Source organism: Lactuca virosa, chromosome 2 (genome assembly GCF_052849685.1).
Source record: "Lactuca virosa cultivar CGN04683 chromosome 2, Lactuca_virosa_CGN04683_v6, whole genome shotgun sequence".
Lineage (NCBI taxonomy): Eukaryota > Viridiplantae > Streptophyta > Magnoliopsida > Asterales > Asteraceae > Lactuca > Lactuca virosa.
In genome coordinates this window covers 249,402,147-249,474,235 of record NC_136427.1, presented here as the reverse complement: position 1 = coordinate 249,474,235, position 72,089 = coordinate 249,402,147, and the positions used below count along the sequence as shown (strand labels likewise).

General features: G+C 36.1%; 3 protein-coding genes across 5 annotated transcripts in view; all 3 read right to left on the bottom strand.

Annotated features, from left to right (window-relative positions):
• LOC145158395 (protein FAR1-RELATED SEQUENCE 5-like) overlaps window positions 1-196 on the bottom strand; it is a 2,018-nt gene extending 1,822 nt beyond the window's left edge. The window contains exons 1-2 of the mRNA XM_079077299.1: window positions 189-196; window positions 1-96 (exon numbers count right to left, since the gene is read on the bottom strand). The exon at window positions 1-96 is cut by the window's left edge and continues 1,822 nt beyond it. Of these exons, the coding sequence (XP_078933425.1) occupies window positions 1-96; window positions 189-196 (104 nt within the window). The remainder of the gene's footprint in view (window positions 97-188) is intronic.
• Window positions 197-39,383: 39,187 nt separating this feature from the next.
• Window positions 39,384-41,998, bottom strand: LOC145160737 (Nucleotide/sugar transporter family protein). Of its 2 annotated transcripts, none has more exons than XM_079080042.1 (9): window positions 41,721-41,998; window positions 41,547-41,594; window positions 41,236-41,356; window positions 40,756-40,940; window positions 40,585-40,652; window positions 40,372-40,504; window positions 40,068-40,229; window positions 39,707-39,979; window positions 39,384-39,620 (listed from the first exon to the last, which is right to left on the bottom strand). In XM_079080042.1, exons 3-9 carry the CDS (start codon window positions 41,354-41,356, stop codon window positions 39,525-39,527), a joined length of 1,038 nt encoding a protein of 345 aa, XP_078936168.1. In that variant the 5' UTR covers window positions 41,547-41,594; window positions 41,721-41,998; the 3' UTR covers window positions 39,384-39,524. The 2 variants fall into 2 exon arrangements, with proteins under 2 accessions (XP_078936168.1, XP_078936167.1); XM_079080041.1 differs by having other exon boundaries at window positions 41,774-41,998.
• Window positions 41,999-48,715: 6,717 nt separating this feature from the next.
• LOC145160736 (uncharacterized) lies at window positions 48,716-53,067 on the bottom strand. Of its 2 annotated transcripts, none has more exons than XM_079080039.1 (14): window positions 52,949-53,067; window positions 51,349-51,471; window positions 51,149-51,260; window positions 50,945-51,067; window positions 50,764-50,868; window positions 50,605-50,688; window positions 50,416-50,531; window positions 50,225-50,326; window positions 50,019-50,132; window positions 49,885-49,941; window positions 49,716-49,782; window positions 49,582-49,635; window positions 49,427-49,501; window positions 48,716-49,309 (listed from the first exon to the last, which is right to left on the bottom strand). In XM_079080039.1, exons 2-14 carry the CDS (start codon window positions 51,366-51,368, stop codon window positions 49,181-49,183), a joined length of 1,158 nt encoding a protein of 385 aa, XP_078936165.1. In that variant the 5' UTR covers window positions 51,369-51,471; window positions 52,949-53,067; the 3' UTR covers window positions 48,716-49,180. The 2 variants fall into 2 exon arrangements, with proteins under 2 accessions (XP_078936165.1, XP_078936166.1); XM_079080040.1 differs by having other exon boundaries at window positions 51,349-51,460; window positions 52,949-53,051.
• Between the last annotated feature and the right edge of the window lie 19,022 nt (window positions 53,068-72,089).

Below are 72,089 nucleotides of genomic sequence, written 5' to 3'. Positions count from 1 at the left end.
TTTGTGGTCTTATTTTTAAAGCTCCAATGAACACGTATACCGAATCCATGAAGAAAGGCATATTGGTTATAAAATGTATATGCATCCTTAGGTGTACTGAAATGCACGTAACTTTATTTTCATCTAGAACGACATCGTATTATATGGTTCCACACCTAAGGTTACATGTATAACAGCCTCACACTCACTTTTCCATATATATATATATATATATATATATATATATATATATATATATATATATATATATATATATATTATATATATATATAGAAGCTGATTCGTACACAACAACTTTTCTCCATACACAACAATTTGTGCTATAAAAATGTTGTATTGTACAATCCTATAAAACACAAATTGTTGTGTATGGAGAAAAATTGTTGTGTACGAATATATATATATATATATATATATATATATATATATATATATATATATATATAAAGTATTAATTCTATTAAATGTTTAAATCAATCCTTCGAGATTCATGTTTATCCTACTCTTTCTAATCTTTTATACTTAAGGCACAATCACCGATATTACCTTTTTAATTATGGCACTTCAATTGCAAGAATCTTTCCAAAATAAATCAAGGTCAACTTCTTACATAGATTTCTATTTATGGTATCAATCACGAAGTTTTTTTCCTGGTTCAATCATACATATCGCATACACAAATTCTCATATATTGTTATCTTTTTCAAAAATGCTTAATGTTTATATCTTAATATTAAACTTTTATTTTTAATAAATTTGTGTAGTATATGAGTTTCACACCTAATACTCATATTATATCAATTAGCAGTAAAATTATAACCGAGTTTCCCAATTTAATAAGTTTTTCTTTTGAACTTAAATTTTGTATTTAACCCTAATTTAACTATAATAACACTGAAAATTTTAAACTCATTAAACTTTTATTTATTTCAATTATTAGTATATTTTAATTACTTATATTTAACTAAAATATTTTTTCTCAAAATAATTAAACTTAAAAGGTTTAAAAATTCTAGCAAAAAAATACTATGTTATAATTAATCATCCATTAGAATGGTTTCATCCTCAAAATCACAAAAAAAGGCTAACTTTCTTAAACTTAAATCAACTTTATTCGGTTACTTAAATTTAAAACACTTTCAAACTTTCTATGTGGTTAATACTTACTAGTATCAAACTTAAATTATATCATCTCAAATTGAGATTCCAAACCACTAACTAGGATAATATTTTTCTTAATTTAGAATCCTTTAAATCCAGATCTTTATATTTCCATAATTTATATAAACTAGAAGGATACTTATACTTTGTATGGGGTAGAGGGTCGTTATAGCAACTAACATAGTGAGTATTCAAAAGACGAAACAAACATTCCTTATAGTGAGATAGAAATTCAAAAGAAGATGCCATCGTTGTCTACGGTGAAATAGAAAACATAAAGACGACGCAAACGGGAGGTGTTCATGTGTTTCAACTTTACATAACTTTCAAAATCCTAAAAATCAAGGCAAAATTTCCATTTTTAAAAATCATTCCAAATGTCACAATCATAAATCACAATCATAAATCAAAGTGTTAAATGTGACTCGAGCATTTGGATCATGTTCATGAAGCATTTGGAGCACTTGGACCTCAATGGAGCACTTGGGGTTCATGGAGCATGTGACAAAGGAACGGATCTTCTGAGAGAGGAATGGATCATCAGACAAAGGAACTGATCAAGTGCCAAAGGAATGGATCGTGTTCAAGGGGGTTTGGAGCACCTGGAAGGAGTTTGGAGCACTTGGAAGAGGTTTGGAGCATTTGGAAGGGATATGGAGCAACAAGGGGTCCTCGTTGCGCCACATGATGAAGAGATGGGTCAAGAGGGATACTCTTGAGCCATCTTCTTCTCCTATTACGCCATCTTGTTTTCCTGTTGAGCCATGCATGGCCTTGTTGAGCCATGCATGTACCTGTTGCTCATGGTGATGTTGTTGCTCTAATATTGATGTCGTGCGCCATACTTTATGCTCTTACACCATTTAGATCCCTGTTGTGCCAACTAGGGTTGCTGTTTCGCCATGAAGAAGCTATTGCGCTATCATGGACCATCTTGGTACATGATGCGCCATATTGATGATGGGTTTTGAGCATCCTAACACTCCTATGGTGTAGATGCAACCCTAGAAACCTTGGATCTATGTTTTACTATGAATACATGCAAATTTGTTTTTCCAAGGTTTATAACCTATCTAGCATGGCATGGGGTACTTTAAACATAAAAGCTAGAAGAATTACATACCTTTTCAATAGTGAGTTGATTCCTTGGAGTTTGAGAGCCAAGCACCAATAATGTGGATGCCTAAAATGGAAATCACAAATCACCACAAACTTGGAAAAACTATGAGAGTGTATGTTTGCTTATAGAAATCGGCCACCTTCTTACACACACACAACTAGTGCCATTTCAAGCATCATAAGCTCCTTTATATAGTGTGGGGAATTAGGGTAACATCCATGTAAACCCTAATACCCATGACTCTTCCTTTCCAAGGATCCATGGGTTAAAAGCTCCATGGACTATCCATGGACTCCCATGCATGCCAAACCCATTCCAAATGAGTATTAGCCCCCACTTATATAAATACAAGAGCCCATATTTAATTAGTCACCTTTTTTATCACCAAATTAATTCTAAATTAATTTATGATCAATACTAATTAAATAATATGATTTCATATTAATATATTATAACTTATAATATATTAACAAATCATAAACATATAATTCTCAAAAGGTTTAACCATACAAAAAGTTCGGGTGAAGTGCAACCCAAATGGACCATTCCGGGTCGGGTCAAGTATATACCAAATAAAGTTATGGACTTAGACACCTTATCCAACAGTCTCCCACTTGGATAAGTCTAATAACTATATTTTCCTATATGCCTTCAGGAACCAACCGACAATCGTAGCTCTTAAAACTCTGTTGAACTATGAAGCGCCATTTTAGATAAGTGATCATATAATCCTCTGTTCTCAAGATATCAGCCAGACAAATACATGGAACAATGTCGTACTTATTGTCCAACAGTTTGTTTCCCGATTTCCGATTTGTTTTACATAGAACTAAATTGAACACATCAATTAGGTTCTGACCGGGCCCGGTACATAGGTCAAAACAAAATCATCGAGGGGCCCAGATATCGCTTCTAATCCTCTAAGGACTAGAAAGAACAGATAAACTTCGACTCATATACTTGTTTCTACTACTTGTTGAATTATACACAAAGGCACGTTTTATAACATCAAGTTACTGATGCGTTTTCGTGCAATCAATGCATAACCAACTCATAGGCAACAACTCATATCTCTAGGTTTGAAGACTTATATGATATTACCGTCTCACGATCACTCGAGATAAATTCCATGAAGTGATGCAAGTGAGCGTGGGTTTATTCCAATACTCAGAACTTCTGAGCACTCATGAATGTTGTAGCAACCATTGCTATGGCTAAACACCTTTAGTCATCTACAAGCCCAATTCATTACAGTCTTAATTCATACCTACTTCCGACGTATGACTGACTGTGGAAGTTTGAATAACTTAGTCATTCGGAAAGAATAACCTAGTTATTATGGAAGTCAAAACATGCAAAGTGAAACACAAGAATAATTGAATCCAATATGGTCTCAGCACTTATGAATATTAATAAAACACCTTTTATTCATCACCATATTGATTCCACATTATTCTGTTTCGATTTATCAACTTAACACTTAAATTAAAACAATAGTTGTCCCATGCTCCAAGCATGTACACTATGTTTTCTAAACAATAGTCATGCCATACTCCAAGTATGCAAACTATGTTTGTCTATGATCCATACTTTGTGAAGTAGATCAATTGAACACGATTCCAATGATGCTCATTTCACAATCCCAAATCCTTACCGTAAATGTAAGAATATCAAATTCTTGTTATTTACTGTAATCTGTTAGATTTTAAACTCATATGCATTGTTCCTCTTGCAATGACTATGCACAAATGTCACAGAGACCTGGCAACAGACATTACAAAGTATTCCAGTGGAGATCAATTCAATGGAAACGAAGCCTCACATTCAAAGTACATTCCTTTGAATATCCTTCTTGCATAAACGTTTCTAACTTTCTCATAGATTCTTAAAATCCAACTCCCAATATGAAAAACATTTCCATATTCCCATTTTGACTATCACTTCTGAACAAGAGCTACCTCTTTTCAGAATATGTCAATATGGCCCTTTCCAAAATTTAACATCATACTTCCAACTGTCCATGAGAAACCAATCTTAGGTAAACCTCAGATTGTTCTCGACAATTGCTTAATCATTTCAGTTATATCCGATTCTATTCCTTTTTCCCTCTTAATGCTCTAGGCATTTTGAAAATTTAGAACGGATAAATATTATAACAATGTGATCAATCCTATACTCGAAGCATATGGGACACGATTCATGATGTCTCACATAAAGACCTGATACTAGATCAGTCTTTTGCTACAATATTTTTTATTTGCCATGTTTTCAAAAATTAACTATGAAGAGGGATGTCGTAATCATAATCGAATTTGAGAACGCAATATATATAGAATTCCCTTATGTTGAACCATTCCAACATAAAATTCATATATATATCCTTGACTAAAGATGATTGAAATCTCAATCTAAACTTATAGGATTGAAATGAAGTATAATCTCCTCTCCCTTAATTATAGCAAAACAACCTTTTCCAAGCGAAACTTTTGTTTTCTATAATTAACAATACTTATCATAATTGATTATGCTCCCACTAACATAATAATTATTTAGCACAACAATTATGCTCCCACTAGCTTTGACATATACTCATAAATCAACTTCTAGAAATCAATACTTTATTGACTTTCATCACCAAAGTTCAGACTTCTGATACAAGATGCTTCGACAAAACTTTATCTAAGCTTCTCAAACTCATACATATTTCCTTAGATAGCTCACATGTGTGTCTAAACAATTTCATAACTATGAAAAGGGATGTCGTAATCATAGTCTCAATTGTTTAGACCTTTGTCATTCCTCACAAGTCCATGTTAGTGTGCCGGTTAACCACACACGCTCCACTAACGACTTTGAGAATGCAAATATCACAATTGCTATCTACTTAAAATATTCTTGGTGAAAGAGTTTCTTCACCATCATTTTCATGAATCGGAAAGAAATCTTATGACACTTAGATTTTTATGGTGTATGTGTTCCCATCCATAAGAATTTGTCACAACCATAATTACAAGATAAGTTAGTGACAAACTCAAAACCATATGGACTGAACTTGTTCAATCTTGATTTCTTGCCTCTTGGTACCACAAGGGCCCACCATTGCTTCCAAGTTGTTATGCACACAATTGAGAACTCACAGAACTCACATACATAGTCAACTTTACCGGAATAGGCACAGAAACAAGAATTATGTCAACACGATAGGTTAAAAACCTCAAGTCGTGTGCTAGCGATAAACTATAGGTTTTATCCTTGATTAGCTCTTGAAACTTTCAAGACCTTTAAGACTCCCACTGTCCTCTTGACATATAAGTTTCTCTTTGTCAAGAACCATTCCTTGACAACCAAACAAATATTCAAGAGTCAGTGCGGATTCTTATCAAGATAAACACTTCACACAATTGGTCTCAGTTGGTCTTTGTTTTATCCAAAACATCACAACTTACCAATTTCAAATGTACAAGAGTAGAAAACATTTTACTCTTACATCTGACAAGTGTTATAAAACCTTCTTTAAGATGTGTCACTCAAGTTACAATCTTGGAGTATGACTCTAAGACTTGTTTTTGGAACGAAGTATGACTCATCTTCTTGATTTTAACCACTTCAATAATTCATGGCCCCTCTTCTTAGCCATAAGAATGCACTAAGATGTCCCTAGAGGATGAATTGCGATATGGTCTCACAATCATTAAGATGATCATAAAACATGATACTAAAGTACTCTCCCATCTTTTCAGATTTGAGAAACTTTTATCTTTCTGCCAAATTTGATTCTTCCCATTCGCCCTGCCATACATTGAAACTTTTCCAATGTTTCAGAATTGTACTTAAACTTGTAGGTACAACCATATTTACTAAACTTTAGTAAATCATGACGAATAGTCTTATCGATCTTTGTGGTGGACTTTGACCTGCACACACCCAGTGTACCCGATCCTTTAGTCTTTCACCTGACGCACATATACATATGGTCAGGGAATTTGTCTTAATTTTCCAAAAATGAAAATTCTCATTCATCATGCAATACAACCTGCATGATTCCAAGTTTCGATCCAATTGAAACTTGGGTGATGAGAATCTTTCCTTATTTGGTAAATTTAGACACTACCACAGATGAAAGAATCAAATTCATTATTGCTAGAAACATACAAACATTAACTTTCCATACATGCCATTGCAAGGAGATATAAAATAAAGTAAAACAAAAAATTTTATTTATTTATAAAATGCGGAAAAAACTTTTTCCTTACAATGCAACTTTAAATGGAAACTATGCTATTCCATATTTCCTAGCAATCTATCATAACTCCTAAGTAGTAGCTCAAGAATCCGATATTCGAGCCATGCGATTGAAATCGATCTTCGCGATCTGATTTAGCATACTCTTCCTTTAAGTTTCCTTCCCTTTGCTTGATCCTGCCATACATCAAAATTTATTAAGAACCTTCAAATAGGAACTTAAGAGAGTTAGATAGTGGACTTACCTGAAGCAGAGTCAAACTTTTTGACTTGACCTTCTCTCAGATCTTTCAGGTAGTTAGGGCATCTTCGCAACTAATGCCCCTTCCTTTGGCAATATTAACATATGGACCCTTTGGTGATGGTACATGTGACTATCTCAGACTTAGCCTTTTCTCTTTATCATTTGGTCAACCGAGCTGGCTATGGCTGATCCCTTTCCATTGGGAAGAAAAAGCTTTTCTAGATATCCAATGTTACCAATTGTCAATGTCCATGGTAGTTTGGGAAGTTGATCTACTAATCAAATTTGCTTTGCCAGATCTCCAAATCATTGTTGATTCAGCAGCACCAAGCAAATAGATAAGATCATTAGGGTCATGTCATAGTCTGTTACATCGTAGTCCCAAAGGAACTCACTGTGTAACTTAGAAAGTGATTGAACAACCAACTTTCTCAAGACTTTGACACCCAACTCTCCCAACTTGTCAATATGTGAGCACACATAGACCTTGCTTGCCAATAGGGCTTGAGTGACTTTGAACTATTAAAGAACTTGTGGGTTAGGGGGAATAATTGGAGGAGGTGGAGGAAGAGAAATATGATTTCCATGGAACATCATCTTCATTAGGAAAGCTTGTTCCAAGAGATTTGGGAAGATCATAATTGTCTGAACCAGACACCTTTTGGGAGATATTCAAGATAGTTGATTTAAATTCCTTAATATAACACCCAATAAGAAATATTAAGGCTAGGACCCAACACAATATTTTATAACTTGGAAGAGGGATGCCGTAATCCAAGCTATAGAATATTTGAAGGTAGGCAAATGACGATTCACCAATTTCCACCATGAAAAACGAAATAATTTATTAGGTTTTAATTGGATTTGAAACTCCTAGATCGTTTGAGATTCATTGAACTTTTCAATGGCATGTTTCAATCTCGATTGTGCCCTCTTAAATTTTTGACTGGGATGTCGAGGATCACAAAACAAGGTGTGAATAACCATACAAATTCACTTTGTACCCTTAATATTATCACCTAATCAATGCGCCGGTTAACCACACGCGCTCCACTGATCTATGATAAACATTAAGTTACCCTCTGCCATCCTTACTAGTCCAAGTTAGTGTGTCGGTTAACCACACACGCTCCACCAACGACTTGGTAAGGTACAAAGTGTAAATTTCATGGGTTAGCACCAAATTCACATTTTCCTAAAGTAACTAAGATTGAGAATTTATAAAAGGTTTGGTTACTTTATATTCATCATTATACCTGTAATGAGAATTATAGTCCTTGTCCTACCCGTTCGACTAACGACCCTCCACCAGTCAAGGAAGCGGTGGGTGAGAGTGGACACTCATTAAGCTGCCATTTTATAGGCAACAACCTTATACCCCCCCTTATAGACCGGCTTCGTGAATGAGGCCTACTAACGGTAAGACTGACTTGCTATTATACATATATATATATATATATATATATATATATATATATTATTAACCATTAATCTTATAATAGTATAAGGGTTAAATTATAACTTTTAAAATCCTAAGGGTTGGAATTAAAGTGTATGTGACTTTACAGATTCCAAAACTTGAGGGCAAGTTTTGAAATTATTCAAAACTTTTCAATTCATAACTTATGAGTTAATGGTTCATAAAAGTGAAGACTTTTCATTTTTATGTAACTTATGTGTTTTAAATGTACATTAAAGAAAGTGACCTTTGGAAATCCATAACTTGAGGACAAATTATGGATTCCATTAAACACATAATTGATCAAGAATTAATCATTAAACAATTTAGCAAGTAATTCCTATGATCTAACAATAACTCATAAGAACATGAATATCATATCAAAATTTCAAGAAACATATGAACACATATAAAACATGGAATTTTGATATTGGCCATTTTAAATGGATTAGCATAACCATTACACCATCTAAAACAGGTTTTAAAACATCAAAACAGTTTAGGGTAATGTTTCTAGTCCATTTCCAGCAGCAAAAGTCGAAAAACTGCAGTCAGAGCTTCCTACTCGTCGAGTGCATGAACCTACTCGACGAGTAGGAAGAATTTGTGCTTGGACCCGTCGAGTCACCCCATGGACTTGGCGAGTCCACTGTCCAGACAGCTCAATTTTTCGATTTTTTCACAGTTTGCATCAAGTATTCAAGAAAACAATCCTAGGCTCTGATACCATTGATGGGTTTTGAGCATCCTAACACTCCTATGGTGTACATGCAACCCTAGAAACCTTGGATCTATGTTTTACTATGAATACATGCAAATTTGTTTTTCCAAGGTTCATAACCTATCTAGCATGGCATGGGGTACTTTAAACATAAAAGCTAGAAGAATTACATACCTTTTCAATAGTGAGTTGATTCCTTGGAGTTTGAGAGCCAAGCACCAATAATGTGGATGCCTAAAATGGAAATCACAAATCACCACAAACTTGGAAAAACTATGAGAGTGTATGTTTGCTTATAGAAATCGGCCACCTTCTTACACACACATAACTAATGTCATTTCAAGCATCATAAGCTCCTTTATATAGTGTGGGGAATTAGGGTTACATCCATGTAAACCCTAATACCCATGACTCTTCTGTTGAGTATTTGAGATATTGAAACTGATTTGGCATATTTGGTTATTTAGGGAAGCCTTTTTAGGGTTAATCATTTTATGATTCCCTACGGTGCCTTTATAGTAGAAGTTCTTAATCGAGCTCTTCTAAGGCATTGGTTTTATATTAGGCATATATTTTATATTTATGGTAGATATTTATTGTTCCCTATAATTAATCATTAGGTTAGATTTTGGTGCAAGCTTTTGACCAGATTAGGGTTTTTCTCTGTACGTTCATGAGATAATCAATATACACAAAAACCTTTATCAGATTACTTGCATATTATGGTGATTGATTCTGATTGTTCTTGATATTCCGCATTCGTCATCTCGGATTTGTTCCAACAAGTGGTATCAGAACGGGTTCTTGTAGATCACAGTGATTTTTGCAAGAATCGATCTTGTGTATGGAGATATTTTATCATGAATCTCACCTTGTTCTTCAAGTTTTGTAAGTTTTCTGAAAAGAAAAAGTCTATACCTCGTTTTTATTGAAAAATATTTTTCAGATCTGTTATCTTCAACTCATTATTTCATCTGATTTGTTCTTGAATCGTGTTCTGGAAGAGAATTAGAATAAAATTTTCGTGTTTATTCGAATTTTCGTGTTCAGATCTACTTTATCTCTCTAAAAATCGTTTCAGATTTGTTTTCTTTCTCTAGAAACCATCTCAGATCTGTTTTCTCTCTCTAGAATTCTCATCAGATCTACTTTCTCTATCTTCAAGTTTTCTTTCTTGTTGAAGATTAAATGGCGGATTATAAGGTGTTAAAAGACATTAAGAGACTAGGATTAAAAGTTACAGATCCAATGTTTCGTCTTAAAGAAGGATATTTGTTTTGGGATGTTCCTGAACAATCTATGTTGAAGAATGTCATTGAGATGTATAATATCTATGTTGATGAGAAGATTGGTGATTTCACACAGATTTCTAGTGGTGGATTTAAAAGTAATCGTGTAGAGGAAGATAAAGATTTGTTAAAACAATTTATGATTATCAAAGAATACTTACTTTTGAAGAAAATACAACAGAACTTAGAGAAAGAAAGAAAAGAAAAAGAAGGTGTTCTTGGTGTTATTAATAAAGTTCATGGTGTTCTTCAAGTTTCTGAAGAAAAAGTGACTCCAGATCTTCTTGTTGAGGGGGAGTCAAGTGTTTCAAGTTTTTTAGAAGCTTCACAATCCGAATCTAGTTGTTCTGAAGAAGAATCTCAAAGTAAATCTTCAGAAATCGTGAAAGTGAAGGAGTTTTGTTCTATTGGAACAACTACAGATGATTTTTTGTGTGCTGATGATGTCTTTGAAGGATTGGTTCCTTACAAAAAGCCAATAATTCAAGATGTTCAGATTTATCAAACTCCTAAGGATTGTGTTCAAAAGTCCTCAAATGTTCAGATTCAGAAAGATGAAAAGGTTGTTCAGATCCGAAATTCATTTATGAAGCCTAGAAATCGGAAAAGAAGAAAGAAGAGGAAGAAGAACAAGAGTAAAATAAAGAAGGTTTGGATGCCCAAGGTACAAGTACCCAATGCTTGTGAAAAGGTTGAGAAAGTTGATGTCAAGCATGCTCAAAGAATCTCTGATTCTTATTTTTCTTCAGTTAAAAATCTTAGAAGTTGGAAGGAAAAGAAAAGAGAAATTGGTTGGTTTAATGAAATTTTTGGAAAATTTTGTTTTCCAACTAAGAAGCGGGTATTATTTTCAGAAGATGATAGATTTTCTTCAAATAAGTAGGTATGCAAGAAACCAACTTCAATGTTGAACCTTAAATGGGTACCAAAAGTCCCATAAAAAGTTATGTCCTTTATCCAAAAAAAAAACGAAGAAGGGACAAAATCTTGGTGAAATCTGGTGGATTTGAGTCAAAGATATGATATTGTGTTGAAGGAATCAAATTTATTGATTTTTTAAGTGTTGGAATTGTCAAAAGGCTGAAAAAGTAGAAAAATGGGTAATTTTCTGACATATTGCAGTGAACAGTGGGTGCAAACTGTCATATGCACTTTTGACAGGGGCCGGATTCGGAACTATTGGAAATGAGGATTACATTAGCTTTCGGTGTGAAGGGCATAATCTGCCATTTCTTCCTTTCATGGAGGGTGTTTTTCGAGCATTTGGCTGTCTCATCATATCTTATTATTGTGTTCATTCTTTGAAGATGGGTCAAACAACCTACAACTAAACTAAACATCACGGAACGAACCTATCTCCCACAAGCGAATCTGAAAGCAAAAATCACAATCACATTCGCAGTTTAATGATCAAGATCAACCAAAGGCGAACTCATCATCAAGAAACGAACTCAGGTCAAGAAGCGAAAGTCTCGTTCTTTGCAATGGAATTGTCAAACAAGAAGCGAAAGTGAAGAAGCGCACTTGCAAAAATTGGAACCGAAATAGACCGAATGTTCGGTCTATTTCTCTTTGAGTATGAATTTGAAGCGAACCTGAGATTCGCTTTCGGTCTTGATTAGCTTTCGGTTCCTGATTAGCTTTCGTTCCTTAATTAGCTTTCGGTCCTTAATCTGCGTTCGGTCCTTGATTGCTTTCGGTCCTTGATTGATTGATTCAGAGCGAGAGGTCATGGATTCGGGGCTACCTTGATTCGCTCCATTGAACTTGAAGCGAACATCTCACAGTCATTGTTATGCAAACGAAACTGGGATTATAGATTCGCAACGAACCTGACAATCAATATGTGAAGTTCGTATCTCGCCACAAGACACCAAAACGACACTGAAATTGGAATCGGCACTATAATTGCTAAATTCGGAGCGAACTGTTGACTCGTCATTGGAAGTTTATGTGTTCGATTCAGGAACGACGATTTGGTAATCGCTGTCGCATTTGAACAAAATCGAAATCATCACTATCAGAAACAATAATCGAGAGTTCATTTATAAAAGAAGGTTCGTACACGAATGGAACTTCAGAATCGATGTGTTGATTTCGTATTTAGAATTGATTTCAAGTTTGCATCCATTTTGACTTTTCATAGTCAAAGAACGCGTTCTCTCCTGATTAAATGAAGAAGACGTTTCAAGTTACAACTTCAGTCCCCGCATGTTCCCAAGCTTTACAGTTTTAACTCTTTTTGAACGTTGTTATTTCCTTCAACGTTAAAATGAAGAAAATGGATATATTTTCATCTTCAGCCCCCTGACTTTCAGAACTTCATAGATTTAACCCCATATCCGAAATTCTTTTCAAAATTTTTGGATTATTTTTCCGGATTTAATTTTTGAAGATTGGGATTATTCTAAAGGAATTTGTTTCATCATATCTGACGGGTTTTGAAGATTGTTGGTGATTCTTCTTAACTTTCCGGATTCTCTCCATGACATTTGTTGAAGATTCAAGGGGGAGTGATGATTATTCAAGGGGGAGTTCGTATTTGGAAGATTATTTTTTTATTTCTCTCGCTTTGAAGACCCCATGTGCTGATGATTATCACAATTTAGGGGGAGAAATGCCAAGAAGATCGGAAATCGTGATCTTCATCAGTTTCAACATCTTGGGGGAGATTGTTGAGTATTTGAGATATTGAAACTGATTTTGCATATTTGGTTATTTAGGGAAGCCTTTTTAGGGTTAATCATTTTATGATTCCCTACAGTGCCTTTATAGTAGAAGTTCTTAATCGAGCTCTTCTAAGGCATTGGTTTTATATTAGGCATAGATTTTATATTTATGGTAGATATTTATTGTTCCCTATAAATAATCATTAGGTTAGATTTTAGTGCAAGCTTTTGACCAGATTAGGGTTTTTCTCTGTACGTTCATGAGATAATCAATATACACAAAAACCTTTATCCGATTACTTGCATATTAGGTGATTGATTCTGATTGTTCTTGATATTCCGCATTCTTGATTTGTTTTTGTTTTTAACTCATTGAATGCCAAGTTAAGTTCAGAAAACAAAATTAATCTTGAAAACTCTTCTGAATTTGACGAGGAAAGTGATATGAGTGAAATTTCTGTAGAGGATGTAGTCGACTGTTCAGAATTTGTCAAGAGCGAAACCGAACCTACCAAAGGCCTTATATCTGAAAATTTGGTTGAGTTTGCTCGTGTGTCCCAAGATAAATCCAAAACTCTGAAACCGAAAGCAGTAGTTTATCAAAAGGTACAAACTGTACCTAATCAGGTTTACGCCACGATAGGGGTTACTCAAAAACACACAGCCGAACTGACAGCTATAGTAAACGAAGATAACGCTGGTGGTTGTGATGATTACTTTTGGTCTGCTCCAATCGACAATGCAGATGAGACTGTCGGTTTGTCAGAGAGAACCTCATGGAGGGTTAAAGGCAGATACGTGGCAGAACCACTCAACAAGCCTGCAAGCTTTGATGTACCAAGCACAAGTGGTACCAAGGAAATCCCAAGCGAACCAATGAAGGCTGCAAGTGAAACCTCTTCATTGAAGAGCGAAACTAATACTGAGAGACCGAAGCCAAGGGCAAACATACACAAGTCTCAAGAGCAGCTTGCTGAACAGATACGCCATCGAAACAAAAGATATCAAAAGAATCTCAACGAAAGGAAGCAGTTTTGGAACTCCCAAAACTCCAATTATGTTCGCATAGAAAAGGCGTCAAATCTCAAGGCGAAATCTGGATCAAAGGATAATTCTGGTCAATGCACCCACTGCCAATCCTGCAGTCAAGCGAACCGAAAGTCTAGTCTTGGTCCCAATTCTTGCAGCAACAAGAACCGAAAGACTAGTTTCGGTCCCAAGTCTAGCCTTAATAAGAACCGAAAGAAAAGTTTCGGTCCTAAGTCCCATCCTCCTCGTTCTCAACCAAAGCAGAATCCCAACAAGGATGTCAAGGATAGCAAGGGAAAAGGGAAGCTCGTCTCTGAAGTCAAAACGCATACAAAGAAGACGTCAGCTAACCCTAAGAAACATGAAAACAAATTTGTTAAGAATCAAAATGAAATTCCTCAATCTGATTTATACAAACTCAAGGTCTTTACAGTTAAAAGAAAAGACGCAACCACATTAATAAAAAGAACTTATTTGGTTGATCTTGCTATTGCAATTCCCTGATCTGTAAATGGCTCACGTGGACCCAAGCAACTTTGGGTTCCTAAATCTGCTTAATTTTGCAGGTTATAAGTGACGAGCAGTTCGACGAAGAATGGTACATCGATAGTGGCTGCTCACGTCACATGAAAGGAAGGAGGGAAGAGCTAAGGGAGTTTCGGGCTCTTAAGAATGGTGGATGTGTCAAATACGGGAATAATTCATATGGCACAATCAAAGTCTACGGCATGATCACAAACGGAGAATTCTTAATTCGTAAGGTAGCATATGTAGAGGGATTGCAACACAATCTCATCGGTGTCTCTCAACTGGTTGTGGGAATTGGCCTGGAGGTTTCGTTTGATGATGAAGGCTCTGAGATTGTTGAAAAGAAAACGAAGGCTGTCTTGTTAAAATCTAAGCGAAAAAGAGAGATGTATCCTTTAAATCTTAAACCAATTCGAGGAAAGCCAGATGTATGCTTACTAACAAAAGCACACTCTGACGAAAGTTGGCTATGGCACCGAAGGCTCTCACATCTCAACTTCAAGGACATAAACAAGTTGGTTATCGGTGATCATGTACGAGGACTTCCACTTCTAAAATTTGATAAGGAACATCTATGCGCAGCATGTGAGATGGGAAAGCAAAGCCGAAAGAGTCATCCCACAAGTGTCAACACAAAGGTAATCGAACCTCTTGAGCTTCTTCACATCGATCTATGTGGTCCTTCGGCCATAGAAAGCATCGGTGGTAGTAAGTATATTTTGGTTATTGTTGATGACTTTTCACGTTTCACCTGGGTTTTCTTTCTTAAACAGAAATCAGAGGCAACTCCAAAGCTCAAAGCATTTATAAAGCAAGTGGAACTTCAATTAAGAAAGTTGGTTAGAAATGTCCGAAGTGACAATGGGCTCGAATTCAAAAACCAAGAGTTTGAAGAATTTATCGCTGAAAAGGGAGTATCTCACAACTTCTCTACTCCCTATACTCCACAGCAAAATGGTGTAGTTGAAAGGCAAAACCGTTCGTTGTGTGAAGCGGCCCGAACCATGCTAAGTTTCTCTTCTCTACCTCTGTACTTCTGGGCTGATGCAATAGCTGCTGCCTGCTATACCCAGAACCGAACCTTCCTCAACAAGAGATTTTCCATCACTCCATACGAAATCTTGAATAATCGTAAGCCAAATGTCAAGTTCTTCCATGTGTTCGGTTCAAGATGCTTTATATTCAACTCCAAAGAGAACCGAAACAAGTTTGATGTCAAAGCTGATGAAGGGATTTTTCTTGGCTACTCACTAACTTCAAAGGCATATAGGGTTCTGAATAAACATTCAAAGAAACTTGAAGAAACCTACTATGTCACTTTTGATGATAGTTATGTGAAGAAACTGCAGTCCAATAACGTATCAACAGAGGAAATCTTTCCAAAATCAGGTCAAGTCTCGGTTCCTATTTCCAATCTATTTGAAGAATACATGTTGCTCTTTGATGAACCAGAGAGGGCAATTCATTATGAGGCAAAAGCTGCTGACAACAAGATCGACAACTTGAAGAAAATTATCGATGAAGCAGCGAAAGAAATGGAAAGCGAACATCAAGGACCAACTGAACAGCCAAGTCAAAGCGAACCTCACACTCCCGGCGAACCTCAAAGCTCAAGCGAACCTCCAGTTCAAAGCGAACCCCAAACCTTGAGTGATCCTTATCATAAATTTTCTACATTCCAGGGGGAGAGTTCATATACACTAAGGCGGCCTGACTTACCATTCCAGGGGGATAACCCATCTCCATCAATGCCCCATGAAAGTCCAATCGAGGGGGAGAATTCGGAACCAGATGTTGAGTTTGTTTCGTCATTCGAGGGGGAGAAAAACAATACAAATGACGAAGATTCTCAATCAGAATTCGAGGAAGAAATAGATGCTGAACTGGATCCTGCTTATGATCCAAACTACCCTCCTCTCACAAAATGGACAAAAGATCATCCAAAGACTCAAGTAATTGGTGAAACATCAGAAGGCGTTCTTACTCGGTCTCAAATAAAAGCGAAGCAAACTGCTCTGTTCTCTCAAGTAGAATTTTGCATGTTTAATTCATTCGTCTCGAAAATAGAACAAAAAACGGTTTCCACTGCACTCGATCACTCCGATTGGGTACAGGCAATGCAAGACGAACTCCACGAGTTTGAGCGAAATCGAGTCTGGAGACTAATTCCCACACCAAAGGATGCATCTGTGGTTGGGTTAAAATGGGTATTCAGGAACAAGATGGATAAAGAGGGGAATGTAATTCGCAACAAGGCAAGGCTGGTGGTCAAGGGATATTGTCAGGAAGAAGGTATAGATTACGAAGAAACCTTCACTCCTATAGCAAGGCTGGAATCGGTTCGGATCTTTCTGGCATACGCTGCTCAGAAAAATTTTGAAGTCTTTCAAATGGACGTCAAATGTGGATTCTTGAATGGAGAATTAGAGGAGACTGTATACGTTGATCAACCACCAGGTTTGTGAACGAAAAGTACCCTGATCATTGCTATATTCTGGATAAAGTTGTCTATGGTTTGAAGCAAGCTCCCAGAGCCTAGTATGAAACCCTTACTAGATTTCTAAAAACGTCTAAGTTTAAACAAGGTTCGGTTGACCCAACCTTCTTTCGCAAGAAAGAGGGTGACCATTTAATGATCGTCTAAATTTATGTTGATGATATCATCTTCGGTTCCACGAATCCCAGCCTCACAACTGATTTCAGGAAGTTGATGGAGACTAAGTTTGAGATGAGCTCAATGGGTCCAATTAACTTTTTCCTTGGCTTGAACATTAGACAGGGACCCGAAGGCATATTTATCAATCAGGAAGCATACACAAAGACTCTACTGGCTAAGTTTGGCATGATGGGAGATTCCAAAGTTAAGGTTCCTATGGCATTTGGAACAAAGTTAACACCATCTTTGGAGAAACCGGCTGTAGATATGACCCTCTATCGGCAAATGATAGGGTCCCCAATGTATCTAACAGCTAGTAGACCAGATATTATGTTTTCTGTTTGTTATTGTGCCAGGTTCCAAGCTAATCCACGTGAACCTCATATGGTGGCTGTTAAGAACATCTTCAGATATTTGAAGCGAACCTCATCTCTCGGTCTATGGTATCCTGCTAAATCAGGATTTTTCGTTCAAGCATTCTCTGATGTTGATCTTGGAGGATGTAGTTTGGACCGAAAGAGCACTACAGGCGGATGTCAATTCCTCGATGGTAAACCCGTCAGCTGGCAGTCCCAGAAACAAACATGCGTTTCACTCTCAACAGCCGAAGTTGAATATATTGCTGCAGCATCTTGCACTTCTCAGGTCATTTGGATACAAAGCCAACTTAGAGACTATGGCCTGAATATGAAGAAAATTCCTCTTTACTGCGATTCTGAAAACACAATCAGGATATGTTATAATCCAGTGCAGCATTCCAAGACGAAACATATAGCACTGAGATACCATTTCATCAAAGATCACGTTGAAGATGGTAATGTGGAAATCCATTTTGTTAGATCTGCAGATCAACTAGCTGACATCTTCACGAAAGCCTTACCTGAAGTAAATTTTAATAAAATTCTCCAAGGCTTAGGAATGATGGAAGCTGAATCAATACCGAAACTACTTTCGCCTCATTAAAATTTATCAAGCGAAATAGAGCGAACGCTCGGTCTATTTCGGCTCCAGATTTTTCGGGAACTGAAACGAACCGAACGCGAAATAGAGCGAACGCCCGGTCTATTTCGGCTCCAGATTTTTCGGGAACCGAAATGAACCGAACGCAAAATAGAGCGAACGCTCGGTCTATTTCGATTCCTGATTTTTTGGGAACCGAAATGAACCGAACGCTCGGTCTATTTCGTTTCACTACTTTTAGGTGAAGTTTCGGTTGTATGTTTTGTACATTGTGTATGTCTTTTCTTACTTCATTTCTATTCATAAATTCTCAAAAATATTTTTCTTTCTGTTTTTATTTCTTTTTCAGAAAATTCATAAATTCCAAAAATATTTTTCTTTCTGTTTTTATTTCTTTTTCAGAAAATTCATAAATTCCAAAAATATTTTCCTTTCTGTTTTTATTTCTTTTTCAGAAAATTCATAAAATCCAAAAATATTTGTTTTTGTTTTGTTTTTTGTCGCTTTTCATTAAAATCAAAAATTCCAAAAATATCACTGAAAGGTATCATCGATCATTCAAATGATGGAGCTGGGATATATATATACATTTCTTTATCTGAGTACTAGCTAAGTGCCCCTAGATGCATGCTGTTGTATGTTAACCAAAGCCTCAAAGACTTCAAGTGTATCCTTACTGATTTGATATACACAAATCAAATCTTCACAATCAGGCTGATAAAATCACTTATGTCATGAGCTACCTTACTCGTCTCACATTGAGTTAAGAGTTGTCTGCTCGGTCCTTACTATATAGCAGAGGTGCTTTCGGTTCTTTAACCTCCTTATCACTTTTCTCCATCTCATTTCGGTTCATCATTGTAACCCTTGAGACTCTCAGAATTTACCACTGAGGTTTATGGTTACACAACATCTGTGTTAATGATCTTAGCTTCGTTTCACCACGTGCTAAGTGAAACCCAAAATCCCACACCAATAATGAATTGACGGTGAACAATCCAATGTTCTAGTTTTCACCCACGCTTTAACGAAACCACTTTAGTGGAAGGTACCACGAATTTTTTTTTATTTTTGTGCGATCTTTATGAAACTGTCTAACACCAAGGCATTTCTTAAGATCCAGATTAATTTTGTTTTTGAGATTTCTACGATTATCACAAAGTCATTTAATATATTCACTAACCTACTTGTTTAATAGGCTACATTAATTAAACATGCAAAATTCTACTTGAGAGAACAGAGCAGTTTGTTTCGCTTTTATTTGAGACCGAGTAAGAACGCCTTCTGATGTTTCACCAATTACTTGAGTCTTTGGATGATCTTTTGTCCATTTTGTGAGAGGATGGTAGTTTGGATCATAAAAGCTCCATGGACTATCCATGGAATCCCATGCATGCCAATCCTATTCCAAATCAGTATTAGCCCACACTTATATAAATACAAGAGCCCATATTTAATTAGTCACCTTTTTTATCACCAAATTAATTCTAAATTAATTTATGATCAATACTAATTAAATAATATGATTTCATATTAATATATTATAACTTATAATATATTAACAAATCATAAACATACAATTCTCAAAAGGTTTAACCATACAAATAGTTCGGGTGAAGTGCAACCCAAATGGACCATACCGGGTCGGGTCAAGTATATACCAAATAAAGTTATGGACTTAGACACCTTATCCAAAAATTGATTCCTTTGATGTGTCATGTTGATCCAAGTATGCCTAGAAGATGATAATGCTGAGATGCTGAAGAATGTTCCAGAAGATGCTGCATGGCGGATTGTGATTGGTTGACACCCTTCATGGGCCTATGGGCCAATGGGTTTGGCCAATTAGGGTTTTAGCTCTGATCCCTCAAGTATAAATAGGGATGCATGCTAGGTCATTTTGTATCTTAAATTCTAGAGTGATATGCCAATCTTTGTGTAATTGTACTTGTAACCTTTGTATTGAGAGCTCTGAAATAAAGAATACTCTCCTCTTGCCCATGGACGTAGGTCACCTTGACCGTACCACGTGGCTATCTCCCAATCCTTGATGGAATGGTCAGGAAGTTAGACTGCTGGTACATTCCAGAACTTCGGAAGAATCTAATTTCTCTTGGCACATTGTCTAAGAATGTGATGAGGTACGCTGGTGAAGGCGACTAGGTCAAAGTGACCAAAGGCTCTCTGGTTATATTGAAAGGGAAGATGAATCGTAGAGGGATCTATATCCTAGAAGGCAGTACAATTATGGGAACGGTGGCTATCTTCCAATCCTTGAATGAAGGTAATGCAAGACAGAGTTGTGGCATCGTAGGTTGGGGCACAAGAGTGAGAAGGGCATGTCAGTTCTAAGTAAACAAGGACTGCTTGGTGGAGAGGCTACTGGAAAGATAAAGTTTTGTGAAGCTTGAGTCAAGGGAAAGCATCGCAAAGTGAAGTTCGGTACCGGTCAACACACAAGCAAGGAAATCTTGGAGTATGTTCACTTAAATCTGTGGGGTCCTGCACCAGTGAAGTCTCAAGGAGGATGCTCATACTTCGTGACGTTCATTGATGACTATTCAAGGAAGGTTTGGTTGGAATTTCTGAAGACAAAGGATGAGGTGTTTGGGAAGTTCAAGGAGTGGAAGACCATGGTTGAGAAAAGGACTGGAAAACAGGTCAAGACTTTGAGGACTGACAATGGGTTGGAGTTCTGCAATGCTCCATTTGATAATTTTGCAAGGCAGAAGGTATAGTGAGGCACCGTATTGTACGACACACACCACGGCAAAATGGAGTGGCAGAACGTATGAACCAAACACTCATGCAGCGTGCAAGGTGCATGCGGCTATTTGCTAACTTATCCAATCAATTCTGGGCGGAAGTAGTTAACACTGCATGCTATCTGGTGAAAAGATCACCATCAACTGCAATAGACTTGAAGACTCCTCAAGAGGTATGGTCTGGGAAACCCTCTGACTATTCTGGTTTACGTATATTTGGATGCCCCGCATATGCTCATGTGAATGATGGTAAACTTGAGCCAAGGGCAATGAAGTTCATATTTCTAGGATATGCGACAGTAGTAAAAGGTTGTGGTGTGCAGAAGAAGGAAGAACTCCTAAATTTATCATGAGCAGAGATGTGACCTTTTATGAATCTTCCATGGGTAACCAGGGAGGAAGTGAAACAAGTCAAGCAGGGAACAAAGATCAGGGTGCTAGCCAGAAGGTGGAGTTTGCATCTCAAACTCCAGACAGAGTTGTGATAAGTGACAAAGTGAAAGGCGGCAGTGAACAACGTGGACAAAACAAAACCCAAGAGCAACACATGGGATCTTCGTCCAGTGGTGCTACTGCCGGGAAAGATGATGGGTCGGAATCTATAGCAAAGAGAAGATCGAAGAGGGTTATTCGACAACCTGACAGATATGTGGGATGTGTGAATTCAGGTGAACTTGACTCCATTGCTTTTGCTTTAGCAACTGGAGAAGACATTGACACCGAGGAGCCTCAATCGTATAAAGAGGCTGTGGAGAATAAGGAAGAAAATGAATGGTTGATGGCCATGAATGAAGAAATGCAATCGTTAGAGAAGAATGAAACATAGGATCTGGTTCCATTGCCAAAGGGAACAAAGCCATTGGGATGCAAGTGGATCTTTAAGAAGAAGGAAGGAATACCAGGAGTTGAACCTGCTAGGTTCAAGGCAATGTTGGTGGCAAAAGGTTTCTCTCAGAAAGAAGGAATTGATTATCACGAGGTGTTCTCACCGGTCGTGAAGCACAAGACAATTCGGGTTCTTTTGGCCATGGTGAGTGCACTTGATCTGGAGCTTGAATAGCTTGATGTGAAAACTACATTTCTTCATGGAAATTTAGAAGAGAAGATTCATATGTCCCAGCCAGAAGGGTTCCTTGATGCTAAGAAGGACCATGTATGTTTGCTGAAGAAATCCCTGTATGGTTTGAAGCAGTCTTCACGATAATGGTACAATAGATTTGATTCATTCATGATCTTGAATGGCTACACTCGGAACCAGTTTGACAATTGTGTTTACTCAAAGGAATTGTCACCAGATTCCTACATATATTTGTTGTTGTATGTTGATGATATGCTCATCACAGCCAAAGACATGGCTGGAACAAATGACTTGAAGGCAACCCTAAAGAATGAGTTTGAGATGAAGGATTTGGGAGCAGCAAAGAAGATATTGGGGATGGAGATACAAAGAGATAGAAAAGCAGGGAAGTTGTGTATTTCTCAACAGAAGTACATTGAGAAAGTTATGCAATCCTTCAACTATGATCAATCCAAGCCAATTGGAACTCCTTTGGCGGCTCACTTTAAACTAGGTCCAAGCACTATACCCAATACTAATAAAGAAAGGAAGTACATGAGTAGGGTTCCATACTGTAGTGTTGTTGGAAGTCTCATGTGTGTTATGGTTTGTACCAGACCTGATTTGGATCATGCAGTTAGTGTGGTTAGCAGGTTTATGAGTAATCCAGGGAAGACTCATTGGGAAGCTGTAAAGTGACACTTGCGATACTTGAAGGGAACGACAGATGTTTGCCTGGTGTATGGAGCAAATACGAATAGTGACTTGGTGGGATATGATGACTCTGATTATGATGGTGACTTGTTGAAGCGCAGGTCGCGGACATTCTACATATTCACTTTATTCGGATGTGCCATTAGTTGGAAGTCAAAGTTACAAGATACCGTTGCTTTGTCTGCAACTGAATCCGAGTACATGTCCATGATGGAAGGAATAAAGGAGGAGATATGGTTGCAAGGGCTTAGTCAGAGTCTTGGTCTGAAGGTGGAGAAATTTGTCTTATATTGTGACAGTCAAAGTGCTTTGAGTCTTGCAAACAATCCTGTGTATCTCAAGAAGACGAAGCACATTGATGTCAGGCTGAATTTCATTCGGGATATTCTGGAAGGAGACAAGTTTTAAATACTGAAGATTGATACCAAGGTCAACCCAACAGATATGTAGACAAAGTCGTTGCCCATGGAGAAGTTCAAGGTTTGCTTGGACTTGGTTGATGTTCATAGGAGATAGGCCCCTTCGGGGACGAATGGCAGGAAGGGAGAGGAAGTTCTTGTTTGAGGTGGAGTTCAGAGGATGCTCAAGTCAAGGTGGAGATTGTTAAATGTGACTCGAGCATTTGGATCATGTTCATGAAGCATTTGGAGCACTTGGACCTTATTGGAGCACTTGGGGTTCATGGAGCATGTGACAAAGGAACGAATCTTCTGAGAGAGGAATGGATCATCATAAAAAGGAACTGATCAAGTGCCAAAAGAACGGATCGTGTTCAAGGGGGTTTGGAGCACTTGGAAGGGATATGGACCAACAAGGGGTCCTTGTTGCGCCACATGATGAAGAGATGGGTCAAGAGGGATGCTCTTGCGCCATCTTGTTCTCCTTTTGCGCTATCTTGTTTTCCTGTTGAGCCATGCATGTACCTGTTGCTCATTTAGATCCCTGTTGTGCCAACTAGGGTTGCTGTTGCGCCATGAAGAAGCTATTGTGCCATCATGGACCATCTTGGTACATGATGAGCCATATTGATTCCTTTGATGTGCCATGTTGATCCAAGTATGCCTAGAAGATGATAATTCTCAAGAATGTTCTAGAAGATGCTGCATGGAGAATTGTGATTGGTTGACGCCCTTCATGGGCCTATGGGCCAATGGGTTTGGCCCATTAGCGTTTTAGGTCTGATCCCTCAAGTATAAATAGGGATGCATGCTAGGTCATTTTGTATCTTGAATTCTAGAGTGATAGGCGAATCTCTGTGTAATTGTACTTGTAACCTCTGTGTTGAGAGCTCTGAAATAAAGAATACTCCCCTCCTGCCCGTGGACGTAGGTCACCTGACCGAACCACGTAAACACTATGTCTCATGTGCTTTTGTTTTTGCTTGTTATCCGTTTTACTTCCTAGCACAAAGTATCCCAAAATCATAAAACACATAAAAATCCAGGATGATATGCATGATTAAGCCTTAGCCTTTCCCCTGCCCTCTAAAGTACCTGAAACCATACAATAAAATAGTAAGCCAAAGCTTAGTGAGTTCCCCCAAAGTACCACACACAACCAAATAGATAACAACATGCATATCTGAACCTCCAGCCTGGCTGGACCGCCTCGCATGCCCTATGGCATATCTGGACTGCTCTAGGGGCCTTCAGCCTGACTAGACCGTCTCGCAGGGCCTACAGCCTATCCAGACGGTCCCGGGTATCTTGGCCTTCAGCACAAAGCAGGACCACCTCAACCCAACCACAATATGTCGACATATGCAACAAATAAACATAAACACATATCCAACAAGTACAGGTGTTGTGATATGTCTTCGAGCTTAACACCGTTTTGGAGTAACTTCGTCTAGTTAAGCCCAAGAATCACAACAAAGAAAGAACCAGCGTCAGTTGTCGTCCGGGAGGAGATCCCGTAATGAGGCTCTGATGGTCAAGTCAGTAATTGGATGAGAGAATTAGAGTTTATCTTGAGATAGAGAAAGAGGCGATCCTTTCTTTTGGAGCAGAAGAGTTTCTTTTATACCTGTCGTCGTGGGAGCATGTCCCCGATAGTACCTTATGTCTTTCTGGGCCGGCAGGACTTGGAGATGTCCTATTGGCGAATTGCGCACCATTAGCGGTTATTTTCTATTGGTTCAGAACCACCGAAGGGCAACGTTCTGAACGCTACACCTGTTGCTCAGGGGATCGATTAGTATTGCTTTGGCTTGTTATAGACTGGAACCTCTGGTTCTGAGTTGGACGTTAGAGAGTCGGGGTCTGAGTGTGAGGCATTGAGGGCGAGGGCCCTGACCTATCACTTTTGTTGGGTGGCGACCGTTAGCTAGGTCATCCTTTAGATAATCGCTCAATTATCTACATATTCCTGGAGGGATACGTTAACAAGTCCCTTAGGCTAGTAGACTTTTGCATTAGGATGATGTATTACTGGAGGGATACGTTAACACACGTTTGGTGGGGATGACTCTGGTGTCCGTTGGTGTGACAGAGCCGTTATGCACATACGGTTTTTACTGCGGTAACTATTCGATTATCCTGCTTTGTATTTAAAATTCCCCTGTGTCGATCTTTGAAGTGGGGTCCGATTGCCAATATTGGATCTCTTTGATGAGGTTATGCGCGTGTATGGTTTCTCTGTGGACGACCTCACTCCTAATTCTGTTAATAAGATTGTTGGGTTTGAGTTGCTTGTCGAGCATTGGGCGTGCTTCCCAAACTCTGGGCCTTCCAGTTTTTATTTAACTCGTCCACTCGATCTGGTGTATAAACTTTCTCTCAGCAATGCAATACTCATGCGTTTATTGTTAACCAGAGGGCTCCTCGAAAGAATTGGCAGTATCAGCGGTTGTGGGTTAACAATGACCTGTTCGATCCTAGCTATCCTCGTGTGACCATCTCCTCGGATCGGACAACCCAGCTGTCATGCGCCAGTTTGTCCGTGGCTTAAGTGTTGAAGGTGATCTGCGTCAACGGGGAAGATTGGCAGGATTGCTTCCTGGCAGCGACATGAATGAGTGCTGCTTCACGAGCTCGAGGGATGATGCCTTAATTTTACGTGGAGAAGGATAGTAAGTGCCATTTCCCTACCCCCCCTTGTTTTAAGAAGCTTCCTTTGGGAGTAGGTCGGTCGTTTAATGATTGTTATTTGGTTTGCATGTGATGAGAGGGTTTTGTCCCTGGAGAGAGAGAGTTGTGTGGGAATTTTAAAGATGACCTTCAGTATCATGAATTCCCTTTTGGTGGAGACTCTCCCACCGCCCAGTAGCACGACTATTGTGCTGGTTCTAAAAGTTCCTCCCATCGCTGCACATGAAGGGTATGGCACTCAATCCGACTCAGGTCTGTCGGGTATAGATGTGGATGGTGTTTCCCATGGAAATCCTTCATTTTGTTTATCCGGGGTGCGGACGGTGAAGGGTGGGTCTATTGACGGTAGTCGAACCACCATTAAGCGCCACACAGCTTGGGCGGATTCCTCGCTCATAGGTGATGTTGGGGCCAGCACAATTGGTGGCCGATTGCCCAAGAAACGTAACACTGATTTCCTGCATGGAGGCTCGCCTGATGTGATCGACATTCTTGATGATGACGCTTTACATCGGTTGAAGAGAGTGGGCCAAGAAACTACTGCACCACATCAACGACCGGTAAAGGGAACTAGAGATGCGGTCGATCTAGGTGATGGTGACCTTGGTAAGAAGCCTGCAGCTTGTCCTAAAGTTTCCTCCAGTTCCTACTCAGTTCCACCTCCCGGTGGTGCCATTTCTGGCACCGTGTCTACACAACCGAGAAACGATGGTGTGTATTGCCCGATGTGGAATTTCACTCACGGGTCTCTTCTGAGGCAAACTCCAATGCTCATGAATGGTTTCGTCATGCATTTCCTCCTGCCACTTTGGAGTCATTAGAACTCCTTTCTCATTCCCATATGGCGACTGATCTCTAGTATGTTACAGCCCAGGTTCATCCGTATTCGGTGGCGGCAGATGGTCGCCTTTGCTACTTGGGTGCTGACTTGATGGAGTTGGCTGTCATCAAGACTGAGCGTCATGAGCTGTTGGGTTTTGAGCATTCTAACACTCCTATGGTGTACATGCAACCCTATAAACCTTGGATCTATGTTTTCTCTATTATACATGCAAATATTAACTATTCCAAGGTTTCATCCTAACTAGCATATTATGAAGCACCTATACTACAAAGTTCTAGTTAGATGACATACCTTTTGATGTAGCTTGATGTCTTCAAGCTTTAAGAGCTTAGCCCCAATAGTGTGGAAGCCTCAAATGGAATCACAAATCACCAAAACACCTTGGAAGAACTTGAGAGAATATGTATGCACACTAAAATCGGCCCACTCTTATTTTCACACACTTGTGCCAATTTTGTGAGCCAAGGACCCCTTTATATATTATGGAGGATTAGGGTTACATCCATGTAAACCCTAATACCCATGACCTTTCATTTACATAGGATCCATGGGTTAAAAGCTCCATGGACCATCCATGAAAGCTTAGCCCAACCTAAATGAACTTGGCCCATTCCATATATATAAGAGTCCATATTTAATTAGTTCTTTTTGATCACTTAATTAATTCTAAATTAATTCTTGATCAATACTAATTAAATAATATGATTCCATATTAATATATTAGAACTTATAATATATTAATATAAATCATAAATATACTATTCTCAAAAGACTATCCATATAAATTGTGCCGGTGAAGTGCAAACCAAATGGACCATGCCGGGTCGGGTCAAGTACATACCAAATATAGTTATGGACTTAGACATTAATCCAACAGTCTCCCACTTGGATAAGTCTAAAACTATTATTGAGTATGACTTCAAAACCTAACTGGCAATCGTAGCTCTTAATGTCGCTGTCGAACTCTAACCTTGTCAATGACTTGTCCATTAGATAAGGGATCATATATTCCTCCATTCTAGATATCATATGGACTGAGACATGGATTATAATCATTCTCTCTGTCCATTTGTTGTTTCCTAATTTTCGATTTATGATGACTGACTGATTGAACAAATCAAATCAGTCCTGGCTTGGCTAAGCACTCACATGTGTCATCGCTAAATCATCGAGGGGCCCACAGATATCGCTTTTATCCCGAAGGTAAAAGGAATGGATAAACTTCGACTCATATGGATTGTTCTACTACTTGTTGAATCATACACAAAGGCACGTTTTATAACATCGAGTTACCAAATGCGTTTTCGTGCAATCAATGTATAACCAACTCATAGTAACAACTCATATCTCTAGGTTTGAAGAATATAAGATATTATCGTCTCATGATCACTCGTGATAAAATTCATGAAGTGATTCAAATGAGCGTGGGTTGAAACCAATACTCAGAACTTCTGAGCACTCATGAGTGTTGTAGCACCACTTTGTCCACCACCTTGGACCTCTACAAACCAACCCATGACAGTCTTGATTCATATCTACTTCCAACATATGACCGATTGTGGATGGTTTGAATAACTTAATCATTCAGGAAGAGCGACTTAGTTATTCTGGAAGTCAAAACATGCAAAGTGAAACACAAGAATAAATGAATCAAATATGGTATCAAACCCTATGAATATAAATAAACACTTTTATTTATCACCATACTGATTACTCATTATTCATTGTTTCGGTTTTATCAACTTTATACTTGAATTAAAAACACTAGTTGTCCCATGCTCCAAGCATGTACACTATGTTTTTCTTAAACAATAGCTTTGTCATACACCAAGTATGCACTCTATGTTTGTCTATGATCCTTACTTTGTGAAATAAACCAATTGAACATAATTTCAATGATTCTAATTTCACACTCCCAAATCCTTATTGAAAAATGTGAGAATTTCAAATTCCTATCATTTATCGAAATCTGTTTATATTTTAAACTTATATGCACTGACCCTCCTGTAATGAATATGTACAAAGTCACAAAGACTTGTCAACAGTCATTATAAGGTATTCCAATGGAGATCAACTCCATGGAAACTAAGTCTCATATTCAAAGTACATTACTTTGGACATGCTTCTTGCATTAAGTTTTCTAATCTTACACAGATAACTTCCACCTATGGAGACAACTCCATATTCTCATTTTGACTATCACTTCTGAATAAGAGATGCCTATTTTCAGAATATGTCAATATGGTCCTTCCAAAATTAGCACTATACTTCCAACTGTCCCTGAGCAACCAATCTTTGGTAAACCTCAGATTGTCCTCGACAATTGCTTAATCATTTTAGTCATATCCAATTCTAGACCTTTTCCCTTCTTAATGCCTCTGGGCATTTGGAAAAATTTAGAAATGACAAATATTATAGCACATGCAATCGATCCTGTACCCAAAGCAAATGGTACACGATTCATGATGTCTCACATAAAGACATGATTCTAGACCAGTCTTTTGCTACAATATTTTTATTTGCCATGTTTTTCAAAATTTGACTATGAAGAGGGATGCCATAATCATAATCGAATTTTGAGAACGCCATATATAGAATTTCCTTAAGTTGAACCAATCCAACATGAAATTCATATATATATTCTTGACTAAAGATGATTAAGGTCTCAATCTAAGCCTTTAGAACTTAAATGAAGTATATCCTCTCCCTTAATTATAGCAAAACAACTTTTTCAATCCCTGCAGCCTCACAAATTGAAACTTTTGTTTTCTATAATAAACATTGCTAACTTGCAACACTAACAATAATTATCATGCTCCCACTAACATGATGATTATTAGCATAACACTTATGCTCCCACTAGCTTTGACATGTACTCAGAAATCAGGTGGACTTCTAGAAATCAATACTTTATTGACTTTCTTACCAAAGTTCAGATTTCTGATACGAGATGCTTTGATAAAACTTTATCAAAATCATACACCTTTCCTTAGATAGCATGCATGTGTGTCTAAACAGTTTCAGAACTATGAAAAGGGATGCCGTAATCATAGTCTCAATTGTTTAGACCTTTTGCCATCTGCTTCAAATCTACTTGGTGGAAGTGTTTCCTCACCATCATTTTCATGAATTGGAGAGAAACCTTATGACCCTTAGATTTTATGGTGTATGTGTTCTTATCCATGTGAATCGTCAAAACCATAGTCACAAGACAAGGATAATGACAAATCCAAACTCATATGGACTGAACTTATGCAATCTTAACTTCTTGCCACCTGGAAGTACAGGGCCTGCCATTGCTTCCAAGTTGTTATGCAACCAATTGAGAACTTTCAGAACTCCTATGCAAAGCCAACTTTAACTGGAATGGGCACAGAATATGTCAACACGATAGGTTATAAACCTCAAGTAGTGTACTAGTGAAGAACCTCAGGTTTTATTCTTGATTAGTTCTTGAAATTCTTTTTAGGATCTTTAAGACTCCCACTATCCTCTTGACATATAAGACTATCTTGCCAAATACTCAAGAGATAGTGCGGATTCTTTATCAAGACAAACACTTCACACAATTGGCCTTAGTTGGTCTTAGTTTTATCCAAAACATCACAACTTACCAATTTCAAATGTACAAGAGTATGACACTTTTACTCTTACATTTGACAAGTGTTTTAAACCTTTCTTTAAGATATGTCACTCAAGTTACAATCTTGGAGTATGATTCTAAGAATTGTTTTGGAACGAAGTATGACTCATCTTCCTGATCTAACCATTTCAACAATTCATGACTCCTCTTCTTAGTCATAAGAATGCACTAAGATGACCTTTAGAGGACTAATTGTGATATGATTTATAAATCATTGAGATGATCACAAACATGATACTAAAGTACTCTCCCATCTTTTCAGATTTGAGAAACTTTTATCTTTCTGCCTAATTTGATTCTTCCCATTCGTTCTGCCATACATTGAGACTTTTCCAATGTTTCAGAATTATACTTAAACTTGTAAGTATAACCATATTTACTAAACTTTAGTAAATCAAATAGTCTTAACGAGCTTTGTGGTGGACATGACCAGTGCACACGAATGTATACTTGATCCCTTTAGTCCTTCACTTGACTCACACATCCACGTGAACAAGTAATTAGTCTTGATTTTCCAATGCTTGAAAGTTCTCATTCATCATACTATTCAACTTGCATGATTCCAAGTTTCGGTCCAATTGAAACTTGGGCGATGAGGAACTTTCCTGATTTGGTAAATTTAGACACTACCACAAATGGAAGAATCAAATCCATTTTCCAATATTGCTGTCAGTGGAATCATATAAGCAACAATTTTCCACAAATGCCATTGTAAGGATACTTCAAATAAATAAAATTAAACAATTTTCTTTTATTTTAAAACTTTGCGGAAAAACTTATCCTTACAATCCACATGGAAAATTGTTGTTATCTATTCCTTAGCAATATATCATAACTTCTTAAGCAACTGCTCAAAATTCTGATGCGATCGAAATCCACCTTCGCGATCAGAATCAGCATATACTTCCTTTAAGATTTCTCTCTATTCTTTGATTCTTAAAACATCAACATGTGACCCAGTCACATCATGTAATGAGGATCTCAGAATAGAACTTAACAGAGTTAGATAATGGGCTCTACCTGATGTAGAGTCAAACTTATTGACTTTAACATCCTTAGGTAAATTTGGCAGCTTTGCAATCAACGCCCCTTCCTTTGGCAAAATAAACATATTGACCCTTTGGTAATGGGACTATCTCAGACTTAGCCTTTCTCTTTACCATTTGGTCAACCGGGTTGACTATGGCCAATCCCTTTCCATTGGGAAGAGAATGCTTTTTCTGGATTTCCAGTGTCACCATTGTCACTGCCCATAAAGTTTTTGGGAAGTTGATCTTCTAATCAAATTTGCTTTACTATCGTTCCAAATCATTGCTGATTCAGCAGCACCAAGCAAATAGATATGATCATTAAGGTTCATGTCATAGTCTGTTTCATAGCAGTCCCAAAGGAACTCACTATGTGACTTAGAAAGTGATTAAACATCCAACTTTCTCAAGACTTTGACACCCAACTATCCCGGCTTGTCAATATGTGACTTCATCTCTAAGATGTGATCACACATAGACCTTGCTTGCCATTTGGGCTTGAGTGACCTTGAACTTGTGGGTTAGGGAGAATAATTGGAGGAGGTGGAGGAAGAGAAGTATGACTTCCATGAGCCAAACTCGGGAAGTCATATTCATTAGGAAAGCTTGGTTTGGGAAGATCATTGTTGTCTAAACCAGACATCAACAATGGGAGAAATTCACGTAAAGTTGATTTAAGTCCTTAATATAACACCCAATATGATATATTAAGGCTAGGACCCAACAAACTATTTTATAACTTGGAAGAGGGATGCCGTAATCCAAGCTATAAAATATTTGAAGGTAGGTGAATGACGATTCACCAATTTCCACCAAGATAAACGAAATGTATTATTATGTTTTAATTGGTTTTGAAACTCCTAGATTCTTTTGAGATTCATTGAACTTTTCAATGGCATGTTTCAATCTCGAGTGTGCCCTTCAGGTTTTGTGACTGGGATGCCGAGGATCACAAAACAAGGTGTGAAGTAACCATGCAAATATACTTGGTACCCTTAATATTTACCCCTCAATCGATGTGCCGGTTAACCACACACGCTTCAACGATACTATGATAAACATTAAGTTACCCGTTGCCTACCTTGTTAAGTCCAGGTTAGTGTGTCGGTTAACCACACACGCTCCACTAACAGCTTAAACAAAGTGCAAAGTGTAATTTCATGGATTAGCACCTTATTCACATTTTCCTAAGTAACTAAGATTGGGAATTTATAAGTGTTTAGTTACTTAGTATTTATCATTATACTTATAATGAAGGGAGAATTATAGTCCTTGTCCTACCTGTTCGGCTAACGACCCTCCACCGGTCAAGGAAGCGGTGAGTGAGAGTGGACACCCATTAAACTGCCATTTTATAGGCAGTAACCTTATACCCCCCTTATAGACCGGCTTCGTGAATGAGGCCTACTAATGGTAAGACGACTTGCTCTTATACATATAATATATTAAACTTTTAATATTATAATAGTATAAGGGTGTATTTTAGACATTTAAAATACTTGGTGGTTTAATCTATTAATTAAACTAGACTTTTAATTTAATTAAACTCAAACCATATATTTATGGATTAATAACACTCTTTTAATTAAACGCTTTAATTATCTATTAATAAAGTCCATAAGAGTTAATTGAATTATTCAATAAAAACATCATAATTCCAATTATTAAATTCAAAATGAAAACCATTTAATTAATTGTTTAAGTTATGAACCCAAGAGTTTTAGAATTCAATTCTTTTTTTTTATCATAAAAAAAACTTTTTCCAAATTCCAAAACTTGAGGGCAAGTTTTGTAACTCTTGAAAACTTTTGGATTCCATAACTTATGGAGTTAAATACTTGTTTTATGATGAAACTTTTCATGTTCCATAACTTAAGAACAAGTTATGGAATTCTTTAAAACATTAAGACTAAGTTTTGTAACTCCATAAAAAACTTTGAATCAATTTTTTTTAAAAAACCTTTTCATATCCATAACTTATGGAGGTTTCAAAAAACTCTTTAGATCAAACTTTTAAAACTAATAAAATAATCATATCATTTTATCTTTTACTAAATTTGACCTAATTCAACTCATATAGCAAATGATTCAAATTTTACAAATAATTAGTTTTTCACAAAAACAAGTAATTATCTTAAAATTTGACAAAAGTCATGTTTTTTTTTCTTTTTTTTTCCAACTTAAAAATAAAACATTTGCATCAATATAACAGAAAACAACCCATGGCTCTGATACCACTGTTGGGTTTTGAGCATTCTAACACTCCTATGGTGTACATGCAACCCTATAAACCTTGGATCTATGTTTTCTCTATTATACATGCAAATATTAACTATTCCAAGGTTTCATCCTAACTAGCATATTATGAAGCACCTATACTACAAAGTTCTAGTTAGATGACATACCTTTTGATGTAGCTTGATGTCTTCAAGCTTTAAGAGCTTAGCCCCAATAGTGTGGAAGCCTCAAATGGAATCACAAATCACCAAAACACCTTGGAAGAACTTGAGAGAATATGTATGCACACTAAAATCGGCCCACTCTTATTATCACACACTTGTGCCAATTTTGTGAGCCAATGACCCCTTTATATATTATGGAGGATTAGGGTTACATCCATGTAAACCCTAATACCCATGACCTTTCATTTACATAGGATCCATGGGTTAAAAGCTCCATGGACCATCCATGAAAGCTTAGCCCAACCTAAATGAACTTGGCTCATTCCATATATATAAGAGTCCATATTTAATTAGTTCTTTTTGATCACTTAATTAATTCTAAATTAATTCTTGATCAATACTAATTAAATAATATGATTCCATATTAATATATTAGAACTTATAATATATTAATATAAATCATAAATATACTATTCTCAAAAGACTATCCATATAAATTGTGCCGGTAAAGTGCAAACCAAATGGACCATGCCGGGTCGGGTCAAGTACATACCAAATATAGTTATGGACTTAGACATTAATCCAACATGAGCTTGGTGAGAAGGTGTGGCTCCTTGAGGATGAGAAATGCAAGTTCGAAGAGCATTATATTGTTCTAGCTGTAGAGAAGCCTACTACTGAAGACCAAGTAATTAGCTTGGATGGGGAGGTGGAGTGTTTGTTGCAACAAGTGGGAGATCTAGTGGCAGAGAAGGAAGCAATGGAAGTGCATGCGTGACAACAAAGAAAGCAGCTGGCGGTCGAAGCGTCGATGAAGAGAGCCTTGGAAGAGCATTTAGCCTGGATCCTTCAAGAGGGGATGGTTCGGGTAGATGACCGGGTCATTGAGAGTGAAGAATTTTCGCTTGGGGTCCGGCACTAGAAGGTGGCATGTGTGGTCGCCGGTATTGAGAGCGGTAAACAGGCGATGCGGAAGCAGTTGGCTACCAAGCTCAACAAAATCCATTGAAGCAATCCCTAGGCTTTCCTAGGTTCCCAACCTCCCCCTGCCACCAGCTGCTAAAGAACTCCCCATAATTTCAGTCACCCACCTTATGAATACAATCAAATGCAACAAAGCTTAGATAATCCTTCAAGCAACAGACTCATCCCTACAACGGTTGGACTCAGACAAGAGCTACGCAATAGGGTCAAATCCATCACTCTGAGATTATTCAACCTTTGTCACATGTGACTTGATGTACTCACTTGGTAGCTAACTCCCATCACCTAATAGTTCCACAAAGCGCAAAGCAAGCAACATTTGTGCAGTAACACTCCAATCCATAGAATAACCACAGGCATCCAATCCCATGCACTATTACTCATGCTAGGAACTTCCACCCTCACTTCCGGCTGCCTTATGCATGCAAATTATACACAAAACAGGATCAAATAGACTGTCGAATAAAAGAATCTACCCTAGGAGCACATCCAGACAAGGGGCATGAAATAAGGCTGAATCAATCATTCTAGGGCTATATGATCCTAACTGTATACAATTTTTAAAACATACACTTAGCAATTACTGATACCAATAACCATTCCCAACCCAGCATGTCATCCAATGTTCTCAAGACTACACATCATCACATATCAGGCCAATCTATCACTGACTAATCATTACTATCATGCAATCCTACCAACTCACACAATAGGCATATAGAGGCATCTCTCATAGCATTCTATCATGCAAAAACTGAGCAGATCCCTAGCCCTAACTAGCATGTGATTCATAGATTCATAGACCAAATCATAACAGACAACATGTATGTGTATTTTGGGAACACTTACTTGAGCTCGACTGATTGCATGCACCATACCCTTTTCTTATCTTAGAAAACTCTTTCTTAAAAATACTTTTCTTTTAAAAACTTTACCAATTCCTCAGTTTGATTTCAGACACACCCGAGAGTATGTCTGAATCCCTCAAACCAAGGCTCTGATACCAACTTGTAACGTCCCAAAAATCATGACATAAAAATTTTTGTTTTTAGATTAATAAATTGTTAATACATATCTTTCCCATAAAACCAAGGTAACCAAGATTTATCAAAACATCATCAAATCAGAGTAATTCATAGAATGCGGAAACATATGGTGTGTGCTCTGCAATCTTCTCGAGCTCTTTCATTTGAAAACCGGAGTACCTGAATAATAAACTGAATACCGTAAGCACAAAGCTTAGTGAGTTCCCCAAAATATCATATAACATACAACCACATAATATCATGCGACATACATATAGTTGCCATGGGCTCCCCCATGGTCTTTTACCTAGAATGCCATGGGCTCCCCCCATGCTCTGATATCCAAGTGCCATGGGCTCCCCCTATGGTCTGATATCCAAGTGCCATGAGCTCCCCCATGGTCTTCCATGCAAGTATCACAGTGACAACTACCATTCCGCATAACAAGTAATGGGCCGGCATTGGTGTCTTCGACCCATGGATATAGTGATAAGACTCACCTTGCACTACTGAAACAGACAAAAAATCCCTGGCTACTAACTGACAGATCCCCGAACTATCAAAGTCAAAAAAAACACCCAATCAACAATTGGGTTCCAATCCATAACCATAAATCCATTCTTGGGGTAAAAAGACCATTTTACCCCTAACCTAGCTTGGTCCAAGACTAAGGCCCAAACTCACAATCTGTAAGGCCCAAAGGCCAACTAATCAACCAAGGCCCAAATATGGCCCAATTTTCCAAATTGGGCCCAAACCCCTTACATGGGTCTTACCCTAAAGCCCAACCATTTTTCCTAGTCCAAAACACTTGTACTCAGATGACCCATTAATAACCCAACAACCAAGCCCAAAAGAAAGCCCAAACTTGAAGCCCAAATGCAAAATCCCATCTGACTGAGTACGCCCCGGGTACTCAGTGAGTACGCTAAGCGTACGACCAAGAAACCCAGTACACCCCGTGTACGAGGAGGTATGCCCCACGTACTGACCCTGCCCATAACCAATCTAGAAAACGTCTTAATCCTTTAAGCCAAGACGTCCAAAACCTCAGAATAGCTAAATATAAGTGACTTGGTCCATAAAGTCGAAGGCTTTAAACCTTTGCATGGCTTAATGAAGCCCAACACCAAAGATGAACTCCAAGGGTCAAAATCACTCCCAAAATGTCTTAAAAACTTATTAATACCTTAAGACCTTAGTCTAAGTCATAAAGTTCCTAACTTTATGACTTAGCATGACTTAATAGAACCCAAATCAAAACCCTAAGTCCCAAGCTTCACCAAAAGACTACCAAATCATGCATGGAAGGTTTATACTCATCAAGATCCAAACTTTATGACTCCATAACCCCAACAAGGGCCAAATATGAAGCTCAAAGGTTCTGGAGTAACTTCTACTCACAAGAACCACCACAAAGGGACCAAAATCATAACAAAATGCCACCTAGTTAGATCTACAATAAAGAGTTGTCAAGGTTGAGACTTTATACCTCCAGAAGTTAGATCTAGGTGAACAAAGCCTGGATCCGAAAGCTCCAAGTCAAGCAATGACTCTTCAAGAAGTTCCTTCTTCCTCCTCAAGCACCAAAAACACACATAAATCACTTTGAAGCTCAAGAATCACTCAAATGGGGGCTAAGGGTCGATTTCTAGGGTTTAGAGGGATGGGGGCTGAAGATATTAGGGTTAAGTTATGAGATAACGAGTTTAAATAGGGTCCAAAACCCTAAAATAGGGTTTGGGTCTGACTGGAGTACGCCCAACGTGCATATGGTACGCCCAACGTACTCCGAAGAGCATCCGCGACCATCCTGGTCAGTACGCCCCGCGTACCCCGCTAAACCTTAAAACCACCAAACTTCCGAAGGGCATAACTTTTTTGTTATAAGTCCATTTCCGGCGATCCTTATATCCACGGAAAGGTAATGATAATCCCTACACTTCTATCAACTCATACTAGCCTTAAGACCTTTCGAACAAAAATCCAATTTCCAAAAAAGCTCGAACTGACACTTTACCAAAATACCCCTAGGCTCCAAAACACAAACCAAACACACGGATCACTTCAATTACATCACTCTCACCCAAATGGGCCTAGATCTCACCTATTCAAAGGCCCTAAGCCTTATGATGACCGATCTTCGGGCCGCAGCCTCGAATTAGGAATCGATTCAGAACAATGCGTTACACAGATGGTCTTCTCTGCACAAAGTAGCATCCACTTCTTAGGTTTATACTGTGAGTGAGACGTATTATAATAAAAAAGCTTATAAAGTAAAAAAAATGCATAACAAAAGGCAGACAACCACTCAAGCATTTTAGCGAACAAATGGATGGCAAAAAGTAAACACATAATACTGATCGAACAATAACCTAACTTGGAGAAACAACAATCATAAAACCAAAAATATCGTACCCTACCAATCAATAACTTAAGAAAAAATTACAAGAATCGATTTGAAGAAAGTATTTGACTGTAGGGAAGAAAGACGAATCAAGAACACTTTTGAGAATATTAAGAAAGGGTACGATTGGTTGGGGTGCAGAAACAATAATACATCTTCTGAGCTTTCGACTTTTGGAAAAACCCAAATTAAGCCTTCAATAACCTCAAAATTAACGAATAGAAACAAAAATTCGAAATTTGTCAAACAAGTCAAAATAGTTTCTTTCCATTTTTGAAAACCGTATAGGACCGGCCGCTTCAACCAATTTAACTGGGAACCAGTCCTAGATCCGGTTCTTAGAGGTCAAAAAACCTTCTGTGTTGTGAACCGGTAAAAATTGATAATTAAAAAAAAATCATTATTTGTATTTTTATATAATTAAAATTAATAATAATGTAATTATGACATCATCCGGTTTTTGAGACCGGTTAGACCAACTAAACCATCGAACTGGTAAGACGGCTAGTTCGGTCTCCGATCATGTTTTTAAAACCTTAGTTTCTTTCTAAAATATGATTGTGTGATCATACTCTTTTTTCTTGTAGTTATTTGGCACGTTAGCTGAAAATCTTAGCTTATAATCTAGTTTATCAATAACTTATTAAAAAACTAGTTTACTATGTATGTATGATAGTATGTAGTCATTGGCTTGTTGATAATGTGGAGAAATCATGTGTTAGAGTCATTACCTTTGAAACATAGTACATAGTACATAGTAGTAATATAGAATTAATATTAAATATCTAAAACATTCGGTAGTTTATATGTTAAAAATTGCTACTTTTCTTAGCATTTAACTCTTTGGTATTGTACTTTGTCCTTGATTGGCATTAATTTGGCCCTTGCATTTATTAAAAATAGATGTTGAATACAGGATATGTCACAAAAGAAAATTACGTTTCCTGATAGTTTTTGTTTGATTCAAAGAAATTGTTTCATCAAAAGTACTAATTTGTTTTTAGGAAAACAATTAAAATATATATGACCTTTCCATCATTTTAAATTTTAATTTATCTAAATAACTCCTCCCCGCTTAACATAAGAACTCTAAGTTATTTTGCATAAAGCCAAACACAAGATATGCTTGAATCATTTCTGTTTTTAAAGCTCTTTCTACAAAGAAAAAACAATCACATAAAATTGATGACGATGAGCGATTGTTGTACATAATTTCCACATGAATGCTTATTGCCATTCATCTGTAACACTTTTTTAACAACGACAAAAAAAAAAAAAAAAAAAAAAAAAAATTGTTTTGTCGACATTACTACAAATGTGATATTAGTAATTGAAGCCATGTGAAGATAAAACAAATACATGTTGATGTTGTAGATTTAATTTTATTTAAAAGAATCAAAATTTCATGATACTCAATTGAATTACATGATAAAAGGAAAGGAAAAATAAACACATTAAAAATCCCCTATATAGACCAGTCGCTTTAGCTTAAACAAGGGAGTCTTTAGTTGCTTTCTTCACTTCAAAATGATTTTCTTTATCTTGGTGTCCCAACAGAGGTGTATTACTATCTTTATCTTTAATCTGAAAATATATTTAAAAAAAAAAAAAAATCATTATCATGATCGTATGTGGGGTCCGATTTAATTGGATTAAAAAATAGGGGGTACCTGGGAAGCCGGAGAGAGATCAAGCATTTGTTTCTTTTTGTTTTCATGTGTGCAAAAGTAGGAATACAATCCCATTCCAAGAATGGCAACAAGGATTCCAATGATGTTTCTTTGAGTGAAAGGGTCATGTAGCAATGTATACCCGAATCCAAGAACAAGACATGTCTTTAAATGCCCAAGTACTTGGTATGTTACTGGTGATGTTTTTCCAATCACCAAAAATGTACTAAAATTCACCGAAACCGCAATCACACATGAAAGTATTATAAATCCCTGCAACACAACACACATGGAAGTTTGTTATAAATTGGAATTAAAATGGAAGAAAAAGGGTAATGTTGGAATTGGAATTAATTATTACCAAAACAAGAGGCGAATATTTGAAAGCAAAAACATATTGCTTGGTGAGGTATTGGTCTACCATTGGGCCTGTGACAAACAGAATAGCTGCTTGGAATGGTGCTGATTGATATAGCAGCTGAGTTGATGTCACATTTAGTCTCTTTTGAATTGTGTTTGTCAGCTGATTTTTTCATTCTTTTGTTAAGAATAACAACTTTGAATAAATATTTTTATTCTTTTTTTGGATTTAATATATATATATATATATATATATATATATATATATATATATATATATATATATAAAGTGGGAGGTAGGATACAATTTGACCAACACATGTGGTCATGATGGCTAGAAGTGAGAGAACTGTGCCAACAAAATTGAGCTGAAGATCAGTCACTGATGCAATTCCAACTCCAACAAGTAGGAGGAAAAGAGATAACTTTATTTTCTGGCTGCAATAATTCAAAATAAACATATATTTGGTAATCACTAATCACTAATGATCAATATATATAAAAGTTCATTTAATTACCTGAATTGTTTTTTCAAGAAAAGAGTTTCTAACAGAACAGTGAAAGGAATGATTGCAAGTTTGGTCATCTGTCAAACAAAATACAAACCAGAAATGCATATGCTAATTTGAAACTGTTCATGTAAGGGTAGTATTGGAAATTTGAATGCTTGAGATTGAAGAAAGACAAACCTGGTAAAAGCCAATGGAGTTGAATCCAAGGCTCAAGTTAAGAAAACCAATTGAAACGCCATTTAGAATGCCAAATAGGATTACAGTCTTCATATCAATGTTCTTGTTCTCAAAGAAATTCAAACGATGTGCCACATGAAGCGTGCAATATGTTACCATTAGATGCCAACTAGTCAATGTTGTAGCTACCAAATCAAATCAAAAAAACAAAACCCTAATTTAGCATGTGTATATTATACACACAAAAGGGTACCAATATTTATGCATAAAGTATAATGATAGTTCGAATATGTCGTGTATCAAGCAAATAATTAGGCAATATCCAAAAGTGATTAAGTTGTTCTCAATGACAATGATGGTCTAACAACCGGCCATTTAGTAGAGGGGATTGATGGATTTTTTTTTTTTTTTTTGTTTATAATACTCAAAATGGTTACTTGAAATGGAAGTAACAACGAAAGGAAATATTAGAAATTTTACCAAATGGAAAACCAAGATTGCTCATCAGGGCTTTGTTGACGATGACTATGGATACAGATGATGCCACAGATAGAAACAACGCACCAATAACCCCCAATTGATACCCCGTCAATTCTCCCATCTGAAACAGAAAATAACATGTAAACACAGAGACCTAATTAGTTTCTTATTTGATTGAAAGCATACACATATTGGTCACATAGATACATACAGAATACAATAACAAATGCAAAATAAGGAAAATACTAATTTCAGTTGAGGAAATCAACGTTGCTAAGAATTTGAAGATGAATATAAAATTTCCAATTGACCTTGATTGACGTCGGAATTGGTCTGCAATCCGAAAGACTTGGGAGTGCCTGCAATTTTGAAACAAAATAAAATTGAAACAAGTTTGAATCTTCATGAAAGCAGTTGAAAATGGAGTACGAGTACAACAAAGATGGCGCCAAAACCAATACACGCGAACACGAACATATACATACGTTGAAACAAAACAGGTGATTGATTATCAAAAGGAGGAATCACTGAATCGGACCTTGCGAAATGTACTTAGCGATTAGAATTAGAAACACAAGAGGCTGTTAACAAAAACACAGCATGTGATGGTGGATTACGTAAGTTGATGATTACTCCAAATGAAGCAGAACGTGAGAGTGTTGTGTGAGAATTGAGATTGAATCAATGAATATGGAATGGAATGGAGGGGGGGGTTTATATTTTTGTGTTCCACCATCTGCATCGGCTGTTGGCACCTAAAATTGAATTTCTTCATTGTTTTATTGCTTCCATTTGACGCCAAAACTAACACGCAAACAAAATGTGTTTTTATTTCTACACTATCATCAACATGACAGTAGCCGTTATCATTTTTAAAACTACATTTCACTTTACAATTACAAATCATATCACCAAACTTACCTTTTTCAGTTTGGTAAATTACATTAAAAAAACATTTTTTTTTTAAGAATTCACTTCTCAGAATGAAGGGCATATCTACATCCTTTAAATCAAACAAAATATTTCATTATATATATATAAAAGCTTAGGTTATTCTATTCAAAGTAATTATTGTGTTATTGTATGCATAAATATGGGCCAATCATTTTACTTATTTTAAGAAAGTGATTAATACATATTATTGAATTAAAAATAATCGAAAAATAACATCTAATTTAACTAGAAGGGTATTTTAGTCAATTAACATAGATTTAATAAAGGAAGTTTGCATATTTTAAGGGATCATAGATTCTATTAATTTTAAAAATCCAATTTTACGAATTATAAGATTTTTATTTCGGACATTCTGACAGAATATGTTTGAATATATTCAAAAATAAAAAAATTCTTGAACCATAAAATAATAAAAATATTCTTGAACATATTTTTCTTGTAGAATAACAAATTCTCGAATCAGCAGTTGAAGAATTAAAACAAAAATTATATTAATTCTTATAGAATACATGTAACAATTGCTAAGAATTACATTTATTGTTAAAGAATAAAACTAAAAAACTTTCAAATCGGGAAAAAAATATTAAAATCTAACAAATACACAAATTTATTCTAAAAGAATAATGTTGCTAAGAGGCGTCGTTCAAATTTCGTGGTCCGTTCTTTAAGCATCAGCTTCTGTGGAAACAAATCTAATGAATAAATTAGTGAGAAAATATTCATATTCCATTCCAGCATAATTGGAATTCGTGATTCCATTCTGATAGAATTGGAATTCATTTACCAATAATTATATTAATTCGGGGCATTCTAATAGAATATGTTCATGATTATCATGAAAAAACATTATTTTCTGATAGAATACTATAAACGAAGAAATACCATTCAGTTGAAGCATTTTAGCGAGCGCTTGGTGTGCATCAAACAACTTTCAATTTCCTGTAAAAATTAGACAATCAGAACAAATTCCCAATAAACCTAAACACATCGAGTCTATCAGAAAATCATTGTACCTTACATTCGTTTCTATCAGATTATCGTTAATCTATGCCTTGGAGTTTGTAAATGTAAGCAATTTTGCATAGGTTTCGTTCAATGTTATCATTCAAGACTGTATTTTTGAATCATCCAACAGAAGAGTGTATGATCAACCTACTGTTTTAGAGTGGAGTCATCATTTTGTTATAACCACATACAGGGAAAACAAAGAAATTATCGGGACAAAATAGATCACCAACTTATAAAATATATGTACACATTTAGGGATTTAAAATCCTAATGTAATGAAGAAGAAGAAGAAGGAAGAGGATACCACATCTCGGATAGAACTTTAACCCTCCATTTATGCTTGTGCATGATGGGTTGGACCTGTTTGGCGATTTTCTCAAGGAATCTCCTAGCCTCATCTCCTCCAACCTTCCTCTTCAACGTTCTGATCTCCCAAACCTTGTGAAGATCATTAACGTTCATCTTAAATCAAACACTAAATCCGAAATCTGAAAGTGTGCCTGATATTCAAATAATTTCGAATCCGATCGTGTAAAGAGAATTGAATCAAATAGGCTTCCATAATGAGGAACCGAAAAGGGTTCAAAATCAAAACACCCCCCAGGCCCTAGTCCCTAGTCCCAAAACCCCTTTGTCATTCCCTCCTAGGGGTGAAACTGGAGCGAAAATAGATGCCCCAAACATTCATATGATAAAGACAAAATGTAATCAAACCCAAACTCAGTGGAATGTAATCGACAACTGTAATCGAAAAAGGCAAAATGTAGTCTTAGTTACTCAGTTGTACCACAAAATCGATGAAGATTGAGATGATTGAAACTTCAGAGAGGGAAAATGGGGTTTTAATTAACCGGGAAAGCAGGTCGGCAGTCGGCACTCGGCAGACGGAGACGAGGAAGACGACTGGAGACGGTGAAGACAACCAGAGACGATGATTCGGTGAAGACGGACAGGCAATCGAGTATCGACGGACGACGAATGTCACGAAGCTTATGAGTGATGTGTTGATGTCGAGAAATCGGGATTTTGATCTTGGCTCTTGGGAGAAGTCAATTGGAAAACTGAAACCCTAAAATTATCATCTATAAATATACGTGATTAATATCAAATTACCATATTATAGGATATTATTTGTGGAAACTAATTATCAAATTACCTATTTACCCTTATTTATTTATTTTAATTATTTATTTTTATTTTAAATTTTGATTGACCCACATTTATGCATACAATAACATAACAATTACTTTAAATACATGAACCTAGCTCTCTCTCTCTCTCTCTCTCTATATATATATATATATATATATATATATATATATATATATATGATTCTTTTTAGGGGACATTGACATAAAAAAAATCCATTTAAATTTTCAAAAAGAAATACGGTTTTACCTACATCACTCTTTACTTTTTAGTGCGTTAAAACCGAAACTTTGCAAGTTTTTTTCTACTTTTGTTTTTATTATTTGTTATCACAAGTTTACAAATTATCATAAAATACAATTTGCCAAAAATAAAAAAAAATAATAATAATAATAACAACCCTTAAGTTTACAATCTTGTACATTTTTACCATAATTATGTTTTTTAGATTTTATGTATTTGTAAAATTATGTGAAAATACATATTTTCATATAAACATGTTTTTGATTGATATATTTTTAAATACGTAAAAATACGTCTTTATACTTCTAAAAATATATTAATATTTATAAAAAAACTATATTTATATTTCTAAAAATACATATTGATACTTCTAAAAAATATATCTATACTTCTAAATATATATAAAAAATACACATTTACACTTCTAAACAAACATATTTATACTTTAAAAACATAGTTTTACCCGTTTAAACCAAATAAATAGGTAAAAAAAATTGTAATTTAAGAAATAACATTTAAAAAAATATAGATCCGATGTTTAATTAAATACTTTTTCATGTATAAATAGGTTTTTTTGTATTAATATGTATAATATGGGAAAAAACATAAGGTAAAAACCTAAAAGAATTATAAAATTAGGGGTTTTTTTACGAATCTTTTTTAATGTTAACCTAAAACCTATGATAACAGATAACAAAAGCAAAAGTAGGAAAAAAATTGCAAAGTTTTGGTTTTATCGCACAAAAAACTTATGTTATATAGGATAAAATTCTATTTTGAAAAACTTAAGAATTTTTGTGTCAATATACTTTATTTTAGATAACTAATTTAGTAAGTAATGGTTTCTCTTATTAAGTTATAAACGTATAACATAAACCATTGGATTTTGATTCTAAAAGCGTCTAAAATAAAATCGAGTACAAATAGTTGTGTTTAATTACAATTTGCCCTTTTGTTTTAAAAAGAAGCATGCCGACAATCAATATTATCGAATATCATATGGTAATGCTTTTACTAAAATAGTGAATGTCTTAAACATTGTTTAAATGATATTGTATATTTTCGATCAAAATTGTTGGTACAAATCATGTTAAAGTGATGCAGAATTACATATTTGCCCACAACAAATGTTCCTATTTTATTTTATATTTTAATTCGTTTCACAAAAGTTATAAAATTTAAGACATAGTTTAGAAAAGTCGCTAGACAATTAAAAATATATATATAAATTACGTTTAAATGTTAACTTAATCAACACTATTGATTTGTTGAGTTAATCAATGCTATTGATTTCTGTAATGATAATTGTATTCAAACAAACATCTCATTACTCACTAAAATAACGATATAAAATTATGTAACTTTTCAACATAAAAACTTATTATTTCTTATATAAAAATTGATTAATTTCTTATACATTTAGCATATAACATGAAACAATAATCGTATCAAAGATTTTCTCAAGACATAAATGATTAATTTCTTATACATTTAGCATATAACATGAAACAATAATCGTATCAAATATTTTCTCAAGACATAAATGTCTTAATGCACAAGATATAACTGTTTAAACAACAAAATCAGCTATTATATACAAATACTTCTGCATGTATGCTTCGAGAGCATGCAAGAAGGTGAGATGAGGACTTCTTAATAGTTACTAAAAAGGAAAGAAAAAGAAAAACTTTGATTAGAAGCATCCGTTGTGTATCAGTCTTTTTTCTTAAATCCTCCAATATTCTATAAAAGGATAGTTTTCATTAAATAAGTAGTCATAATTAATCGAGAAGATGATATCATATATAAATTTAGAAAAATAAAAAATAAAACTCAAGGAAGAAGCAAGAGTTGTTATTAAAAAATAGTTGCATATCTCTTATTTGTTTGGTGGAATGAAGGCATCTTGAATGCTACTCCAAACAGCTTGGCTTGGGACTTGGGACTCACCAACCTAATTTTCTTACTTATAATTTAATTAATAAGTTATATTTTCACATAATTGATGTAACCCTCTTAACACCCATTTAATTTCCATTAAACCCCTCCAAAATATAAAATTTCATTTAGTTTTTTCAGAAAAAAAAATATATAAATAAAAATAAGAGGTTAAACAAGGTCAAACGATACGATTTTAGGATGGTTGTGTGTTAGAAAATGATTTTCTTGTTATTTTAATTTTTAAATGTCAACAAGAGAAGTAAAGAACATGCTAGAAGTGAATGTACTTCTCCAACTAACGGTATGTGTATATAAATATTGTCGCTAATGAAAGTAATATAAGTTTTTAGGTATTTCTACAAGAGCTGTTGGTTCATTTATAATAAAAAGTCAAATACAATTATTCAGGTAAACATATTTACAAACTATTAATCATCGTAATTATAGTTTCATCATGAACCGGTCATTTTTTTGTGAAATAAAACAAATTTGTCGATTACCAGTTTATCACATAACAAGCGAATTAAAAAAATTATATTGTTTTTTTCACCAAAGATATAATATTTAAGGAAAATTTTCACAAAAGCTATTTTTTCAGCATTTTATTCAAAAAAACTTTTTTTTTCTCATAAAAAATATTTATCTTTAAAAGGTTTATCGATTTGAACAGTGTTATCATTAAATAATAAAAATAATTAAATAATGACATCTTCCCAGTTAGAGTTCATATATACAAGCATTACAAGACCCCAACTATTGTTTAGTTCATACGACCTCCTTATATTTTTATTTAGTACATGTGAATTTGGTTATATAAATAGAAACTCAATGTTGATGGTTCTCTTGTTCACTACAAAGCTCGTTAAGTTGCAAACGATAAGTGTTGGAGTCTATGTATTGACTGTGATGAGACCTTCAGCTTAGTTGTCTTAGTTGTTAAACAGACTTCTATTTGTAGTTTACTAAGTCTTACGGTCTCATATCATTGGCCGATTCACCAGCTTTACGTGAAGAATATCTTTTTTCGCATTCACCTTCAGGAAACTATGTTTATGAATCAACAATTGTGTTTTCATGATTCGGGATTTCCTAATTATGTATGTCACTTGTAGCGCCTGATATATGGCCTCTCAAACAAGCCCATCATGCATAGTATCAATGTTTTGCATAATTTGTTATGTGTATCGACTTTTAGCATATTCACTCAGATTCCTCTATTTATCTTCAGGCTAGAGTACTATATACTCTAGCATATATTCTCCTTTACTGACTTTCTCGTGATGGCATCATCACTCACCTTATTAATGCACATTATTTCATCCCTCAGTGACTGATTTGGGTTAACTTATTCTTTTCGTTGGGATTTTGAATACCAATAGCAACAACGCTTTGTTCCTCATCCAACAAAAGTATGTCATCGAGATTCTTGAGCGCACGAACATGCTCAACTACAAATCATGTCACACCTCGTGGTATATAGTCCAAATTGGATGAAACTTGCAAACTTGTTGCGGATATCCATCTTTATAGAATCTTCATGGTGCACTTCAATATCTTTCGTTCGCATCACATGTTCACCAAATATGCCCTTTTATACACGACCCATGTAAGACATACTTCAGTGCACTAAAACACATACACATACTATGATACATTCAAGGTACCCTCGATAACAGATAACAATATCACATCTCCCTCACAACCGATCTTACCACCTATTTAGACACAAATTTGCAGGGTGCCCACTCACGGTGGGCCACGTTTGGTGTAATAACCTACTTTTCCATTCAAATAATGTTACGTTGGTATTCATGCTCTGGTGTTTGAGTCGAACATCAAGGAGTGACCAATGTTGTTGCATAAACTTGTTGAGTTAAATATCTTTGTGAATTCCACTTGTCACCTTTTTAAAGCAACATCAACAACCTGACATTGATATTTAGATTACATTTTTGTATCCTCCCTTGAATTCCTAACACGTCGGTGTCGGTATCTTCACTAAAGAACTACCTATATCTCTGTTGCACACGTTTCAGTCATAACCTTTGGACCATTACTTCCAATAAAGCTATAGAAGGATGTCAGTGTATTTATCGAGTATGTATTTATATTTTTATTAATATGAGAAATATGTTTCATGTGAAAAACAATATTTTACAGTAAAACATTCACATTTCTCTAGATCTTTGCACAATATCAACAGATATACTTAATCATAGTATTACTTACAACCCGAGTCAAAACATCAGCAGGTCATTTTACAACAAATTCGATGAATTTATGATATTGCTCGACAAATAAGCAATACTTAAAGGACAAGACGTACAATATTATACAAAAGGGTCACCAAAGGTGAAAATGAACTATATGGTTACATGCAGAAAGAAAAACATAACGTATGTCAAACGAAAACAAAAACAAAACACTCTGCGAAATCTAAAGCTTGGTATCGTAAAACTATGCACAAAAGCTCACATTTTGTGGTTATAGGCTAGGGCTAAGGTACAAAGTATGGATCCCTATGGTAAACACACAAAAGCCACCTCAACTCATAAACCGGGCTTCAATATGCATATAAAAAAACGCCAATAAAAGGGGATCAGGACGTACGTACGTGTGTGTGTGTGTGTGTGTATGCAGCAAGATGATTTTAGTCTCTTCCAGTCTGTTTGAAGTAAGCTTTATCTGCATTTGCAAGTCGATCTTGGAACAATGCCCATTCACTTCTGCACCTATCTCTTACCCCCTTCCATGGAGCTTCACCATTCTCAGACTTACCCTGAATCAATACCATACCAATTACCAAAACAACATTCTACTTTGATAAAACCATCCAATTATACCATTCTACTTTTGTTTCCATGAACAAAATATAATAATATGAGGTTGGTCTCACCTGGCTCCCGAGTGAGGGGACGACTTGATGAATGATCCACTGTGAATCAACTACCCCGATTTTTTCGTGTGCAGGCTGTCACATCAAAACATTTTTTTTTTTAAGATTTTTAAATTGAAGTTAATATGATATGAAAATGGAAATGATTGACTAACCTTTACACATCGTCGAAGTGCAAAATCCAAACCCCATCCGTGCACCAAATCATTCTGTAACAACATTATAAAAAACCAATATTACCATTATTGTTAATATGTTAAATCCCTATATATTTTTTATATATCTTTACCTGAATCATATGCCACACGCACCTCCAAGCTTCCCGAGAGAATACAGGAGCCATAATCTCTACAAATCTGAAAGAAAAAAAAAATTATAATTAATAAGTCATACCAAGTGTGTGTGTGTGTGTGTGTGAGAGAGAGAGAGAGAGAGAGAGAGAGAGAGAGAGAGATTACGCTGCACATGGAGGCAAATGGGGATCACTGCACCACCCCGGTTTCTCTTCTGTATCCCTGTTGACCAATAAATTAGAAGGTATTTCAAGAAAATTATATCAATTTAATAAATAAATAAATAAATCATAACCTACTTGTGAACTTCTTTGTCGCCTCTCCTCTTTGTCATTTGCCAAGTTAATCCATTATTGGGTTCAAGACCAGGTTGGGAAATATCCAAACCGTGTTTCTTCACTAAATGGATATACCTAAAGTAGGATGCAAAAAATGAATATTTCATTTATAATTTACAACTTATGGAAATGAAGAATTTGTGAAGAACAGAGAAAGAGATAAGTACTTGTCGGCATTGAAGTGTTCAACACCAAGATCTTCATCCCAAATGAAAATATACTCATATGCTGCTACAATATCCGGATGCAAAAACCTCTTTGCATACCACCTATTAAAAGAGTTATTAAATATAGGAACAACAATGTCATAACCATGAAAAAAATAATGAACTTGATATATATATATATATATATATACCATTTGGTTTGTTTCTTTACACTAATATGTATTGCCTGCTTTGACCACTCGTATTGATCCCACTCTGTAACTAGACCATCATAGTGAAAAAGCAAGATTTGGAAGTCCCCAGAAAACTACAAATGTTCATCAACAGACCTTAGTATCTTCAAATAACATCAGAATTAACAAAACACAAATGAATGGAACCTTTTTTATTGATTTGTCAATATTATCCCTCTGACCCCAACCAACAGTGAAAGTTACCAAATACTTTGGCTTCTTTTTCAAATCCTAAAAAGTCAAACACTTTGTAACTCAAACACATTCCACTATATATAATTTCATGGAACACATCTAAACACATACCTCACTAGGTTCACCCCATAATCTTCTCAGATATAAGTCAGTTTCTGGGACTACAATTCCAGGAGGCAATGACTCAGCACCACGGGGGTTTGATGGAACATAGATCTGGAGCCAAAGAGGAATAAGTCAACAAAAGTGTTTGACTATTAAATATTAATCATTATTTTTCAAAAAAATATACCTTGGGAGTTGCAGGTGTATTACCAGAACCAAGATTTTCAGGGAAGCTGCGTTCAAGAGATTTAGATTGATCTTCACGCATTGTCACATCAAATGGTGAATAAATGCTTGAAGGTATGATAACCTGCAAGAATTCACAATAAATGAAAGAGAAGTTTTGTTTTTTTGTAGTAAAAGTATGTAATATCCAAGATTTGGAAGCTACCTTGGTTAGAGAAACAGATGGAAAAGAAACCCCAATGAAATATCCAAACACAACTCCCATGATTGTAGTTATTATTAATTTTGCACTACCATTTGATTTCTTGAAAACACCACTGGATCAAAAAATAAAAAAAATGATCAACAAATATCATACAAGTCAACAAGTGTCACCCAACATTCAGCTAAAATATTTCAACTAACCTGCGATACATGCTTTTCATTGTGTTAAAAGTGCCCAAGGTTAATCTTTAAGAAATTTACAAGCAATTCCTTATGGGCTTATAGCATCCTCCAGTAGACAACAGTGTATTTTCTTTAAAATATCTGAAAACCATTGTTAGAAACAAGTGTGTAGTTTATAAGAGAAATAGCCTAGAGCATAGATACAATTAGTCACACTACTTATCTGGAATATTATCAGTGATATTAAAATATATCATGATACATTGCAAAAAAATTATATTGATGTGTTTCGGGATAATCAAAAGAACACCAAAATAATACATATTAGATTAAAAACATGCATTGATTATTGTTTTTGCAAAAAACATATGAATTAAGATTTACAATAAAATTCCAAATTCACGAAAATACTAGTTTTCCAAATTGTAGAAATTTGATAGTGGCTATGTAAAAAAAATTAAATTCATCATTATAGAACTTGTTGGACTTGGTATTATATTATTATTAGCAGTATTTATTGAGTTAGAAAATCAGCTACATATGCTATCTTCGATGGCGTAACATACCTGAGAATGTTGACTAAATTAGCTAAAGAAAAAATGTGTTTATATATTTGATTATTGACTTGATCCTTAGATTAAAAGGATATCTCTCGTTTCCATTTTTAATATTCTTATAACAGATTGAGTACAATTCATTCTTTCTCTGGTTTCGGAAAGATAATTAGTTCATCACAATTTGGTAGGGTGGGCCAGACTATTGCTCTTTCCTATTGCCTATTTGCTATAAAGAGTTGGTGAACAAATCAGCCCGAATTGGAAGTTTTCATTGATCATCATACATGATCCTAACATAGAGAAAGTCACAGTTGTACAAGAAGAAGTTGATTCACCATCTATCAAATTTATCACTACTCATGGGCATGATCCATTATATCCTTCTATTTATTACTACTTCAAGAAAATCATCCCTACGAAGAGATTCAATCACAAAGATCTAAAAAATAACTAACTCCATAAACAGTTTTCTCTCTATAGTTTCAAGTAGAGCTCCTCTTCTTCAATATATGACCACAATTTTTCAAAGACAACTTTCACAATGACGAAATTCTATTAATAGGTGGTCGCTAATTTCTCACAGAACTTCTAAAGAACCTATCGCTTCTAATGCGGAAATTTATTCAGCAGAAATCACGCCAATCAACGGCGTTTCTTTCGCATAAAAAAAATCCACCTTGCCGGTAACGCTACTAAACCATTGATCTGCATTGAGAGATATCTCAACAGCATCCACGTCAAAATTGAAACACTTGAAGTGAAAAATTAAGATCCAAGTTTAAATCACAGTGATCCAAACTTGCCGAAGCGCGAAAACATACTACTAAATGAAAAAAATACATAACAGACGGTAAATCGTAACTGCAAGCATAATACAAATCTAGAATAAACCCTAAGCACATCGTTTTAGGAGGTGCGACGGAGATCGATCATATGAAATGAGCAAGCGGAACATGTATGCAACTTAATCAAACACGAAACTGTGTACAGATGTGTAGCATAGTGATGCCAAATTGCAAATGATGGAATTTACACAGAAATTAGGGTTCGCAGATGCTTACAGTTTTAGGTGACGAGAGAGAAATGTTGTTTTCCGGTTCCTGAGACATCGGTATGAATTCTCGGAGAAGATTTTTTTATTGCGGCCAAAAATTATTTCTTTTTTCAAAAAACAAAAAGAATAATTAACATGTTACCATCTCATTTTCATATTCAAATTCACAGTGTTTTTCTTTATTCTTTTATCACAACAACATGCTCACCAAATAACTACACATTTTGTTTTGTTTGTATTTGATATTTAACAAATAAATCATCCTTTAAAATAATAAGAAAATGATCATCGGTTATTGGTCAAATTACGAAACCGTTGCCTAGGTGCAATATACATTTTCAGTGAAAATATTGTAAGATGCAACCTTAGAGTACAAAATTCCAAAATGTTACGAAATCTTCATATTTACATTTATTAAAGAAGGTGAAGTGATACACCACATCAGACAATCGATTAAACGGATGCCTAAGCTATTAAGATACAAATGATACGAACGGACTGACCAGGTGTCACCCATAGGGATGTTGAGGGGTAGAGCCAAAAAATTTTAATAAAAGAGGATTAAAAGAGATCGATTTTAGAGTAAGGGATGTTTAAAATGGACGGTGAATTTTAAGTATAATGAATTTTAGCTTACTAAAGAAGGTGGGGGCGAGAGTAGGGGGCTCAACACCGTTTGTTCTCATACTAGCTCCAACATTGACGGCATAGCCATCGGGCAGAAGCAAATTGATGCTGTTTTCCAACATACTAACTTTTCAAATCATTTTTAAGTTACTTTTTGGACCACATTTGTGTCTTTAATCGAAGAAAATAAAGTTTTATTTATTTATTTTAGGTTTAAAATTTATATTTTGTTATATTTGTTTTTTATTTTTATTAAAATAAGTTTTTTTATTTTAGGGATCTCGTTAGGGTGAGCATACTACAAAATACAAACAACTCTAGCCATCATTTAGTTATTTACTGAGTTGTTATTATGAGTTTATAATTGAGTTTGGTAACCTAACAAAAAAAATAAGAGACGACATCATTTGGTATCAGACCTAAGATAACACGAGATAATCCACTATAGTGAAAACCTTGTGTAACCATAACATGTCGCAACATTAGGAAGATGATGATGATGTGTCATACACTTGAGACCCACATGATATTGAAATTAGTATTTTGAAACGTGACACTGAAAACCCACATGATATTTAAAATTGGTATGTTAAAACAAAGAGCATGCAAAACAACTGCAAAGACGAAGACGCAAAATCCAATGGGATCCAACCACCAACAAATTATATCAAATAACATTATCTTAATTATCACTATTGTGATGATCCCCCACACACCACATGTATGGAGATTAAGAAACAATTAAATGATCTATGTAATAGTATCATACCAATAAATGTCTCTTTGATTCGGCTCATCCCTACAATGTGTGTTGCAATTTAAATGATAGTTCCATAAATAGATGACTAGCTCCAGATTTGGAGATCCAATGGGTGAATATGTAATGTGTATATTTCTTAGAGATTTTGATTCTTATTTGTTACACTTAGGTATTGTAAAGAATATTAAACTTTGACCTATAGGGAAGGTATGATTTTATTAATGAAGAACAAAAAGATTATATAAAAATAGCGTAATTGAATAATAAAATAAGACAAAACTACAAAAATGATCTATGTTGTTTGCCAAATGTTATAAACTTAGTCTATGCTAATTCATTTTGATGCAAATGGTCATTGTGGTTTGCAAAACTTGCACGGATGACCAATTTTACTAACTTCGTCCATATTCAGTTGTTAGGCCATATTGCGTGCCTCCCACGTGGGGGTATTTTGGTCTTTTCAAGTATAGCGGCGACTAAATTCATGATGTTTGGTAAACCACAACGATCATTTTTGTAATTTTTTAAAAAGATAATAAATGAAGGGGGAAAGACTCAAACTTGTGACATCCACCCTTCCTTAGGTGAGTTGTGCCTTAACCAACGAAGTTGACTTGGTTTTTTATTTCCTAGAACTCATTTATATAAGAACAAATTACTGAGATCGTCTCTGGTCTGGTCAAATTTGCATATTCAGTCCCTAACTTTTGTTTTGCATTCAGACCGTCCTCATAGTATGATTTTGTTGTGTATTTCGTCCCTCCCCAATATGAAAAGACTATATTACCCTTTGTATTCTTTTTTTCATTTATTATTATTTTCTTTATTATTTATTAATTAATGAAAAATGATTAAGTGATGTATAGACATGTGGGACCCACTCATACTCCCACTTGCACCACAACCACCACAAACCACCGACAACCACCATAGGCCACGGAAAACCATCATCAGCCACTGAAAACCACCATCCGCCACCCGTAACCACCACCGAGCGATTCCAACATCACTACCATCCACCGATTTTGGCTCTAATACATATCACATAATCGATTTCATTAAGTCACACCCCAATATCAAATCCCGAAAATTAAACTTGAACACAGAAATCAAAACCAGAACAAGATCAAATTCTGAAATAAAAAACCTAACCAAAGTCAAATACCAATATCCCAAAATCATAACCTAAACTAAAATGAAAACCATATATGGAATCAAAACCCAAAAGCAAAACCTAACCTGAAATCGACGATGAAAGAAAAAACTGATGAAATCCCAAAAATCAAATACGGTTTTCCAGATGAATGGGGGTAAATGGGAACGACACTCAGTGAAGGAGATGGTGGTGGTTGGAGGATTTGGGCGGACACGATGCTCCACCTGTGACAAAGTAGTAAGAACCGTCGCCGCCACTCCTACCCTTGAGAGAACCGATGGCGGCGGCCACTTGCACCATGTCACATGGACGATTTTACAAATCTATTCAGGTAGATGGCGAAGAAGGAAGAGCGAGGATGGAGCAGATGGGGGCGGAAAGATGAAGATAAGGGATTGATGATGCAGATCGATGATGTCTGGTGGTGGTGGTTTCTTGGTGTCTTCCTGTGACGTTTCTTAGTGGTTTCCTGGTGACGCTTCGTCGGTGGTTGTGGCTTCCGGTGAGAAATAAGAGGACGGGAATGAGAGAGTATTGTGAGGCAACTGAGGGAGATGAGTGATGACGGGGGAGGGGGAAGAGATAATGGAGTGAGGGACCCACATTTTTTATTTTTAATAATAATCTTTAAAAGGTTAATATTATAAAAATCGAAAATAAATCAAAAAAGAAATGACCAAGGGTAATATAGTCTTTTCATGTCTGTGAGGGACGAAAAACGCAACCAAATAAAGCAATAGGGACGACCCGAGTGCAAAACAAAAGTTATGGACCAAACATGCAAATTTAATCAAGCCATAGAGACGATTTCAGTAATTTGTTCTTTATATAATAACAAAATTGTTAAAACATAAATAATAAAAAAATTACAAAAAAATATTTTTACATAAAACTTTTTTAATAAAAGTTAGGGAGAAGAAAACATACATGTCACCACATCAGGTGCGGCACACGCCTCCTCAGCGGTCAGCTGGAAGGCTCGGCTCCTCACTGCCGGAGCATCTGTCTTGCCATGTCGGCCATCCGTAATCGGCAGGGTCGTTGGAGCTGCTGCTGTCAATCTAGGGCAGTTGGCCTTTTTATGAACCTTCTGATTGCAATGGAAGCAAATCAGGTATGATGTCTGAAAGGTGGGGGTAGGGGCAGTACAATCCCTGCCAAAATGCCCAGTCTCACCGCACTTATAGCAGCCTGATCCCCCAGTCCGGCAAACTCCCTCATGTGACCTGCCGCATTTCCCACAGCAGCTCCGGCCCTGCTGGCCCTTCGACCTAGAGTCGACTCCCTTGGGTTTCTTCCCTGAAACCCCATTACCCTGCTCAGTCTCCGCTTTCCTCTTCCGGATGTGCTCAATGTCAATCTCCCTCTCCCTCGCAATCATGTCATCCAATATCGGGCATGTCGAGTAGCTGACATGTTTCCGAATGTCAGTCCTCAACATGTCGTGATAGTGGGTCTTCCACATCTCCTCATCCCCTGCATACTGAGGTACCAATAAGGCCCTCTCCTTTAACTTGGCGGTAATCTCTGTCACCGACTCAGTCGTCTGCCTCATATCAATAAACTCCCTAGCCAGCTGCTGAAGCTCCATAACCGACGCAAACTCAGCCCTAAACCTAGTCACAAAGTCTGACCAAGTCATAGCCTCAACGGATGGGGCTCCCAAAGAATCACTGACCGCCTCCCACCAATCTCGAGCTCGGTCCCTCAAACAACCTGCAGCATACCGGACCTTCGACCCCTCAGGGAATAAGCTCGTCAACTGAGCAAACTCTATGTCTGCAATCCACCTCCTGGCAACAATGGGGTCCTTCACCCCGTGGAAGTCTGGCGCACCACATCCCCTGAAGTCCTTGAATGAGAGTGTGTTTGTCCCCGAATGAGTGGCAGCCATGTCACTCCGAAATGCCCTAAGGCGATCCTCCATCAACTCGATAATCCCTTCCTTGATCGACCCGAAATCATCGGGGTCGACTCAAGGATGCTTCTCGTGATCTCGGAAGAAATGAACTCACGTAGTCCTTCATCGACTGGCTCGACACCTGATCCTGACCCTGAACCTCCCCCTCCATGTCGCGTAATCACCACCATTTTGAAACAAAACACATAATCGTCAGGGTCATACATAACCTCGAGAGGTCCCACACATTCTACAAGTTCCCTAGTTCTATCTCAGCCCTCCTTGACTCGAGTACGGATCCTCTGCTTTCAGTAGTACGGGTCCATACTACCTTCCACATCTATCCGTACGTTCCTCAAGGATTGCCTTGACTTCACCAAGTCCCTTCTACTACTACTGCTCTTTGTATTAATTTCATCCTAGGCTTACCCTAGGGTAACTCTCCGACCTACTCTCCGCCATCAACTGCATAAGGAATCATTGCTACCTTTACCTAACTAGCTTGCGAATACCATTACATATCACTAAGACCTTCCTTAACTGATTGTCCTCGGTGTTGGTATCAGCTCTCCTCAAACTCCTACACATAACAACCTTCCTTAATTACCATTGCATACTCGTAACCCTTTCAAGGGTCAACTCAGGTCAAAGTCAAAGTCAACGCCCTAGTCAAAGTCATCATCCTAGCTGACTCAACTCGCCGAGTTGACCCTTCAACTCGTCGAGTTCCATAATTCAGAGAAACTCGAATTCTCGATCGGACTCGTCGAGCTACCCTCTAACTCGCCGAGTTTCTCCTTATGACAAAATTGGGACTTTCCACTTAAACTCGTCGAGTCCTTCCTTGGAATCGTCGAGTTCTCCTTCATACGGGTCGAAACATTTGCCCATTGACTCGTCGAGTTCATCCTTGAACTCGTCGAGTCCTTCATAACAGTTGGGACATTGTCTTGAACTCACCGAGTTCATCATGGAACTCGTCGAGTTCTTGATCTTCAAGTCCATATTCACGTCCATCTTGTTGAGTCCTCTTCTAGACTCAACCAGATTGCTTAGAAACAGAAAAGGTTGGGGAACCATGACCCGACTCGTCGAGTCCTATGAACGAATTGCCGAGTCCCCCAAAGTCCAAGTCCATACAGTCGATTTCAGTCGGGCTTATTGCATCCAAAGCATAGATCTGGCCTCCTAGGGTCGATATAACACGTAAAGTTACAAACTTTACGTGCATGCATGGGTGTTATGATGCTAAAACACCAAAACTAAGCCATAAAGGAGTCCTAATTCATGGGATATGGCCATAGCTCAATAAAGGTGGCAACTTTGAGCTTCCTGAGATCAAATGTTCCCAGATCTGAAGTCATCACTCTCATATTCATTCAAATCCCGAATGTGACTAAGAAATGTCCCAAAAATGACAAGATGCAAGCCCTAAAGAAAATCTAAGTGATGGAAAGCCAAGGTTGAAGCTTTTTACCTCAAACAAGCTGGAAATGCAACCAAGACTCTGGATTTACTGCCTCCTCCTTGGACTTCCAAGTCTTTCCTTCCTTCTCCAAGCTTCAAATCACTAAAACGGCACAAAAAGCTCAAGAACACTCACAAGCTGATTAGTGTTTCGAGAATAGGGTCCGAGGGTGATGGAGGCTGGAGTGGAGGCCATATAATTTGTTTAAATAGGGTGCAAACCCTAAAATTTAGGGTTTAATTCAAACAGATCTACTCGTCGAGTTGGGGCTTCCGACTCGTCGAGTAGACTCTTCCACCCGCGTCCAAGATTCGCCTCCTACTCAACGAGTTTGGGGCCTCAACTCGTCGAGTCCCAGTATAAAAATGCAAAAACTCATATTTAGAATACGTACCGGGAACCAGGTGTTACATGAAATCATTTTTTCATTTTAATTCATAAAAAGTCAAGTGAAACTATGAACGTCAAACTTAACTGAGTTTCAAAGTATCAAGTCACTAAAGAGTGAAGTCGACAAAATTTGAATATAAATTTCATAGTAGCTTGACGTGGGAAAGTGAATACGAGTTGGAAAGAAAGTCATCGATGACAATTGACATGTCTTAAACAACGAAGACGGGTGCAATGACAACTTTGGGGTGAATGTCAAGTCAAGAAAAGTGATCTTGTAAGTTTTGATGAAAAACATTGAAGATATTCAAATCTATTTTTCTGTGATATATTCCTTCTAATCGAGCGACCTAACGGCATTGAGACTGACTGAGTTTACATTGTTGATGATTTTAGTGTTATCAACAAATTTTAGTGTACCTATTATTAATATTGAGATATATTTAGTTCTATTTACTCATTGAGACTGGAGGTGCGGGTTGCACACTCGGAGTGATAAATATGAAGTCATGAATATGGTGTTCCGGGGGTAGCACCACTGGATACGGGGTTCCAAGGGGCAGAGCCTCTGGCGATGGTTCTGCTAACCGGTCAGCGGACGAGGTCAAGGGGCAACTCCCCGAAGCCTAAACATATTTCTATATCAGGAATGGCTCAAACCATGCATTTTCGACCAAAAATAAGGCGTGACATTATGATGATTTCATAAGGTAGTTATTCCTTATAACTAACCCTTTTTTGGCGTCAAAATACATATAACATCCATTAACCAACTTATAATTGATTTCTTACATCTATATGAAGATGATAAGTGTTCCAAAATCGGGTTGATCACATCCATTCGAAAATCATACTTATGATTCTCTCTATCTCATCAAGAACACAAAACAAAAAGGTATTATTCTGTGTTTCGAATTTTTAAGTGACCTGACTTCTAAATTGATTCTCTTGGATTATCCCAAATCAGATTTCGTGATACCCTAGACATAATGGTCGAAATCACAGATTTTTGAAAATGCTTACAATCACGATCCTAGAAATTATTCAAGTAAATATTGATATTCTAAATACCCTAAAATCTAACATACATTTGATTTTTTTAAGTGAATGTAATATTTTGATTAGTTTGCACATTTTTAAGAAAACTTGACACATAATTTTGGGCACTATAGATAAGTTGTTACTTGTTAGCTAGTCAAACTGTTAGTTTCCATGAGTTTCCTCGGTTATTGAGTATTGTCTATGTTGTTTGTTAATTCAAAATCAACTTCGCATTTGTCATTGATTGCACTGGACTATAAAAAATGACACACCTAAGATCGAAACAATATGTATCTAAAATAGGAAAACCTAATGTAGGTGATAAATACTGTTAGATTGAAAAAGAAAATGTTAAAGAGAAAATAACACAAAAATCACTATGTTTATGCCAAAAATTTTAATTTGACACTGTATTTTTTTATCTCAAATTTGACACTGTATTTTTCATTTTGTTACAATTCTGATCATTTGATTGTTAAACTGGTTGTCTGCTGACATGACATGATGACGTGTCAATTTTGATGATGTGGCATACTAACGTGTCAAAATTGATATTTTTTCACAAAAGACATTAAGTTTTAACTTTTTTTTTCAAATTTGACACTAAGTTTTTTTTTTCAATTTTAACACTCCATTTTTTGTTCCAAATTGAACATTATTTTTTCCAATTTTGTACAATATTGATCATTTTCCATTTAAAACTATATATATATATATATATATATATATATATATATATATATATATATATATATATATATATATATATATATATATATAGTAGGTGTAAGACCCATGTATTACATGGGTTCATTTTAAAGAAAAAAATATAAAATTCTAAACATTTGAGAAGTTTGAATTTATAAGAAAAAACATAGAAAAATATTGAATTATTAATATTAAATTGTTTGTTTTTCTTTTAAATCAAACAAATAATTTAGATAAATAAACAAAGGAACTAATGAAATTTTAATTTAGAAATTTGAAATTAGAAGAAAGTCAATTAATGAAATTGATATACATTTGTTATTACATTTATTGCAATTATTACATTTAAATATCATGTGAAAATTAATAAAATGAAAAAAAACCACAAAATGTCATGTGAAAAAAAAATTAATCGAAAATAACCACAAAATGACATGTGGTCAAATCAATGAGAGTGTGACATGTGACAAAAAGCTCTTTATTTATTAGGGATGACATATTTAAAAACCATATTTTTGTATAAATACAAGATTTTTTACATTCAAATCATAATGTTATGTATAAATATGTATTAGTTATATTATAATCATATTTTACATTAAATACACAACTTTAAAATGAGTTTGGAGATGTGGAGTGCACAATCAGATAAACTAATTTGATATCGGAAACACGAGGGTCCGATGCTCACTTTAATTACCAAGCGGCCGTTCGTTGTATATATTTATAATGTTTGGTTCTTGCATATATACATCTTCTTCATTTAACATCACAATAGTGCATGAAAAATACGGTTATGATATAATTAATACATAACATTATGGTTTAAATGTAAAAACTTTGTATTTATACAAAATATGAGTTTTAAATGAAGAAAATATATTTATACGGTTTCAAATGTGAAAAAAAAAATATTTATACAGTTTCAAATTGAACACAATAATGGAGTGTTACGTCATCAAAGCTGAAAAAAATTGAAAAAAATGATGATAAATTTTAAACACAAAAACTAAGTGTCAAAATTGAAAATAAAATGAAAAGTTAGTGTCAAAGTTGAAAAAAGTAAAAACTTAGTGTCTTTTGTAATATATATTTTTTTTTCAGTTTTGACATGTCATCATGTCATATCAACATGTCACGTCATCATGACGCATCAGCAGACAACCGGTTTGACCAGTCAAGTTGTCAGAATTGTAACAAATTGAAAAACACAATGTCAAATTTAAGACAAAAAAACACAATGTCAAATTAGAATTTTGGTATAAACTTAATGACTTTTGTGTTATTATTTCAATATTAAATTAGATGGTTTTGTTGGATTATGTTGATTAAAAAATGTTAAATCGGGTGGTTTTGTTAAATTATGTTAATTCGTAATGATTTTTTTTGGAAACGACAAGTGATTAAACGGAAGCCTACTCGCATATTTCAACGAGCACTCCGGGTTCGAGCTCCTTTACATGGCAAACCCAGCCCCCATAGGGGTTTCCAGGGAAAATATAGTAATTTTATGTAATCGACTCTTATAATTGTAATTCAAATTTTTTAAATTAAGATTGATTACAATGAATATTAGTTGCTTACTTGCTTTTTGAGTATAAAAAGTTGAAAAAAACGTTCCGATGTAGTTTTACCCCCCTGGATTTTTCTATAGCCATATTTCGCATGTTACATGGAGTAGTTGACCAAATTCGTAACGAGGAAATCCTTTTTTTTTTTTTGTTCGGAAAACATTTTTTATTTGTATTTTACCTTTATATATTATAAGAAAATTAAGTAAGAAGTAGTTGAAGTGGCCGTCTTGATAGTAACGAGCAAAACTAAATATATATGACGAAACTCGCCTAATTACATGTTATGTTATGTGAGAACGTATATTTAAACTGTAATAAATTAAATAAAAAAAAGAGTAATTTGAGTTTGGCCAAAGCTAGTTTGTTTATAGCATAGGCATGGTTTGATACCGGAGTGGATTATATGACTAGTAATTTTATATTTTGAAATAAAGGTGCGAGTCAAAGCACAAAATCGTTCAATATTTATGTTTACGTTACAAGTTAAAAAAAATGGGTAATTAACTATTGCATTTGTATTCATTTGGTCATTTATTTATTTATTTAATTGATTTATCATTAAACTTGTTGTAAGTGTTCACAGAAACCATTGAAACCGGCTATTGAAGGTTTCCGACAATTTCTTATCTCCGGCGACTCTCTGGTCGTCTTCTCCGGCGAGCCTTCGACAAAAATGAGTTTCCCGACGAATCCTTGGGTCTCGGCTGGATGACTTACAACAACAACAAGCAGCAAGAGGTGGTGATTGTGGTTTATCGGCAGCAAAAGGGAGGTGGCAGGTGGGTTCTGGTTAGAGGTGTTCGTTTGGATGGATCGGTTTGATCTGATCCAATCAAGTGAATCTGAATAGATTTCGGTTTTCAAAACATTGATCTGAATAGTCCAAACAAAAATTAAATCTGATCCGATCCAACCAAATTACAATTCGGTTGGATCGGTTTTTACAATTCGGTTTTCAAGAGGCAATACATTTTGAAATATATATAACTTGAATATTAGCAAAATCTATAAAAAAAAACTATTTTTTTTATAAATTATAACTTATAAACAAATACTAAGAAAATATATTATGGTTAATATCTCATTGACAAATTTTTTTTGATAAGAAGTAATTTTAAAGTATTATAATGGATGAAAATTTCTTATAACTAAAAATAATAATTTAGTAAATTTATAAACAGTTAAAGATACATATGAAAATAGATAATAAGTTGTTAGTCGGTTTTTTTGGACTATTCGGTCCTTAGTTTATAAACCAAAATCAATCCGAAATCCAAAATAATAATTCTGTTTTGCTGAAAACCAATCCAAAAATCCGAATATCCGAACCAAATTGTCCGATCCAATTGTCCAATTGGACAATTCGGTTTTATCCAAATAGTGAACAACCTTAGTTCCGGTGATGGCAGGAGGAGGTGGCAGGTGGCTTGTTGCCTCATCCCTTCTTCGTTTTTCAGGCAGCAAATCGACATGAGGGAGAGAGGGGAGGGTGGAGAAAGCTAAACAGCAGCACCGACGGTGGGTTCCGCTTGGATGGCAGTTGAGAAAATTCCGCTGGAAAAACTCATTTTTGCCGGAGGATCGCCGGAGAAGACGACCGGAGAGTCGTCGGAGATAAGAAATTGTCGGAAATCTTCAATAGCCGGTTTCAATGGTTTTTGTGAACACCTACAACAAGTTCAATGGTAAATGAGATACAAAAAAAAAAAAAAAAAAAAGTGACCAAATGAATACAAAGACAATAGTTAATTACCCACATAAGTCATTTTCCCTTAAAAAATTGAATATGTTAGCATTATTTTTTTCCAAAACAAAACATCATTATATATTTTAATATTTATGTATATTTTGTTTTTTTACATAATCTATTACTCTTATCTATTTAAATATAAAAAAAAGTTAAATTTCATTATATGTTTTAATATTTATGCTTCTAAATGTAACTATAAATATTTATAACTAGTTATTTATTAAAGTTTTCAGCTCAACATTATCAGGTGTTGTCTTTCCTATTTGACGTCGAGGGTTCAAGTCTCGTCCGAGGCATATATGGATTTAAGAATAGTTTAGAAACATGTTAGATTTGTCGTTCCATATATATATATATATATATATATATATATATATATATATATATATATATATATATATATATATATATATATATATATATATATATATATATATATAGGATCAAATGAGAACACCAAAAATGTTGAGAACGCGAGAACAAAGTATATTCATGTGTGATTCCATGTATTCATTTGTGGAGAAATGATACATTTTTATGCCTTTAATTTCAATTGAAGAGAAAAAGCATATTCATGTTGATTGTGCGTAAAAATTTATCATTTCTCCACAAATGAATACATGAAATCACAAATGAATATACTTGTTCTCGCGTTCTCAACCTTTTTGGTGCTCTCATTTGATCATTTCCCCATATATATATATATATATATATATATATATATATATATATATATATATATATATATATATATATATATATATATATATATATATATATAGGTTATTCTATTTAAAGTAATTATTGTGTTATTGTATGCATAAATGTGGGCCAATCATTTTACTTATTTTAAGAAAGTGATTAATACATATTATTGAATTAAATATAATTGAAAAATATCATCCAATTTAACTAGAAGGGTATTTTAGTCAATTAATATAGATTTATTAAAGGAAATTTGCATATTTTAATGGATCATAGATTTTATTTATTTTAAAAATCCGTTTTTTACTAATTATAAGGTTTTTAATTCGGACATTCTGACAGAATATGTTTGAGTATGTTTAAAAATAAAAATATTCTAGAACAATAAAATAATAAAAATATTCTTGAACATATTTCTTGATCATGACTTTAAAAATTTCTTGTAGAATAACAAATTCTCGAACCAACAATTGAAGAATTAAAATAAAAATTACATTAATTCTTATAGAATACATGTAACAATTGTTAAGAATTACATTTATTGTTAAAGAATAAAAACTAAAAAACTTTCAAATCGGGGAAAAAACAACAAAATCTAACAAATACACTAATTCATTTTAAAAGAATAATGTTGCTAAGACACACTTTTAATTTTATTGTCCGTTTTCAAGCATCAACTTCTTCAAGCATCAACATCTGTGAAAACAAATCCAATTATAGTTTAGAATCCAATAACGCATTAGCAAATGATAAATAAAAAACTATATTCCTTTGGAAAAATATGCGGACTTGCTAACTGCACCAAAACCAATAACCAAAAATTGTAGAACATGTATAATCAATGAGAAAATATCCATATTGTAACGCCGCGTTTATTTAAATAAATTAATAAATGTAAGTCATGGACTAATTTGTGAAGAATTTAGAAGCTGGAGGTTAAAAGTATAAAATCCTGATTTAAATTGTAAGTATTATGGAAGGCAGGGACTAAACGGTAATTTCAGGAACTATTATGAAGAGACTTTTGGAGACGGGGGCTAAAAGGGTAAATTCCGGATTTATTTTGAAAAAGATTTAGGGAGGAGGGACTAATTTTGGAATATCGGAATTGATGTTGAATAGGGACACGGGAATGAAACCCGGTACCCTTCCTTCCCTCTCATTCTTAATGGAACAGCAAATCCTAACCCTAGGAAGCTCTCATCAGTCGCCACCCTTATACCTCCCTCTCCCAGCCGCCTCCCCGTTGCCGACGATGACAAGCTCGACTCCCGCTTGCTACCGTGCCAATGAAACGCCACTGTGACTTCCCGACGTCGTGGTTAGAAGAAGCAAACCCCACCTCCGGTGAGCACCTCAGCCGCCATGCGTGAGCACCCCCAGTCGCAGTCGCCATTTGGTCGCGCTTTTCCGACCAGCCGAGTCACCGAGCGTAACAACTTTATCTCCGGACGAGGGCAGTCGACGGCGTGGTTTCTGGGTGTGTGCGTCACCATTTTTCTGCCATCCTCCTCCCCCTTCTTCTTATTTTTCTGTCGTTGCTCATGGTCCGACTCGATTGTTTCGGCGTTGTTCCGACCACCCTTCGCCATCATTTGCCCAACAGACGTGTGGCCGCCGCCACTCCGAGCAGCTGAGGTGCGACGCTGCTACCGCCTCTTCGGGGATTCTGCCGCCGCCAAACGCCACAGGTGGGTGGCTGTGTTACTATTCCGGGCAAATGGTGTAGTGTGTTTATTATAGTTCGGGTGTGGCTGTATTTCTTTTGATTAGAGTGTTTTTGTTGGCCGGAAAATGAAGAAAAAAAACCACCACCACCATGCGGTGATGGCTACCGCCACGAGCCACCGCCGGCCACCACTAGGGTGGTTGTGTGTGTGTTAGAGTAGTTAGTGTGTGTGTGTGTTTATTTTTGGATTAAAAGCCTTGTAACTGTAATTAGCATTGAATAATGAAAAAAATAATAATAACCACCACCGTAAGGTGGTGGCCGCCGCCGTGAGCCGCCATTGACCACCACTACCCGAGGTGGTAGTGGGTGGTGCCCCACTAGCAAAACCCTAATGGACCTAGCAAAACCCTAATGGGCTTAAGGATTAGTTTTGGGCCTAATGGGTCATGTTTGAGTGGAAACCCTAATTATGGTTTAGAAAACCCTAATTGTGAGTAGTTGGGCCTTGGACTTATTGGACCCACTTTTGGGCCATTGAGATTGGATTGTGTATTAAGCCCAATTTCTCCATATCATTTATCTAGTAGAGTAAAGGACTTAATGGATTAAGTTCTTAATGGGTTAAGTAAGAAACACTTAACCCTAATCGTCATTTCATGTGAAACCCTAATTTCACTTGGGCTTTGTGTTGGGCCATCCAAGAACAAGCAAATGGACTAGAATAATTTAATGGGCCTTAGGGTAAGGCCCATAGGAGGGTTTGGGCCCAATGTGGAAAATTGGGCCATAGTTTGGGCCTAGATGGTTGTATGATATTGGGCCTTAAGTCAAGACCATGTAGAGGTTGGGCCCAATTTGGAAAATTGGACCATAGTTGGGCCTTGGTCCATTATTAGACCTTTGGGCCTTTGGATTGGGCCTTGGGCTTGAGTCAAGCTAAGATCGGGGTGAGGTAGTCTCTTACCCAAGCATGGACTTATGACTATGAGTTGGAACCCAATTATTAATTGGGTGTTATTTTGATATTGACATATCGGGAATCTGTCATCCAAAAGCTATGGTGTTGTCAGCAGGACTTCAGCAGCGTGAGGCGAGTTCTCTTCCAGTAGGAACGGGTCTAAGGCCACAATGCCGACCCGCTTAGATGTTAGTAGTACCAGACTTCGGTCCGATGCAGGGCGGGCCCCGATGCAGTGATTTAGCTTACATGTTAGATGTTAGTAGTACTGGACTACGGTCTGATGCCAGGCGGGGCCCGATGCAGTGATTTAGCTTACATGTTATATGTTATGTGTTCCGGACTTCGGTCCGATGCTGGGGAAATCCCGAGAAGTAGTTATGTATGCTTGATGTCTTTGTGATTCATGCATGTTTGTGTTATGTGTTATATGTTCCAGGCTTCGGTCCGATGTCGGGCAATCCCGATGCAGTATATATGATTATGTTATATGTTTATGTTTTGTTATGTTTAGTACATTCCGGACTTCGATCCGATGCAGTGGGCGGGGCCCAAGTTATTCCGGACTTCGGTCCGATGCCGGGCGGGGCCCGATGCAGTGGGCGGGGCCCAAGTTATTCCGGACTTCGGTCCGATGTCGGGCGGGGCCCGATGCAGTGGGTGGGGCCCAAGTTAATCCGGACTTCGGTCCGATGCCGGGCGGCGCCCGATGCAGTGGGCAAGGCCCAGTATGTGTTATTGTGTGGTATGTGGTAGTTTGGGGAAACTCACTAAGCTTCATGCTTACAGTTTTCAGTTTTGGTTTCAGGTACTCAGTTTTCAAAAGAGGAGCTCGGGAATATTGCAGTGCACACACCATTTGTTAGCCTGGGATGTTTATACTCTGATATATTTTGACATGAGACTTGATACATGACTTATGGTTTTTTTTAGAGAAGAAGTTATATATGGTTTTTATTATTAAATTAAAACGAAATTTTTAGACTGTATTTTTGGGATGTTACAAGTTGGTATCAGAGCCTTGGTTTGAGGGATTCGGGCACACTTTAGGGTGTGTCTGAACTCAAACTAAGGAAGTGGTATAAAGTTTTCAAGAGAAAAACCATGTTTACAAAAGGATTTTGAGAAAAGAAAACAATTTTAGAAAAAGTATAAAGAAAAGAGTTTTAGAAAAAGCGAAAAGAATTTTGAAAATAGAAAAGGGTGTGGTGCATGCAATCAGCCGAGCTCAAGTAAGTACTCCCAAATTACCCATACAAGTTCATGTTATGATATGAGTATCAGCTTTATGAGAATTGCATGCTAGATTAGGACTAAGGATCTAGGAAGGATGCCTTATGTGCCTATTGTATGTGTATCAGCTTTATGAGAACTGCATGCTAGTTTAGGGCTAAGGATCTAAGAAGGATGCCTTATGTGCCTGTTATAGGTGTACCAGCTTATTGAGAACTGCGTGCTAATACAGATTAGTCAGTATGATAGCCAGAGTAGTATATGCTTGATTATGTGTACTCAACGCCCGAATGTTGCTTGTTTTGTGCTTTTAGGAGTTCTAGTTGTCTTTCACTAACTAGTGAATGAATATGTTAAGTTACATATTGCAAGGACTGAATAATTTCAGAAGGTTAGGTCTAGCTCTATTTCGCAGCTCTTGTTTGAGTCCAACCGTTTTAGGGTAGGATCACTCATTCGAAGAATTATCTAGTCTGAGTAACATGTAATAGTCTTCGCAAGCTAGTTAGGGGAATAAAGCAGGGACTTCTTATGCATCTAATGGCGGAGAGTAGGTTGGTGATTACCCTAGGGCAAGCCTAGGATGAGATTAGCATAAGATCAGCAGTAGTAGTAGAAGGGACTTGGTGGAGTCGAGGCAGTACTTGAGGAAAGTACGGATAGATGTGGAAGGTAGTATGTGATAGGTTTTATACAAACAATCCTATGTGTGCATGCAACCCTAATTGGATCTATGTTTTCACTATTAGACATACAACTTCATGAACACAAAAAGAAACCCGGAATACTCCTATGTTTTTCGAAATCCACAAAGGAGAATAGAATACATACCTTTTGTTGTTATATAGCAATAACAACTAGTTCCTTGAATTTCCTTAGCTCTTGAAAGCAAGTACCACAAGTGTAGTACCTCTAATGGCTCACAAACACACTTCGGGTGAGAGGATGAATATGATAGAGAGGAAAGGAGGCAAGAGGCTCCAAAATTCGACCCTAGTAGGGTTTCTCCAAGGGTTGGCCGAATTTGGTGCCTTAGGGTGCTATTTATACTTAAGGCTAACTAGGGTTTCAAGGTGGAAACCCTAATCCCTTAGCTTAGGGCCTAAGCAAATCCATGGATTCCTTTCCTTAAGCCATTGGACGAAAACTCCCAGATCCTTCTAGGATTTTCGGCCAGGCCTTAATAAAGGTGATCCCATGGCCCAAAGCCTCAACTATTGAATAATTACAAAATAGCCCCTGTACTTTTAATCAGTTCCTTTAATCCCAAAATTAATTCTAAATTAATTTCTGATTAAATACTAATTAATAACATGATTCCAAATTATTATATTATTCTTATAATATAATAAATAAATCATATTATGCCCCAATCAACCTCTCTCCTCAACTGTCATCCTGTCTAGTCACCCGTGTGAAGACAACCTAAAAGGACCATGCTCACAATCGGGTCAAGTACATACCAAAATAGTTATGGACTTAGACACTAATCCAACAGTCTCCCACTTGGATAAGTCTAATAACTATTTTGCATAACTTCAAAACCTGATCAGCAATCGTAGCTTTCAAAAGCCGATGTCAACTCTGATCTTATCAGATACGCTTGTCCTTTAGATAAGGGATTATATATTCCTCCATTCTCAAAATATCGTATAGACACAAGACATGAATTTTAATCATTCTCTCTATACTGTTTCCCGACTTCCGATTTATGACGACTGACAACAGACTACAATTGAACACATCAACTTAGTTCCGGCTTGGCCAAGCGCTTAGGGTGTCATCACTAAATCATCGAGGGGCCCACAGATATCGCTTTTATCCCACTTTGGGTAAAAGGAATGGATAAACTTCGACTCAAATGTTCGCTTGCATTTACTGATCGAATCACACACAACAATAAGTTTTATAACACCAAGTTACTGGTGCGTTTACTTATTATCAATGTGTAACCGACCAACAAATAACAACTCACACGTCTCGGTTTCAAGAATATACAATATTATCGACTCACAATCATTCGCGATAAAATCCATGAAGTGATTCACGTGAGCGTGGGTTTAATCCAATACTCTAATCTTATCAAAGTACTCATGAACTCTGCAGCAAACTTGTGCTATGTCTAAACACTTTAGACAATCTACAGACAGATTCATGACAATCTTCCTTCATACCTACTTCCAACGTATGACCGACTGTGGAGGTTCGAATAACCCAGTTATTCTGGAAGTCAAAACATGCAAACTGAAACACAATAATAATACTTAATCATTTATGGCCCCAAAACTTTTGAGTGTAAATAAAACACTTTTATTTAAACGCCATATTGATTACTCATTATTCATTTGTTTAATGTTTCGGATAATCAACTTATTACTTGAATTACAACAATTGTTGTCCCATGCTCCGAGCATGCACACTATGTTTCCTATGGTCCATGCTTTGTGAAATAGATCAATTGAAAACCTTTCCAATTATGCTCATTTCACAATTCCTAATCCTCATCGTTACTGTAAGAATACAAGGTTCTTGCCACTATTAGAATATGTTAGATTCTAACATTTTATGCAACGATCCTTTCGTAAAGTCATAGCACAAAAGTCACCAAGACTTGGCCAATGAAATTACAAGGTTCTCTATCAGAAATTGTTACAAAACAATTCTATAGATGTGATGTCTCTCACTCAAAGTACATTCCTTTGAACATCCTTTTTGCATAAAATTTTCTAATCTAGACATAAATTCTCAATTTCCAACTCCCAATATGGAAACATTTCCATATTTGCCATATGACAACTTATTCTAAATAGAATCTTATCTATTCATAATAATGTCGATATGGTCCATCCAATACTATACTTCCAACTATTCACAAGCAACAAATCCTTGGCGAACCTTAGATCGTCCTTTGATAGTTGTTTAATTATTTTAGTCAAATCCAGTTCTAGTCCTTTTTCCCTCTTAATGCCCTAGGCATTTGGAAAATTTTAGAATAGTCAAATATAATAGCATTTGCAATCGATCCTATACCCGAAGCGTATGGGACACGATGCATAATGTCTTACATAAAGATATGATACTTTATCAATCTTCTGTCATAATATTTTATGTGTCACGTTCTCACAATTCGAACTATGAAGAGGGATGTCGTAATCATAATCAAAATTTGAGAACACACTATGTATCCTTTGACTACAAAATTAAAA

Excerpts from the sequence above, each read along its gene's own strand:
- LOC145160736 (XM_079080039.1), bottom strand. The coding sequence starts at position 51,368 with ATGAAAAGCATGTATCGCAG. Across the intron at positions 51,261-51,348 it reads ATGAAAAGCATGTATCGCAG|TGGTGTTTTCAAGAAATCAA; the intron begins GTTAGTTGAAAT and ends TTTTTGATCCAG. Across the intron at positions 50,133-50,224 it reads GAACACTTCAATGCCGACAA|GTATATCCATTTAGTGAAGA; the intron begins GTACTTATCTCT and ends ATCCTACTTTAG.
- LOC145160737 (XM_079080042.1), bottom strand. The coding sequence starts at position 41,356 with ATGGGAGAATTGACGGGGTATCAATTGGGGGTTATTGGTGCGTTGTTT. Across the intron at positions 40,505-40,584 it reads TTCTTGAAAAAACAATTCAG|CCAGAAAATAAAGTTATCTC; the intron begins GTAATTAAATGA and ends GAATTATTGCAG. Across the intron at positions 40,230-40,371 it reads CCACATGTGTTGGTCAAATT|CTGACAAACACAATTCAAAA; the intron begins GTATCCTACCTC and ends TGAAAAAATCAG.